The sequence below is a fragment of the Sinohyriopsis cumingii genome, chromosome 7 (genome assembly GCF_028554795.1).
Source record: "Sinohyriopsis cumingii isolate HCF-2022 chromosome 7, ASM2855479v2, whole genome shotgun sequence".
In the NCBI taxonomy this organism is placed as follows: domain Eukaryota; kingdom Metazoa; phylum Mollusca; class Bivalvia; order Unionida; family Unionidae; genus Sinohyriopsis; species Sinohyriopsis cumingii.
The window spans coordinates 71,071,187-71,143,275 of NC_142967.1; the positions used below are offsets into that span (position 1 = coordinate 71,071,187).

The 72,089-nt window shown below is 35.0% G+C and overlaps 2 protein-coding genes across 6 annotated transcripts; both read right to left on the reverse strand.

Annotated features, from left to right (window-relative positions):
• Positions 1–14,474: 14,474 nt before the first annotated feature.
• Positions 14,475–26,187, reverse strand: LOC149795490 (uncharacterized). Of its 5 annotated transcripts, XM_089965293.1 has the most exons (7): positions 25,836–26,187; positions 24,497–24,589; positions 23,876–23,956; positions 19,615–21,271; positions 16,510–16,740; positions 15,578–15,805; positions 14,475–14,855 (listed from the first exon to the last, which is right to left on the reverse strand). In XM_089965293.1, exons 4-7 carry the CDS (start codon positions 21,229–21,231, stop codon positions 14,682–14,684), a joined length of 2,250 nt encoding a protein of 749 aa, XP_089821419.1. In that variant the 5' UTR covers positions 21,232–21,271; positions 23,876–23,956; positions 24,497–24,589; positions 25,836–26,187; the 3' UTR covers positions 14,475–14,681. The 5 variants fall into 5 exon arrangements, with proteins under 5 accessions (XP_089821419.1, XP_089821421.1, XP_089821420.1 ...); XM_089965295.1 differs by lacking the exon at positions 24,497–24,589 and having other exon boundaries at positions 26,012–26,187; XM_089965294.1 differs by lacking the exon at positions 24,497–24,589 and having other exon boundaries at positions 25,926–26,187.
• A 20,581-nt stretch (positions 26,188–46,768) lies between these two features.
• Positions 46,769–52,315, reverse strand: LOC149795491 (uncharacterized). Its single transcript, XM_089964102.1, has 6 exons — positions 52,206–52,315; positions 50,778–50,893; positions 50,136–50,195; positions 49,197–49,332; positions 47,937–48,117; positions 46,769–47,129 (listed from the first exon to the last, which is right to left on the reverse strand). Exons 1-5 carry the CDS (start codon positions 52,288–52,290, stop codon positions 48,107–48,109), a joined length of 408 nt encoding a protein of 135 aa, XP_089820228.1. The 5' UTR covers positions 52,291–52,315; the 3' UTR covers positions 46,769–47,129; positions 47,937–48,106.
• Positions 52,316–72,089: the final 19,774 nt, after the last annotated feature.

Below are 72,089 nucleotides of genomic sequence, written 5' to 3' on the forward strand. Positions count from 1 at the left end.
GTTGGGGTTGATAATACACTCGAATAAATGTACTTCTTTATTTTACTTTTTATTGATCCCGTTGGAGCCCCCTGTAATGTGTCACTTTAAGCCTAAATCGGAATAGCTTCTTGTTGTGATACGATATTAACTACATAGCAGGAAAGAAGACCAGTCTCCGTATTTTCGAAACTTTTTTACGCTAGAAGCGCAAAGACCAACTCCCAAATTATACTAGGAGAAAATGTACGTAATGGAATTTGAACAAGCTAAGAGCAATAGAAGTTTAAAAGATCCTGAAAGTTCTGTGAGCCAAACTCTATTTTAACTCCATTTTAATCATTGTTATAGTTCATGTAAGTTTTCTGATTTTGAGCTTGAGTCTGAGTTTTATTAAAACACTGGAAGAGTACCGGCTCAGGAATTTAAGCGTGTGCTTCCAGCAATCATCTTTAACAAGTTAATATCCCAGAGCAATCTCTAATATTTCCAGTACAAAGGGCTACAACATTGAATCGCATACTACTATCATCATTGTCCTCATATTATTCTGATATAATGTCTTAACTTCCTTTGGTGCATTCGTTCAATCTCACCAAATTCGCAGTTTAGAGTGAAAGAACAAACAAAAATGTTCTTTTCAACGCTATATCTGAAACTATTAATATATATCATGACTGAGCGTATATAATTACTTTTTATTCCATTACATGTCATTTGAATGTCATATTGTTTTGTGGACTTAAATTTTTTTCAGAATGAAGTTCAATTCTGTTTGACTTAATTGCTTTTTTATATTTCTTTCTTTCATGTAAACACCTAATAATAGAAACATTGTATCTAGTTGATGACCTTACAATCAGTGACGGTTTTCGTAAACAACTTTTTATAAAAATGTAATTCTTTCTCAGACTAAGAATCGTTAAGTTGAGTCAAGGTCATTCCTACACTACGTGACGTGAGGCATGATTAATTCGTAAACAAACTTCTATTTTTTACAGAAGGATGAACTCTTGACCCCATCCAGGAATCTGTTTTGCGTTTAGTTAGTCTTATAACTGATGTTATAAGACTTCTATTAGTCGTGCCTTAACACTTGAGAAGTAAAATTGTTTTATGTTGTGTCCAGTTTTGGACTGAATTTTTATTTTCTTCAAATTATTGACATTCAAGTGATTGTTTTTCCAGGAAATACTAAAATGCTCTGTAAATTTTATGGACAATGACATTTACTAAAATTTATAAGGAATTCAAAGCTGGAATAATATTTTCTGTGATTCAACAAGAGACTGTTGACACATCAGTACAACGCTGACTATTGCATACACCATCGCCTTCCGTTTTTGATTTTCGTCGGGATTTGAACTGTGATTCACTTAGAATATTTCATTGATAGGACTTGTGTTTTAATTCTTGAATTAAGTCTTGAAAAGAGTGTTGACTTCACTCTTTTCCATTACTTATTTTAAGAGGATAAACTCAATATATATATGTATATATATATATATATATATATATATATATATATATATATATATATATATATATATATATATATATATATATATATATATATATATATATATATATATATATATATATATATATATATATATAATAAAAAAGAATACTTAAGGTAAAGCTAGTATTTGTCTATTTTATTATCTTCTTGTGCTGGCACATTTATAACGGTACAAACGACGAGACAATAATGCTTCAAACAAGTAAACACGAAAATCAATAAATAGGTATTAGCACGATATTCACTTTAACACTAGGCAGGTAAATATAGGTTTTTGACAAGGGAAACAAGATAAAATCAATATTGCTCAACTCAATTTTAAATTGTTCAAAGCGTAGGATGCGTATGGGATAGTGATAAAAAGGTGAATGGATAATAGGGTTTGTATGAGTTATTACGACTCTGTGGCCTTAAAATAAGCAATAGAAAAGACTGAGAAGCAACAAGCGTCGTAAAATTTAAAAACATTCTCTAGGACACGAAGTGAAAATATTAAAAATATGAACATAGAGTATTACTAATTAAATCCCCCACAAGTCCTAATAGTCAAAATTATAAATAAGCTTTAGGGGAAACCCAAATTAAACCCAATGCTGAAGGTGCTGATGAGCCTGTGGTGGCCAGTATTATGGTGATGTACCAACAGTCTTGTTGGTTCACAATAATACAATCGAAGAATAAATCATTACTCAAAATTTCAGTACAAATTAAAGTCTATATTTACAAGAATGTTATATGTGAAGAGCACTTTGTATTGCCAGAGAAGGATTACTTGAATTAAATAATCAGAATAAATAAAATTCCTGCCCAAATGAATTTATGTACAAAGCAATAATACAAATGATTCTTCTACGATGTTAAAATGCAAATAATTAATTTTTCCAGCAAGAAGATTATATATACCTCCACACATGATATCAGGTCACAATTAAACTTTTCTAAGAAGACCTAATAGAAAATAACATTCTAGAATGTTCCAGAAGTTTACTACGTAAAATCTTTGTTATAATTAGAAGGCCTGTTGCTAACATAATGATATAGAATATGGAATATATCAGGTAGGTCAGGCATATGTATCGGTGAATTACAATAACCTAGATCCAGACCCAAATAAATGTTTACTTTTATTAAAAATTATCATAGTATTAAACACATGCACATAGAGAATATTTTAATTATGGCTGTATAGGTTGTTTACAAAAATCAATAATTGAGGTCAAGTAGAAAATGAACTTGATATACCATTTTATATTATCAAAAGCATTTAATCAAATAAAAAAAATATAAAAAAGCCTAACAAACAAAGAAAATTAACATACATAACAGGGGACAGTAATGAAAAAGTGTGGGTTCGGATGATAGAGAGTGTTTGGGTTGGTAATATAGAATTAAGTGCAGTATGTCAGGGTGTGTGTGTTATAGTACTCAAACAGTGGTATGTTGGATATTAATAAAAAAGAGGTGTGTTAAATAGTATGTTGACCGTACCAACTGTTTAAGTATTCAATCCATATTTTATCCTGTTGTGGCAAATTAATGAAAACATACAAAGTGATGTGTATTCCCGCATGCTCCTATACATTTTTCAATTACTGTGTCAGCCACTTCTAACAATATTATAATGCACCACCAGTGTTAAATTCCCCGTACGACTCCATAATTTGTTTTACCTATTGCTCCCTGTATATTATCATATGACCTGCATGTGACACATGATTTAGTTTGTTCCATGTCCTATATTCAATTATGCGACAGATAACCTAAAGGTTATCTACTTGTATATGACCTAAATTTACTTGGCTCATCCGGGAACCAAACAGAAGAGAGTCGAAATCGCTGATAATGATGATTAAAATGGGTTATCGCATTATATGGCTGAATGAAAGCAAGGCTAAGGGTATATGCCACATGTATAGTGTTTAAAAATTTCGAGTTTTGATGACATCCTCAAGAAGCGACGGTTTCACTCTCGCGAGACTATATTGAGACGATCGGACATAACTATTGTGCGATTGAGAACCACAGACACCTTGCGGTTGTTAAATCTGTGCACAAAGAGGCTTCATTATTACTTACTGGATGAACTGATATGGACAAAGAGTTCCATAATTTAAAATAAAGTAAAAACTTATCTGCAGTTTGGGAAATTAAATAAAGGAAATGAAAATGCTCGAAATTATTTTTTTAAAAGTAATCTTGTATCTAAGAATATATTACAACAGTAGTTAGTAAATACATAAACTATCGTTAAAAGATACAAAATGCATATGAAAGATTCCTCGATATATTTTACTTTTAAGATATTTAATCTTAAGGTTCTGTTTATCAATTTTATACAAATTTTAATTACAATAATGATTAATGAATAATAATGTATAATATCAGACAAAGAAAAAGAAGAAAGAAACGTATGTTTGTTCCTTAATTTAATTATTAATTTTAATAGACACCGCAAAACAAAATAGTATGCAATTGCCATCAATAAATATATTCATATCAAATTTCAAAATTCATAACGTTGGATATAGTAGATGTATAAATGAGCAAAAAGTTCTTTTGTTTAAAATTATTGAAAGAACAATTAATAAAATATTGCGACAAGATGGTCTTAAGCTGAATAATAGAAAATAGCAAAAACCAACAAGTTTTGTAAATTTAAAAAAAATATTTCTCTTGAATACAAAGTTACACTTTAAAAAGAACGTACTATTATTATATGCTTATTTTCTCCTTTAACTTTACATTATCATAATCGTGCAGCATTTTTCCATGCTGAACACCTTTATGATGCGTCTAAACATAGCATAGTGTACTAGAAGCAATGTCGTAGACGCTTTTAGTTGATTAGATCGCTACGATGTCTGCAGTGTGGCAGTGTGGCAGTTTATAGTCATGTCCAGTACTGGGGCATCATGCCGCAGACTTGCAGCATCCTGTCCCACCCAATCACATTATCCTGACACCAGGCAGACCATTCCTAACACTAACCTGTTAATGCTGAGCGCCAAGCGAGGAAGCTATTAATACCATTTTTGTAAGTCTTTGGTATGACTCGGCCCGGGATCGAACCCACGACCTCTCGCTTCCGAGACGGACGCTCTAGCCACTAGGCCACCGGAGCGGTGAATTATATTTGCAACAGCGCATTTTATAAAATTCATCCAAACACTCACAGAAGATACAACTATAATCAAAACCATAAAAGCTTCGGAAATGTCCAAATCAACACCTGACCATGAACAAACGTAGATTATTTAACTTTCTCCCGTACAGTCTATAAACCTCTGTATTTTGACCTTGACACCGACACACATTTCCAGCACTGAAAAGAATTATAATAATATCATATAGACAAACAATTTTTGAGCTTTTGTAAATTTCATAGGGAGTCCGTAGAATACTCCTAGTACATACCTAGTGAAAAAAAAAATGATACAAATTACACAAATTTCATCGTCACACTCGTTCCCATATCTATTTTAATGGTTGATTTCTCAGTCGAGATTACCAAGTTTACTTCTATTATTATTGTTGTTAGCATAGGAACCCGTTTTAACCAGTGACATACAGCTGCATTCAACTTCGTAATATTAACTAAATAACATGTTCATACTTTACATTCAACGTTTTAGAAGAAAATATTGTTATCTGTTGAATGTGATTGTTTTAATCCTTAAAATGAATCAAGACAATCAGTAATTGGAAATGAACTCACATTTACTCCATGTTTTTATATACCGTATTACTCGCTGATAAGACGAGTTCAACTGAAATCTGCGCAGACCCAGGTCTGTCGTCGCATATTACGCTGGCAGGTCTAGGTCTGTGCTGTTTGCTTGGAGCAATCAGTGGAACAAACGAAATAGATCCTGCTATTCAGGCGCATTATGCGACGGCAGATCAGGATCTTTGTTGTTTGCAGTTGGATTGGACTTCTAAGCGATTAAAGACGGTAAAAATATTTTCCTGTGCAGTCAAATCACAGATGATATAGTTTAATAGGAAACGACACAATAATAACCAATTCCACACGAAGTAGGTATAGGACATGGTTATCGGACTGACTGCTCATGCCAAACTGTCTACAATTTTCAACTAATGAGCGACGTTATTTCACTTTCTTCAAAGTCTCAAACGTGGCAGTAGTTACCCTGAACAAACTTAACAGAGCATCTGTGTAGCTTTTTTTATCAGACTACGAACAGATCACGCCATAGAAATAAAAACCCATCAGAAACGACTTGAGCAAAATTAGAATTAAGTACACTAAACACTGTTTTGAATTTTTATGAAAGCAAATGCATAACATGAAAATAGCATGAAGTCAGTGTTACCACTCTGTGGTCAGACACTAGGTAACAGGAGGAAGCAAGCCAACTCGTTTTGTAAAAGTTAACAAGCAATTTAAGTATCAATGTCATAAAAATTAAAATTCAATAAGAACTTAAAGTACTATAAATCAAATCCAATTAATCCTAAAAAAAGTTCTGCAAAAGAATGAAATTTTTGCATAGTAATTTCAGATTCAGAATGTACTGGTCCGCCGATGAACGTGATGTTGTCAAACTGGCGTTGCCCAGAACTCCCTCGAATAATCCACGATAGTTTCAAAATACTATTTTATTCCAATGAGCACTTTCTATTTCCCCTGAATAATCATAGCAAATATTTCTTCTCTCAAATAATATGTGAATTCTGCATAAAATAAACCTGCTCACATGGTGCTACAACAAGATCATATGAAATAAGAATAAGAAAATTGCGTTCTAGGCATTCGACATCCTCAGAAAAGTCTATGTTTAATGTCAAAAACTCTATGTTTACTCTCCGAAACTCTATGCTTACTGTACAAGCAGGAAAACGGCTACTAATGCTAATTATTAAGCAACCGATTTGGAAAAGAAAGAAGAAATAAAGCTGAGAAATTGTATTAGTTGAACTTATGTTCGAGATAGTGCTTAGTACAAGCCTTTGAGATTTTCATGAATTATATCATCTGCTTCATGGACATCTGCTTCTGTGTTCATGTAATATCCTTTCACAACATGCCGTGAGATACTATAATTAATTTGCTCATAAATGCAGCTGCTAGCCCGCTGTACAGAGACGTTTACATATCGTTCAGATCGACCGAAAAATACTGTTATGTGCAGTCAAACTTCTAAACGTGAAATTATACTTTGTCACAACACCAAAAGGCATACGAAATGTGCTTTGTACACGACTAAAGAATCGACGACAACTTTTCACTTAGTATTTAGAGAGCTTGGAAAGTATTCCAAGATACAGATGACCGAATACCACTTAGTCGATGAGCGCTCTACGGCTTGATGGGTACCGGAGGATACGGTTGGTATGGAGTAAATATATTATCTCCTACCATTTTTTCTATACTTTCAAACCTAAGAAGGTTTAACGGTTTTGAGTCTTTCATCCGTAGATGTTAGCTGTTAACGCCATAGTAAAACATGAAGTCAATGTCTAACGCTACATCCAGTGTCTGGCCAACAGTTATATGCATATAGTATGCTTGGCACAAACGTGATCGATGGTAAATGTCCAAGTAAACTACTGTATTCATCACCTAATTACGGACGCTCAAGCGTAACATTCAATATTGTGTCAGTAGTATAGGTGACACCTTATGTAATGTTCGAATATCTCGTAATAGCAATTGGTGATATATACATGGAAAAACAAATACTTGATTGAAATAATCCTAAAGAACACATTATTGCAGTCGCTTGCACTGGGGACTTACACCAGCTGATGCGTATTGTTTCTCTGACTAATTAATAGGAATGTAATGTTCTACCTCTAATGCGTAAATGCCTCATTACTTAATTTATCTGTTTCTACATCTCTGTTTAAACCGTGCTTAATATGTTCTATATACACACACGTCTTCCTCAGTGCAGGCAACTATTTCAGTGAACATAATTTTTGTCAGCTACGAAAACGAGGAGAGGATTTCTGCAAGAATCGGTGATTTTCTATAAATGCATAAATTCTGTAAGGTAGTATATACATCAACTGATTTGGACAAAAGAAGTGATAAGGTTATAACATTTTTGAAAATAAGAGTGATTGCTTACTAATAAAAGAAGAAAAACATAGTATGTATATTTTAACTGAATATCTTTTGTTATGTATATTTGATTTAATTTATAGTTGATTTAATTTAATTGTTTGTGTGTTAGTTGTATATTTTTAAAAAAAATTCCATTACACTTATTTTACTGGATTTGACATTGTCTAGAAATTCACTTCAGTTCTGTTTGACTTGACTGATTTTTGTAAACAGCTTTTAATAGAAACTTTGTATCTAATGGTGACCTAATTCCTGACCTTGATTCAGAACCAGTAAGAGTTGAAGTAAACAACTTTGTCCAAAAAAACATTATACTCTTTCTCAGAGTAAGATTCATAAAGTGTCATCGAGACCATACTTGGAGTGCGTAACAAATAACATGTATCAGTTAGGTTTTTCCAGAGGATTGACCCACATCCGAACATCTGTTTTGCGTTGTAGCTAGATTTATTATTGATGTTTTGAGAAAGAAATGCCATTAGTGCCTTAACATATGAGAAGTTTAATTGATTTATATTGCAAACAGTTTTTGGGCTAATTCTTTTATTTTTCTTCAAATTATTTGGATTCCAAGAGATTATTTTTCCCTGGAAATACTTGTGCTCTAAATTAATTCTTGGACAAGGACAGTTAACAAAATTTATACAGAATTCAAACACTGGAATATTATTTTCTGCTATTCAACAAAGAACTGTTAAAACATCAGTACGACGCTGAAAACAGCATACGTCATCACCTTCCAGTTTGGATTTCATCGGGATTCTTTTTTTTTATTCTTGGATTATTCATGGTTTATTTTTAGATCTGATTCGTAGAACCGTAAGTCCTTTTTCTCATTTTTACTTTGTTTTTCTAGGGAAATAAATTATTTGTTAAATTTTATAAAGCCAACAAGTCTTCACTTTTTTCTTTCTACGTTTCGTAAGAGCCTAAACACATAACACTTTATTTTGAATGAAAACTCGCCAGGGAAAATTAATAAATATATGCCATATAAGATACAGTAAAATGTTGAAGGTTCTGGCGTGGGTGGGGTGGATAAGGGGCAGGGGGATTTAAGGCAAAATACAATTTTGACAGAGAAATAAACGGATTATCATTTCATAGTTAATACATAAAGATATACGAGAACAGCGTTTGATATTTACTTTGAGTATTACGTCTTTACCCTCGCGTAATATAAACCCTTAGCACAGACGCAAATATTAGTGAAGAGTCTGACGACTTGTTTTATATAAGCCCTTAGCACAGAAGACAATATTAGTGGGGAGTTTGATGACTTGTTTTATTTAAGCCCTTAGCACAGAAGACAATATTAATGAGAAGTTTGATGACTTGTTTTATATAAGTCCTTAGCACAGAAGACAATATTAGTGGGGAGTTTGGTTACTTGTTTTATATAAGCCCTTGGCGCAGAAAACAATATTAGGGGACTAGGTGACTGTGTAAGAACTGGGTGATCCCATTTATTGTTTCAAAAAGTGAGTTTTCACTAAAGCAAAAACTGCTGAGTAGGACATGATGACAAAATAGAAACATTTGTATAATACTAGAGCACTGATAAAAAAATACCATTGACTCCCGTAAACACCTATGATAAAATTAAAAAAGAAATATTAAATGTAAGGTACACCAATATGTAAAATCCATGACCAGCTTCTTTTTCTTGCTTCTTCGAACTGGTTTCAAATAATTGTTTTCGTTATTCTATCCTTTTGTATTATTTTTTTTTCGTGTGACATTAACGTTATAGCGTGAATCGTTCTGAAACATTCTACAGTTTTATACAATGTCTTAAATGCATAAATAGCATGGAGAAACGATAAATCTCACAATAATTATATGTTATTGATGAAATAATATGAAGTTACAATGAAAATTTTAATAAATGTTATAATTAGAACTTTTGGAATATGTCTGACCTTATCCAAACATGTGAATTCACTGTTTCCTTTAATGTCTAGACCCCCAAACCATTTTACAACTAATGTTGAATCATGATGCTTGGTCTGGCCAGGATGAGCCCACTTTAAAGTATTTAGCCTACAAGGCGTTTGGACCATTTTATTGTTCAACGGAAATCTTTTTCAAAGCAACATGGTTCCCTACAGTTTTATTTATAATGAAAATTGTCCCACCCTAACAGTTAATTTGATTTATTATTTGAGAAAACTGAACAAATGTAAAAATATAAAAATAAAATATTCTGCCATTACAAATGTACATTAATAACTACGGTCTATTCTTTTAAAATTTTATTTATCAAATTAATAAAAATATAATTCAAAAATTATTTCTTATTTAAAAAATATGATAGAAAATGTTACATTTAAAATGTGATAGAAAATGTTACAATCTTAAAAAGTTTGTACAATAATGTGTACAAAAGAGACTAATTCAAAATTATTTCTAAAATGGAACATTAAACAAACATTTGATTCACCTTTGGATAGTATCCGACATATCCAAATAGTGTTAATTATAAGAATATGTATCCTCATTGATAAATAATGTAAATCAATTCTACATGTTAAAAATAAATGTAACAAATATGATCTACTCCATCTCGAATAAATGTGTCCGCCACTTGCGAATGTTGTTATTAGATTAGTCACTAACGGAATTTGTCCAATGTATGATATCACTTTTGTTAGAACACCCCCCGAAAAAGAACGGAACTACGAGCGCCTTCGTCGAGTAAATAAAGAGGTGGTGCCTTTTTTAGTTCTAAAATAAAAAAAATTGAACATCGTTTAACTCTAACATCTTGATTATTTCAAAGAATGTTTAATGTTGAACAAATCATTTCCTCCCCTTTCAAACTTTAGTTAGATTTGAAAAATGGTGAAATTTCTGAAACATGTCAGTATTGGACTTTAACCATTTGGTTGTAAAGCCAAAATGCAAAATGAACATTTATAATTACAAGAAACAGCTGTCAAAAAAGCACACATAGATGCAAAAAAGCAACTTATTAAGCACATTACATAATAGTACATGAACTTGCGAAGGTACAGAATAATTAACAATACAAAATTTATACAGTGCTCTTGCTAAATCCCATCAAGTCAGAGACCTTCTAGATGCTCTCATATGTCTCTATCGATTTTTCTCTTTTGCCTTTCTCAATGGCTCTAAAATACATGCTGAAACCTGTGTTGTTTTCTATTCATTTCAGTTTATTTTTATGCTTATTTAACGAAAGAACAGTTTCTGAATGTGCTTTTGATTGTATGTAACTTTCAACATTGGCATACTGTCAGCTCGTACAAAGAATACCCTTGTTCAAAAATAGGCAATCTCCCCTTCACTTCATTCAAACGAAGTCATTAAAGACGTCCTTCTTTGTCTCCTGTCTTTTACAAATTCCTAGAAAGAGCGCTGATATACAATGAACTATAGATATTTAACTGTTTCACGTTTATGACAATCACGATGATGAAAAATAGGACAAAAATAAAAAGTTTTCTTGACGTCACTTTCCTAAGTTGTTTTACTGTAGAAATGGCTGGGAAATATTGTTTAAAGCCTCGAGGACCCAAATTGTGTAGCTGCAAGGTAAACACTATGCAAATGACACATTCTTGGCTGCAACATAAAACACCGATATAAAAACAGAATTTAAATTTATACTTCAATACAACGGCATTGCATCACGGAACATAGTTGTTAAAATCTCTTAGTAATATAATTATAAGATAAAAATACATCTATGTTCCCTTCCGTAGCGTTTGAAGACGTTTCTATGCATTATCATACAATTATCTACATACAAAAAATAACCCTTTTAATTCCCTATTAATTCATGGTATTATGATGCAAGATAGCATATTCGATATATTTATCTGACATTTTTGCGTATGTCATGTTTTATCAAGTTTTTTCAACGACTTAGAACTTGCCCACTCCCAACGTTATCATATGCCAGCCATCAGTGCCGATCATCATTAAATCAAGAGTATCACCTTTCTTTCCATGACGATTGTTCATTTCCAACAGCGCGGTCACCAAAGATAGTTATATTTTTCTTGGGAATGTACATTCTTAGAAAAAGAACTTTTGCCAAAACAATTGTGACACTGAGCGTTCTTATGCGTCATATTACGATATCTAATTCATATATCCATGTGTATTTGTATTCTGAGTGTTCTAAGCTGTAAATCTTTGGAGTGGCTGTTAAAACATTTTTCTATGTTCACCACCTTTTACTTGATGTACACAAATCTTCTATGAACATCAGTTGTCATTTCTTTTCTCTGTCTCCATACTGGGGTCATAGTTGAATGTCCCTGTGCAGTTAAGCACGTGTCCAAAGTTCCCGACAGTTTTTTGAAAAAAGAAAAAATAAGAGGGGTATACAAGGACAATGAATACGACATGCAAACACATCTTGTTTCAAAATGTTCATCTGTTTTTCCTTAATATTCAATATTGGAAAGCCTTATACTAGTGAAGGAATTCTTATATTACTCTATTGGCTTGCAGACATTATATAATTTGTTGCATGCCCACTTCAAATAGTTACTGCGTGCGCGTTCAAGGCAGTGTACATTGATCTTAATTTAGGATAACAAACAACTAACTGTTGTAAACAATATGTCTTAAAATCATACGTGTATCTGATGACAATGGCTATTCTGTCAGCATAATTTGATTCTATTAGATGTAAAAGGAAACTGAATTTAGCCCACGTTTTTGGTATTGATGCTGCCATCCTTGTTTTTGGACGAAGACAAGCCATCAATTGATTCAAAGGTTTCAAGTTGTAGATTAGCTGCTTGTATAGCAATTCAATTTGGTGTACTATAGATCAGTAGTATATCGAACGAATGCTCGTGTCTGATACTTCTAATAAGATGCTTCAACTTCTCCTTAAAAGTAGTCGCCTATTATGTTCTTAGACGACACTGAACATGGATTGCACGGATAGATGAGTGTTGGAGTGCCTTAATAAATATGCAGTGATTTGCATTCCACTTATACGTTAAGTTTGAGAAAATAAAACATAACATACGCGTTATCACGTTTAAACGTATCTTGTGTAGATCAGCCCATTATAGGAAACATAAGAAATTTAGTCCCAACTGTCGCAAAAATCCTAAACTAACTGATCAGGCAATGGAAATTCAAGTAGAATAACAAGTAAAATATCTTTGAATTTGTTGATATTGCTGGTCGCTAGCTGTTTTAAAATAGGAGATCATTTATTTGCAAAGATGAAACGTACCAAACAAGACATTAAACACGAGTGTTGATTGTCAAGGTTAGTGCATGGGTGCACAAGCATACCATCTTAATGTAAAAAGGTCCATGCATGATGAGGGAAAATGTGTACTGCATTTTAGACGTATTAGAAACATGAAGTGGCAATATGCAACGTAAATCAAGTACAGGCACGCATCATAAAATATGTGCTATCATTAATTACTTTAGGTTATAAGTGCATCGTTGTACAAAAACCTTATTTTCTAAGCGATATAATCTGCATTAATAACCAGTATTTTTTGGAAAATAAATGATATAATGGTTGTTTTCTGCTATTTGAAATTTTAAGATAGAAAAACAAGGACATGTCTCCTCGACAAATTTGTAAGATGTTACCTTTAACTATTTATATTTTATTATGAAATGTACATATCACTGAAATATAATTAAAGATGCTCACAATTAATTATTAACTATATTGTAGACTAGCAATTTCATTGCAAGTACTTTGACATGGAACCAACGATGAAATGATTTCATTTCTACATCTACCAGATGAGGGACAAAGTTAAATAAACTTGTTTATCATTACATCAGTCCCATACTTACTAGTGCAGGTACAAACTTGAACATAATTAAGACTATTCATTACGCAGTAAATTAACTAACCGAACATCAGTGAAAAGTACTCGGACAGTCATCAACAAAAGCAACAGTAAAGTATTTGCATACATTTTAGAGCATCGTTGCAAGTCAAGGTTCCGATATGATAATACTATCTACACCTTTGCGGATCTAACATATATTTTAGTGCTTTGTTCTAGCGACATCTGTTGGATTTCATGAATTGCATCCCGTATTATGTAATGCCAAATAACTAATATTTTGTAACAGTGGTGCATTGTATATCCGCAGATAATGTTGGAGGCAATTGACGCAAAAAGGATACTTTGTAAGTTTAACATCAAACGTATGACTATGTACCAGAGGGAAGCCATTACCGATGTATTTGAGTGAAATATATTTGTACAAACACGCACCCCGATGATTAAGTATACAGTTATTGCTTTCCTTTGTATTCATCCTAACGTTTTCATTTTAATGTTTCAATCTGACATTTGTTGCGTGTAAAACTTCCTTTGCCTTTGATAATAACCCAATAGATATGCACTTGTCATTGTTTGATTTACTGATTTGTGAGATAGTTTTTTTCGGTGTTCGGTGCTTACATTTATGTTTCTTTTATATAAATAAATTCTTTTCTCGGTGGAGCTCGAGTGCACTATTAGTAAATCCTAAACTGTTTTCGAAATTTTTATATTATCTACTTGCAACTATGGTATGTATCGTATTAAGGCCATTCGAGATTTACCAAGCCTATATTCGAAGTTGCACTAAGGAATAAAAAGGAAAGCCAATGATGTAGACAAGACATACACAAAAGAATAGTAACGAATGACGTTTAAAGAAGCACACCACACATGAGGAAACAAACCATCAACAAACATGAAATTAATAGCAGAAATTGAGTCATTATCACAAACAACGTAATATACAATAGTACAGTATATATATATATATATATATATATATATATATATATATATATATATATATATATATATATATATATATACATACATATATATATATATATATATATATATATATAGACAGAATTTCACACATTTTACACATTCCACTATATCATTTGAACTCTGTTCCATCTGTATCTCAGATAGGTTCAGATGAGTCAACGGTCCTTATCAATAGAAGATTCTAGAGAAAATCCACTGACTTATTTTTCTTAAGATTGCTTTGAAATGGAATCTGTTAAAGATGACATCATGCTATTATCATGGTTCTGCAGAGTCAACAAGTTTATTAAGGCAGACGTTCTTCTAATCGTTTCATTGCCTTCTCGTTGTTTACCATAGAATCTGATGTAAATCTAACATAAAAGTCTAAAAGACATCCTGGGTTCATTAAAAGCTTGTTAGTATTTGCCTTACAGTCATTCACGCCGTTTGATCTTTTCTTCTTTACCTCACCAAATGCCTGCAAGAATAAAATATTTTCTATTTCAAATAATAGTGTTTAGTCTTTTTTTAATCACCCAGCAAGCCCGTGGCTTAGTTTGAGTAAGATTCCAGTAAAGAAAACAGGATCATTAAAAGCATTAGATTAATTTCTATAATTAATGTCTTTCAAGGATTCGTTATCGATACGTAGGTTTTAATTTATGAGTCAGGCAGAACACAGAGAGAATTTGAAGAAATCAACAAACCAAACTCTAAAATGCAACCATTCAGTCACCAAAACATTAAGTCCACATATATAAGGAATAAGACCATCATCAAACGTTTTAAAAGAATTAAGAATGTTTTGAACGATCTCTAACTCGTACCAATTATGGCAAATTCAACTTTCAGTGAGTTAAACAAATATCATATGACGATAGCATGCACCTTTACCTTACCAAGAGAGAAGGTTTGGTACATTCCAGAATTTATCTCTCCAGGACAGTTGTTTCATTAATACTTTTTAATGCAGATACAATATTAAGCCGAGTTCATACAGTAGGCGTTGAATAATGAGGGTAATCTTTTCATCGTGAAGGTAAGAAATATGTTCCAAGTACAATATTCTGAGTCAATCTCCATTTTTCACAAAACATCATGAGCAAACTCAGATAAAATCTCTTTGCATGAATTGTATCCCTTGCAGATTACTTTTCTATGTCTAAGTTGATTATCCAAGGTTCAAATTTCAAAAGGTACCTTTATAACTTTTGAATTCCCTGGAAACAGGACAATCGTGATTTCCTTCACTGTACTGGCGACTTCAGTATTTGTCAATGCAAAATTTGTTATGACGTCATACATTGTATTTGCGACCTTATCCACTGGATAGCTCAAGCTACCCGTTCCAAAGACTGGAAAAGCTATTGACTCGTACTTGTCACGGACGGCCATTGCAAGACAATCATTCATTAATTGCCTCACCGCCTGCAATCAAACGTATAAAGCTTACAGGTTCAACTTTCACTTTCAGACACTAGAAAGTGTTAGCCTCAATACATATTAATGATAAACTTTTAATACAGAGAGTGAAATACAGTACATTTTTCTCCAAATGTGAAAACAGTTAATACGTGTATATCTAAACTTTGAACGCAAATGTGTCAATCTATTGATCTTGTTAAATTGATGATTGTTAGCACTATTCTCGATCACCAGTTTCTCTTTCAATACCCTTGCATTCTTTTGCCAGTGATGTCCGGAATCGAACCGAGACATGTTCACGTTTGATTGCAACAGCTATACAAAGACCTGGTCACTATGTTTCATACAAAGTCAGAATGAAGAACTTAGAATAGCTGTTAAAATATTTCCCTCTAAAGTCAAAACTGTTTTCTATATGGTAAATACCAGCATATGGGCATGGTTTAAAATTAAAAACATAACACTGCAAATTCATTTTTCTAATGGTTCATGAACTGGAAATTATCTGACTTTGTGAGGTCAAAACAAACAGAAGCAGTCTGAGAATCAATATACTCCTTTATATAGTTCAATTAGATAGCAATCTGGAAGCAAGAAGTTTCTTTATGCCTCAGCTTTCCTTCCACGTTCACATATTTTATGCATTCATCTCAGAGAGAGAGAGAGAGAGAGAGAGAGAGAAATGGTAAACAATGCATGCATTTTACAGGAGTTGCTTCAGTGCCAGTAGGGTTCATTGGTAATACAGCGTGGTAGACTGATTTGCATCGTAACATTCCCGGATGTCCCTTGACTATCTTGCCCTCGGGCACACCACTGGGATACTGCCTGCGAATATCTTGCTGGAGTTTGGCGCCTGCTACTCTGTAGAGGCATTTAGCCACCTGTCCCTTGTCCATTGAGAGGTCTGGAGCGGCGCTGTTCACTATCACGTCAACCTACAGAAGTATTAATCATTTATAATCACACCCTCACCCCCACCAACCTCCCCAAATATATATATATATATATATATATATATATATATATATATATATATATATATATATATATATATATATATATATATATATATATATGTATATGTGTATATATATATATGCATGCACATATATATATATATATATATATATATATATATATATATATATATATATATATATATATATATATATATATATATATATATATATATATATATGTATTTATATGTGTATATGTGTATATGTGTGTATATATATATATATATATATATATATATATATATATATATATATATATATATATATATATATATATATATATATATGGGACTCCCCCAAAAATTCGGCTTTGAGAGGTTTTTGGTTCACGTACGTTTCCTCACTTGTGAGAAACATCTCTGTGTCAGTGCTTATTTGACTTGATTGATTGATTGATTGAGAGAAAGAGAGAGAGAGAGAGAGTTTGTGTGTATGTATTACAGGGACCGTTTGGTATTAGCATGGCTAAACCATTGCCTAAGAAGATCATTCAGTTTGTCAAATTTGCAGGCATCTTTGAAAGGACGTTTGCTTGTATCAGTTTTTTTAATTAAAAAAATTAATTCTTGCAAAATTACATTTTCTTCAGTTTATCTGATATAGTAGTTATTCATATGCCGAGTGTTTTCCCATGTTGTTTCATTGAAGGTTTCGATACTGATTCATACTCGCTGATCAGACTAATTTCGTTCCGTTAGGATATTTCAATTCTACGAAACTTAGCCAGGACCGGCCTTAGGACAAGGCGGTTACCTTGGGCCCCGCGTTCCGGTAAAGAATTAAGCATACTAGTAGAGTTGTGTGGGATTACTGGTATACTCGTTAACCTCGGTATTTTTTTCTTCCGGTGGCACGTATCACGGTAATTTTTAACTGCACCGGTACGGCGATTGTTTCCGTTACTAAGGAATGTACAGAAATTCCCGAGGAATCATGTTACGACTAAGATGACATTAACTCCGTGTTTTCATTATTCAAGACAAATTTGTTCAACAAATTTTACGAAAGGTCGTATCTTTTACAAATTGATGGTGCATTGTACAACTATAATTACATTTATAATCCTTTAATCACTTGTTTGACATGTATCATACACACGAGGTAGGCAAATGCAATGTGATGAAACTTATTTGGGCCAAATTCAATCTTCAGATTGCCCCCCCCCCCCCAACAAAACAAGAACAAAACAATGACAGCATCAAAACCACAGATGTCATCGTTTAGTTATTACTAGCGTATGTGAATGTGTTAAGTATAAAAATTCCTATATAAAATTAATATCGTACGGCACATGCATTCTGTCTGATTATAATTTCTGAAGTCTACTAAAGAGTTTTTCGTTTATTGAGTAAGTGTGTTTTATGTTTGCTTGCCCTCTCTGATAAATATCTTGCCGGGTGTTGGCATCCTACTAAAAGATCCGTGCCTATCATATGAACAGAGATACTAGAAAGATGTAGGCTTCAGTATCAGTACTTCATGGTTTTTATCAATAAGCTCTTGAATGGCAGCACATATTTTTCACAGTATCAACTATTATGTAACTCTAATCGTCACTCTCTAGTTACACCTTTAGAACTTCTACAACAATCACGATAAACATAGCATATTCATCTACTATAAGGTACTGGCCATTTAATTTATTGAGCGGGGGAGGGTAGGGTGCTATGATATTTGTCTGAGCTGAAATATTTCTTATCTTTTATCTCAATTTAATTAACATTTTTCCAACTGATGTCATGGATATAATATGTTTTTTGCTATAAATCAGATCAAGATATTTTTTCAGCTATTAACAAACGCGAATTAGACAAAAAAGTGTCAGGCCTATTCACTAGAACGTTGAATTTGCGGTACACCGTGGTACGTATTGCCGTACGTTCAGAAGTACCGTTTTGTCAGTCTTCGTTGACAAAGCATCAAAAGCGAGGCTACATGGCTGGTTAATAAAGCCCTGATATTCAGTTTTAGAAAAACAACCACATAATGTTCTACTGATCATGTATACAAATAAATATCATCAATTACAATGAGGTAATTAGGAGATAAGCAAAGTCTTTCATTAATAACGTCCCGACAAGCATTTAGCAATGAATATTTCGCCTTTTAAAGCTTGCTATTTTTGATTGTGCAATGTGTTCAGATTAGCCAGCTGTCAACCCAAGTATGTGTTAGCGAGTGTCAAGTGTTTTATTCGCGCGTGCCCTTGGGACATTTGCTGAGATTGTTTTTATTCTTCTAATAGTTAATTCTGCTACAGTAGTTATAAACCGTAATTAGTTTACTGCAGCGCATGTCAGGAATTTTCAGCTAAAATATATTTCTAAGTTTGAAGTGAGTTTCGGTTTTCTGGGTGGGGGCTGAGTAGCGTAAAATTGATAATTGGAATATAATTTTTATTTCTGCATTAGGAGCAAAGATGTTTTGGTCAACTGGAGAATGTGGCGGTATTTCATGAGGAAAAATTCAGGACTCTTAGAAATTGTCTGACTTCAGGGGATTCTGGAATGCTGAAGTTTCGGCTTTGACGAGTTTCACTGTATACAACTAATCTAAGACGGCAAATGAGTTAACAGTGATGTGTAGTTGAGAGAAATCAATGTTTATTTTAACTGAAAGACATTACAGTCTATTATCCATTTTGAATTATTTTCCATCAATTTACAAAACCAGAACGATATCTATGTGCCCGTTAAGCACTAAAGTATGCTTTATTTTATGTTATCCTGTCTCTACCTTTTCTTACGCTCAGACACAAAATATATCACATAGACTGGTACACGAACTAACCCTTTGTTCTTCAATTTTAGCATCAGTCAGTCGAATACGAATTCTAGGTAGACATGTTTGTATCAAGCAAACATTTTCTTCTCCAACTTCATTCAGGAGTATTCTTCCTTCTTCACTCTGTAAGAATCCAATCACATTTGGTCGTGCCACCCACGCTAATGATGTTACAATAACAATGCCATCCATTATCCTGCGAGCCTTAGCGATGCTTTGTCCAGTACCATTCACCCGTACTTCACCCACAGACAGACGTGTAATCTGGAAAAATTCATCCAAGGAATTATTTTCCTTTTCTGCTTTACATTTCTGCACAAAGAAGTCTAGTTTTTGTTGATCAGATTTGATTGTCGCAGAAAGTGTTATATGTCTTTTCAAAAAGCTTTTGATGTCATTCAAAACCATTTCGTGTATATCACTTGTCGAAGTTACTTTAGTTGTTCCATCAAATAATTTGACAATCAATTTATTCTTGTAAGTGTTGTTCAAGTGTTCTAATTGTAATTTCCATGCTTCTAAAGAAAGAACTGCATCTGGAATTTCGCAGAATGTCCCGGATTTAACGCATTCTCTTATACATTCGGCACACGTATTAACGGTTTCTTTATTAGTACCAATAATTCGGATTTCATTTCCGTTTATTACCCAGTCCAAATCTGGTCGGACAGGAAGCTTATCTAATTGCATATTTACAAACTTCTTTACAGAACTGGACTGAAATATTTCTGCTTCATCCTCATCTAAAGTGAAGGATTTGCTTACGGTGGAGAGCAATACTTTGTGAATTTTGAAAAAGACTTTAGTGACATCTTCTTGTAAACCAATTGCATGCACCGTTGTGTCTTGTATCTTGATATTAACCAAGATGTTTTTCCACCTTGATTTACGAACTTTCAGGACCTGCATTTGTTGTTCTTCAAATTGCTCTGACTTCGTTATTATTCCTTGTTTATGGATATCATCGACAAGGTTCTCTAGGAAGTCATGTGTATCTCCTTCGTAAGCGAATACTATTTCAGCCTCACGCTCGGTTTCAAAAGACGAATAGGCAACAACGTTCTTATCTTTCAAATGATGATTCAGTTTTCTTTTGACGATACCAATATTATCGTGCATTTCTGGAAAATTTACTTTGAATATTCTTACAGTATTCACATTTTTAAACAGTTCTGCCACGTTCAGTATCCATGTATCAACCTCGCTGACAGTCAAACACGTATTTAAATCTTGAATAGAGATTATTCGGCCATAATCTATAACAGAGGTTCCAGAATGGCATCTTTCTTTCAGTGTACTGAAAAACGCTGAACACAATTCACCTCTACTTCCTACGGTAGTCCCCGCTTTATCTCTTCCTAAGTAACCGCAGACGAAGGGATCAAGGCCTAGATCTTCGAGGCTACAATCTCGTATAGCCATGGTATTATCTTCTTCTCGAGTCCAAACGAACCTTAACATTTCTGGTTCATTTCTGAAGATTTCCAGGTGAAGAAGAGACGAAGCAGCAAATGCGCTAGTAGACAAACTACTAGATCTGCTGTATGTACTGCAAGATCTGCTGTAAATAACGCTACTAGCATCAGAGCTCTCCGATTCTTCCTCATAGGACTCCCTCTCCATGTTTAACACCACTCTTCAACACTGCTTCAATTGAGTAGACCTAATATATATATATATATATATATATATATATATATATATATATATATATATATATACATATACATATATATATATATATATATATATATATATATATATATATATATATATATATATATATATATATATATATATATATATATATATATATATATATATTGTTACGAGTCTATGTCTTATATCCCTAAATTAAAAAGTGAAAAATGAGATAAAAGAAGTTATGGCATTTTGAATTAAATCCAAAAATAATCAAAAAATTAAAAACACAAGTCCTAGTAGTAAAAGCCCTGAACGAAACTGAGTACAAGTCCTGATGAGATCCACATTTGAAAGCAATTACGTGTCTGTTATGGTCAGCGAAGTACTGATGTGTTAACAGTCTCTTGTTGAATCACATAACTATTATTCCATGTTTGAATTCAGTATGAATTCCAATGAATGTCTTTATCCAAGAACTTTGTCACTGCACTTTTGTATTTTCAAAGATAAAATGTGTCTGAATTCAAGAACATAAAGAAGAAAAAAATTGAGCCCAAACTGGATACAACATAATATAACTTAAAGTGGCAGATGTTAAAACACGACTGATAAAAACTTCAGTCACAAGATAATGTAGTTCTCTGTTTGATCTCAGGTCACATTAGCATTTTCTAAAAACAATCATTACTAATGGAAAATAACCCTCTAGAAGGTTCTTTGTTTACTTAAAACACACTTGCCGATAAAATTTACTTTGGAATCTCCAAAAACTCTGACCCTGATCAACATATTTACTATTGTTTTGATCACCTGAATAATAATTTGGTTCATAAGCTCAAACGCACTGAGTATAATGAAGTTATATTTTAAATTATTTACATAAATGAAATAAAAATAAAATGAAAAAGTCAGTCAGGTCAAGCAGAAACGAAATCAATTTTAGACAAGGTCAAGTCCAGCTAACAATGTTACATTACAATAAAATGTAATGAAATAAAAGTATTTAAAACTAACAGACAAACAATTGAATGAACTATACATAACAATATATATATATATATATATATATATATATATATATATATATATATATATATATATATATATATATATATATATATATATATATATATATATATATATATATAAGAACCATTAATCCATACTGATTTGAAAACTCTTGAAGGGACAAAGCATTGAAATTGTTCCTTACTTCTATAACACCCCCCTATATATATATATATATATATATATATATATATATATATATATATATATATATATATATATATATATATATATATATATATATGGTTGTGAAAACACATTATTTTAAACTTGCCTCGAAATCGAAGCTTAGAAGATTACAATCACTCTTCTGCACACACCCCACCCCACTTCTCGTAAGCTCATCACATGTGTTGGCTGATCACAAAAATATCAGGAATATTAGCCAACTGTTTATTTGAAGCGAATTAATTCGTTGCAATAAATAATATTCTTGACATTTTATAAACCATTTTACCCTATCAGACCACCAAAGCAAGGTCAGATTGCGAATTGCTGGTGTTGTTGTTGTTATAGGGTTTAACGCTATTTTCAGCACAAGATAGGCTATACAATGCGGCCAATATAAATACTGGAGGAAGAACCCGGGATAACCCCGAAAAAAACCACCGACCCACGAGAAGCTACTGGCAAGCTTTGTCGCGTACCCACATTGATTGCAAATTGCAACATATCACCTTTTTTCTTCTTCACATTGTTAAGATTGATTTAGCTGCATCAATACTTATCGCTGTTGTGATGGAATCCCTAAGGAAAGCAGTTGGAATGATTTAATACAGAATAAGCCAATATCATAGAAGTAATCTTGTTTCTAATATTGTCTATTTCATAAGCTTAATGTGCACCCTCTATTACCTCCGATGCTTTTCCCACCGTTATTATTAATTTCAAACAGCAAGGAAGAGCAAAGGGATACATCGTGCTTTTTATCTGTCAGCATTGGTAATGTGATTTTCTTGGAATATGCAACAAACTGATCAACCTATGTACCAGCATTTTGTGCACTGGATGCTAACGATCTTAGCTTTCTCATTTTTGCATGCGTTATGCATCTATGAGATTGTCTTTTAAGTACTGATGACGTCATACTTACTCATTTTTTTTCTTTTTCATTAAAGCTAGCTAACCAAGATATGACCACCACAACAAATTTATTTTTTGATGCAAATCTGGCTCACCAAGACAAAAAAAATACAGCATAATAAAAGTCATAGTGTTTCGGAAGGACGTACAGACACTATCACTTTATCCCTTTGGTCGAGGGATAAAAGTTATGTTTGTTATCAGCACTCTGATACACAATACGAACACAAGATGGCAATTTAATTTATATAACTGTTATCAATTCTTGTTCAATAGTTAAAATATGATCTATTTAGCTAGATCAACTAAGACAAATTGCTCAGATTGCATGGCATTGCAGCAATGCATCTAATAATACTGATTGCCAGCTTAATTCTGAATATTTTACAATATTTAAATGTTTACTAATTAGTTTAGGTGGAACGTTTTCGCATGATATAACACCTTCTACGACAATCAAACGGTTACTTACTTGGTGGGAATTTTGGATTTTGGACCCCTCCACAGCCGTTCCCGCTATGCTGCGAAAAATGTCATGGCTGTTGCTACGCCACTGTGTAAATAAAAAATCATGTCCTCGTTTTCGTAGCTGATAACAATCATGTTCCTTGAAATGTCTGACTTCATTGAGAAAGACGCTTATATATATATATATATATATATATATATATATATATATATATATATATATATATATATATATATATATATATATATATATATATATATATATATCAATTGTGGCTAATTGTTATTAGTGACGATTAATATTTCCAGTAAGGAAACATAACATTCGCGATTGAAGAAAAAATTACACAATAAATTAACGTAAAACTAACATCAAATGTAAAGGACGAAACGTCAGGGTACGAAATGACACTGGTACGAATGGTACGAAACGACCTGTATTGAACTGCATTTCGTTGTTGCAGGAATAGAGAGATTGAGAGGGAACATCAAGCTGCCTTTCTAAACAACACTTACAACGAGATGTGTATCAAGCTGGATAACACCTTACATCTTAACAACAGCAGCAATAACAATATTGATAACAACAATTGCAAAATTCCGCTGTAACTGGCAACGTCCTTACATGACTGAATCTTATTTCACATGTACGTTCGTCAGTCGTCGTTCTGCACGTGCATTTGATGCTACCAGCGAATTAATTTGTCAGTGAGTGTACCTGTAACAAAAAGGAACTTCAAAAGTATTCAATTGGGGAGGTCATGCACTTAGTTTCAAATGAAATGAACGAGAGAGTTAATATGATTACGAGGCAGTGCGTGATGGAAGCTAAAGGTAAGTAGCAAAATTAAAAAAGATTGAGTATCATCGAAACATACATTGAGTTTGACATGTTTTCAATAATGAATTGCAGTTCACTCTCTTTGTTATAAACATAGCTATAAATTATATGCTGACAGTTGCTTTTTGGAGTGGAGATAGGGGACTGGGAGAGGTTTAAGTTTGCACTCTAAATGCTATCATTTGTGCGACTCATATACCAATAGCTCAGTTCATGTGATTGCCCGCAACACTTACATGTCTTAGACCCACGTGACGAATTATATACTCAGAACAGATTTAAAGGCACAATAGTGCAGAGAGTCTGTAATTTTATGAATTCTAAAGATCATGAAAGTAATGAAATTGTGTCTTTAAGGACTTGAGTATTATTCAACTTACTACCTTTATATCAGATAAATTACATCGAGGTAATGTTTCATTATTTGTGTGCGTGTTATAACTGTGAACTGCAATTGGTACAACAGTGTATTATGTTCTCTTTGGGGTTTTTTCTTCCATAAAGTGGTAGGGGCATATTGTCACCCGTGACCGTCTCCATGCGTGTTATGTTTTGTGTTTAGGTCGTTTCAGGCACAATGTTTGGGCATCTATCTTTCACTAACACGTTTTGAGTTTATATATAAAATAATCAAAATTTAGGTTTTAATTATTTAGGTGAAGAATGCGTTCTCCCCATTATATTCAATATACCACCTGCTAGATTAAGAATCAGCTCAACCACAATAAATAAATAAAAAGCTGAACAAAAGCGACATTGAGCATTGCTTCATTCGATGTTTCCGCAATCAAAGAAAAAAAAAATAAAAAAAAATAATTAAAAAAAAAGAAAAAAAAAAAAAGAAAATAGAATATCCAACGTAAAGATTACTGGATTAAATGTTCAGGCCATTACAAAAAACTAACTTTTATACTCGAGCCATAGGTCATGTTCAAAGCAACTCTTAAGTTTATCAAACATAATCAAGGAAGTAGATTGTCAAACGTTCAATTTAGTTCCAACGTTCCGACCTATCCGACGTGAATTATTTACAATTGTTCAACAGCAGCAGCAATAACAAACTTAATAGACTGTCGTATCTACTAACAAAGGACAAACACACTTTTTCATTACCTCTACTTACCTTAAATATCTACCGCTCTACTACGTAGTAAACATCGGCAGTTTTAGCGAATGAAAGATCACATAACTGCATGTTTAAACCATTGTATACCTTGTATCACTTAGTCGATAGATAACCTTCAATTTATAGACTTGCATATGACCTAAATCTACATCACACGTCCAGCAAAAACTCACTGGTGTCTTCTGGAAAGAATACAAAACAGACGAGTTTTACAGTCTTCAATAATCAGTAGTAACACCAGTGATCGAAGTATCTTCCTGGCTGACTTCTAGGCGTAGTATGTATGCCTTTTGTGCAGTGTGTAAAATTATCGGGGTTGTTTGTGCGACGCCTGCAAAAGCGACGCTGACGTCATTCTCGCGTGAATGTCCGAGGTGATGAGATAACATTCTTGTGCGCATGACAATCACAGATGTCGCGGAGTCGATTGGACTGGTTTTTCGCCTACTGTCGGAAATAGCGAGAACATTGAGTATTATGATTTAACAAAGTACATATCTGCATTTTTTTTCTCTCAGACAATTGGAATATATTTGGACATATGTACATTGATATGTAACAAATAAATTAATTGTCTACTGTCATTTACTTACCGCATGTGAAAGTTATAGCCGTAAAATAAATAGAAGTCTCTTAGAGAAAACAATTAGTGGATTTATACAAAGGTTTCTTATAACTTATGAGATATAATCTGGCTATATACAATCTGAAAGAAAAGGATATGCCCAATTACGTCTTATCCTATCGAATTTTGTTGAATTTCCATTTCATTTACGAATTTTATTAATTTTGATATAGCAGAACTCATTCTTACCGAGTGAAAATTTGAAATACAAACCATGTGTAGAGATTGAATCAATTCGGTAGGTGAACATCGTATCTGTTATAAAGACCACGGGACCAACATATAAAAAATAAGGATGCGGTACATCAACAAAGATACGTAAGACCCAATACCGGTAGAAGACTCACTACAGGTAGCATGTTAGTACCTAAAAGAATACAAGTGCAATGGGTTTTGCTCACTAATAGTGACGATTAAAAAGCCATATCATAACTGATTGTAAATTCATAGATTACAAAGCACACTTATTAGAGGAATGGCATATCACTCATGTATACAATAGAGTATTACCAAATACATGGAAGATATAGAATATCGTCCATTCAATTTAATATAACCAGACTTTAATTACTAATATACATATATGAGTAAAAATTTGACTATATTTTGATTTGTATATATATATATTAAAGTATGAACCTATTTCTTAGTTAAATAAATCCAAGACAAGTTATAATGAATCGATATTCCTTTTTAATTTTAGCGTTACAGAAATGGCATATACTGTATTAATAAATAAATAAATAAATAAATAAAGCAAACAATAAAGATAGAAATAAATAACACGTGCCTATGGTATAACGCATCAAATTGGATGTTACAATTTTTACTGGAGAACGTTTTTATTTATATTTACGTGATCAACGAAGCAATAAAAAATTATTTAGGCAAGTGCTAATACAGGAAATAATAGAGAAAAAAATTGTACTTAAAGGTAATCTCATAAATCAGTATTAAATATATACATACTTGTCAAAATAAAATAAATATCTTTAAAATAAATAATAAATCTAAATTAACGTAGCTGATTATCGACCTTGTCTTGCAACGGTGGAAGTGAATTCTAGCAGGATATTTTTTATCTTAGACAAATCTAATATCGTAGATTATTTGTGAATGATCTGTTGTAGTTTATAATTTGGATTTCAAGTCCTTAACAGTGTTCACAATTTTAATATACTCTGAAAACTCAAGCAGAAAACGATTTTTAAAACTTTAGTCTGACATGTACTTGCAGAGGGATCAAAACTGGTTAGCAAATAACGCAGTCGGGCAACTTTAACTGAGGTGGATAGAACAGGATATATTTGCTTAAGATTTAGGCTTTGCTTTAGAGGTTTTGATATTGATATATAGCGTTAATTTAGGCTCTTGCGCGGTAACATATTTTGAAAAGCAGCTTTGGTGATTGACCCATCATGGTAATGATTGCATTTGTTCTAAAATTTGAAATCTGAAACTAAAAGAAATCGACATTGAGTTGACTTCAACACTGATACAATACACAATTCCAAATACGTGTTTCTCTGTTGCGATTCGTTTATTTTGACAAGTGTTTCGAGCCTACGCTTCTAAAATAAGTAGCAAAAAGAGTGAAAAGAAACAAAAAAGAGCTTTGTAAAATTCAACAAATAATTTATTTCCCTTTATTACAAAGTGAAAATGAGAAGAAAAAACTTACGGTATCACTAATTAAATCCCAGAATAAAACACGACTGAAACATCCTCTCAGTTAGAAGATAATATATTTTTCTACTGAACCTTAGGTCACAATTAGCATTTTCTAAAATTAAACTATTACCTAATATAAACATACCTTCTACAATGATTTTTTCTTTACCAAAATAATTTGTTTAGTTATTATTAAAAACCAGAACATGAACTATGTCAAAGATACTAAAAAATCCAAAACCTAGACTAAGACCCATATACATATATTTACTTCTATTAATAACAATTCTGATTTTAAACCCATACATATAAATAACAATTTAGCTATGTATTAGCTGTATACATAAAAAAGCAATTCAGATCAAGAAGAAATGAACTCATTTATGAACAAGGTCAAGTCCAATATACAATGTTACATTACAATAGCATGTACTGAAATAAAATAATGTTTTCCAAAACCTAACTAACTAGCAATGCATTAAATATACACAACACTTCTTTTCATAAAGATAAAGGAACATTTGCGTAATAAAGCTTTTCTTTTTACTATAAGTCAAATATACATGTGATAAAAATTACAAAGGACAAAATTTTATGAATGGGACAAAGTATGCATGAAATAATATATCTCTAGACACGTGAAAGTACATCTACTATTAAATTGTTTTTCCCTTTACGTGCCTGATATCAATATTATATTCCTTCAACAACAAACTCATCTTATTAGTCTCTGAGTTTTGTTTTCCATCTTGCTGATGAATGGAAAGGAGTTGTGATCATTAAACAAAATTATTGGAGAAGGAGCTGAATCAATATATATGCAATGCAAATATCAAAGATAAACCTTCCTTCACGTTTGTAGAATAATTTCTCTGGTGAAAAATGGCACATTGGATAATCTACACTATTCCTGTCTTCTTGAATCAGTACTGTTCCAACCCCAACATCACTTGCATCAATACATTTTAAACGATGGATTGAAATTTGGAGATAAATGAACTGGTGCACTCTTACGTATGTCCTTTAACTTATCAAAAGCCGCCTGACATTGTTCAACCCAATGACATTTGTTTTTCTTGCTCAATCAATTTGTCAAGGGTTCAGCAATTATAGAAAAATTGGAACAAAATTTCCAATAGTATCCAGCCATACCCAATTATCAATACAGTTGCTTTTTACTAATAGGCACATGGAATTCAGAGATAGCCTTGACTTTTGCATGTATAGGTTTAACTTGTCTATGTCCCAGGATATGTCCCAGAAATGTTACACAAGCACGTCAAAACTAACTTTTAGCAATAGTAGTCAAATTTGCATCAGTGAGTCTGTCAAAGGATTGCGGAGTTGTCGCTAAATGATCTTTCCAGAGTGTCGTTGTAGATGATGACATATCATCGATGTAAGCATCACAATTATATAGACCAGATATCATCATGTTTATTAAACGTTGAAATGTACCAGGTGAACCTTTCATCCCAAACGGCATCACTTGAATTGATAAAGTCCATCTGGATTCACGAATGCTAATCTTATCTTTGCCCTTTCCGTCAGTCGAATTTGACAAAATCCTTTCAGAAGGTCAAACGAAATTTGGTAATATACTTTCGATTTCCAATTTTTCAATGCAGTCATCGATTCTTGGTTATGGAAAGAAATCTGTTTTAGTCACACTGTTCACCTTTCTTTAGTCAGTGCACATGTGGAAAGTATTATCTGGTTTCGGCACAGCTTACATTGTGAACTCCAGTCACGTTAACTTGGTTCTATGAAATCATTCTCCAGCATATACTGTATTTATATTTTCCAACATTCCTGTTTGAGAGGGTTCATCCTGTACGGGTGTTTCACAGGTGTGGAATTTACAATATCAGCGACATTGTAGATTTTATTTTGTTCTTGTAGGAACATAATCAAGTAATATCTGTTTTATTTAATTTTTTTCTTCATGTTGTAAACGTGAACGTTTTGATCCAGATTATTCAAATTTCTGAATTTTGCAGGTTTGTTCCTCGAAAGTCAATGCAGTCGATTGCATTCCATCACTTAAATCCTCAATGTGTGGGACAGTTACAGCAAAATTAATTGCACGATATAACTGGATTTCTCTGTCGACATACTTGTACTACTTTAGCAAAGTCCAAGAGTACTAATAATATAATTTAACTCAGTCATTTTCGTCTAACTTTGTTTGTAAAGGCTATACTACCTAATTTGAAGAAAAGTTTGAAGAATGAGCAAGAGAGGCAGAACTTTATCTGCAGACTGAAAAATATTCTCTCCATGGTAATTCTGTCAAACCTTAGTTTCACTTTTGACTTAAATTGCTGGATGCCTAATTTGTACATAATTTTCTGGTAAATTCCATACATAAAATTTGATCCTTGATCACACTGAACAAATTTGGGAAGGACACATTGAGAAAAATTTCATCAAAGCTTTTACTATTGTTTTCATTTTTAATAGTGCTCAAAGGAATGGCCTCTGGGAATCTTGTAGATGCACACATGATTAGTAAGCACTGGTTACCTGACTTGGTCTTAGGTTAGGCAACGACTCAGTCTACCATTATTCTGTAAAATGGATCGTCAAATGAAGGAATAGGTTGCAGTTGAGTCTTAGGTATCTTCTGATTGATGTTCCTATCATTTTACAAGTATGACAAGATCTGCAGTTTTTACAAACATTACTTTTAAATTTTGGCCAATAGAAGTGATTCAAGATCGCGTGATAAGTGTTACTGATCCCTAGGAATTTCCTGACTATTTTGTGGTCTCCATTTTCTTTTAAAAACCACATTTTAACAAATGAACAAACAGTTTCACATCTGTTGATTCAGTTTCACCAACGGCTTTCTGAAACAAACAGGAGATCTCATGATCTTTTTCCTGTTCGACAACAAGTGATTGTCATTTGTCACCCTGATTAGAATAAATATAATGAGCAGTTAAAAGAGGATCAATGTGATCAATACCTTCTGACTCATCCAAACAATGAGTCAAACGCCTGACCGATACATGTGTTAGCTAAAGGAATACATTCCTGATCAACCTCATTCACAAGGGCTATCTTTGCCACAGCTCTAGTAACTGCACAAAATGGGTATAAATCTGCGATTTTTTGTTCTCAATAGGATAGACTTTCTGACCCAAACAAGGATTGTCAGTTACAAGTTAATTAACCACAACCTTGTCTCCAGCCAGGTCATTGCCTAGTAATAAACGAATGCCCTCAATGGGTTAAGACGACAGTGTGCCGACTCACACATGTGGTGAGACCATGTCTGATGACAAATTTACTACGTGGAGAGGATTATTAACAAGCCAACACTCTACTCCCTGAATAAAGACACTCTAATTTGAAAAAAAGACTTCTCAGAAAAAGCAAGGTATCAGAATAAACGACTCTGTGAAATACCTATATCCCTTAAGATTTAATAGAGATAGGACTGGCCGAATCACTCATGGGTGATATAGAGCCCTGGACATAAATGATTCATAATTATCCATACTAAAATTAGACTGGGGTTTATTTGATCAAAAATATATTCCTTTCAATACATGACCGTGACCTTGATCTCTTAGAAATTAGGGCATTTATTAAAGGTCTTTCTTGATTTTGTTGCTTGTATAGCAATCAGAAATAACGTGTCCTTTCCTCTTGCAATAGGTACACGTAGGATTAGATGAGGGATTATGATCAATCTTATCAGAATCCTGGCTTTAAAAGTAGTGCCAGATTGAGATTTGGAAGGGGTCGTATTAGGCTCAAATACTTTCTTTTACGTGACGATTCCTGAGTGGAAGACTTACTGACTAATTAAACTGTATGGGTTAAGGAATACTCGTCAGTAGTACGAGCAGCATTTTCTAAAGTTTCGACCGTACGCTTCATCTAGATAAATCTTAACGTCACCATGGACGCAGTCTTGAACTCCTTAACTAAGATGAATTGTGTGAGATTTTCGCAATCTTGATCAACTTTTTTGGTTAAGTACCGCCTAGTAAATAACTGCCTTTTTCTCTTGCAAATTCGACAAGTTTGTCAAGATTCATTTTTACCGTTCCTGAAAGTTTGACGAGAAACTAAGGTACTAACCCTTCATATACCATAACCAGTCCTTAACGAAAACGTTGTTTCGCTGACAAGAAGTGTATATGTCTCGGGCTTAACCAAAAAGTTCACTTTGTAATAATCGAGTCAAATACTCTTTTGCCCAGCAACTGTTTCAAAATGAGGAAAATATTTATCTTCTTTTCTCTAAAATGGGGTAATATGCTAATATTCTTAATAACATCAAAACTTGAATATTTGTGTAAAGTCGGGACGTGCTTTTCACTTGCCAGCTCTAATATTTAAATCTAAATTGATGTTCCCTTTCATCCTTTTCTCTTTCTCTCTGCAATTCTTTCTTCCTTTTGTTTTTGCATTGGCATTTGTTTCTTCTCTTTCTTCAATTGCATTTGCATTTGTTTATCTCTTTCCTCTTTCTGTAACTGCATTTTCCTCTCTCTTTCCTCTTTATCTAATTGCATTCGCCTTTCTTGACGCTCAAACGTTCTTAACTGAATTTCAGATTTTAATTTTAATTCCATAACTTGTAAGTTAGACTTAGATGGAGACTGACTAATCAAATCAAAAGTACTTTTATCCAAAACATTATTTTCTACCAAATATTCGATCAAAATAATTTTTATTTCTTTCTTTGCTAAAGAAGCCTTTGCCTCAGAACGATAATATTTTCTGGAAAATTGAATTAATTCATCTTTTTCGAAAATGTCTATTTGGTCCAGGGTATGAACCGAGAGAAGGGTTTCCCTTTTTTTGAAGACATTTTAGAAAAAGTGTGCTGCTAAAGATTTCCAAAATTAAGTGAATTAACATTTATAAAAACAAAGTTTTCTGAAATATTCTAGCAAAAATTAAAAAATAATCCCGAGGACGAGCCCCCAATTCGAATGTTACGGTTTTAGGATCGAATAAACAGTAACAAAAGAAAGAGTGAAAACAACAGGCTTTTATAAATTTAACAAATAATTTATTTCCTTCGAAAAATACTGTAAAATGAAAAAATAAGAACTTACGGCTTTAAGAATCAAATCCAAAAATAATCCAATAATAATCATATGTTCTGGCAAGCTGAAGGAAATTAATCCTTTTCCTAACTGTTCCTGTGTAGAATTTTAAGAAAAGATCTCCACTTTAGATGACATTGTAAAAAGCTTTTTGATTACATTAAAAATTTCTAAAATGTGAATTAGTACCTGGGATTTAGAAAATTCCAAACAAAGTAAATCAAAATTTAAAAAACAATGTTTTCTGAAATATTTTAGCGAAATTCGTATCCCAGGGACGAGAGCACAATTTTCTGTTACGAGCTTATTCTCTTAAAAAACAACCGAAGATAATGAATAGCAACAAGCTTTGTGAAATTCAACAAATAATTTATTTCTCTCGGATACAGATTTAAAAAGACAAAAGAACTTAATTAAATCCCAAAATAATCCTAGAATTACTGACAAAAGTTCTAATAATTTGAAGTCCTGAAAAACGTTAAAAAGAGGTCCAAATTGAATCCAAAACTGAAAGCGATGATTTGTCTGTGGCAGCTTGTAGAGTGTTGATGTGTCAAATGTCTTTTGTTGAATCACAATAATATAATTCCAGGTTTGAATAAATTTTAAATTCTTGAATATATCTATCCAAGAATGTTACCAGAGCACTTGTGTTTAATCAATGGAATTTAATAATTTGAAGAAATAAATTCCAAATTTACATATTTACTATTTTGTAATGAATGTGTTTTAATTTCAAATACTTTCTACTTGTTCTGTCAGTGACAGCGAAATGCAAACTCGAATAAATTGACACCGATCGATCCAACGTTGAAGACAACTAAGATGTATATATTTGTAAGAATTGTGTATCCTCACCAGTAATACATGTTACTCTAGACTGGGAAATCTTACCCAAAACCAAGAATGCCGCCTTTGTGGTTGGCAACAATCTTTTAGAGTAATATTTGCAGTAAACGTTTTATGACTTTTTATGACAGTTGGCCTGGACGTGCCAACCACAAAGGCGGCATTCTTGGTTTCGGGTAAGATTTCCCAGTCTTGAGTAACATGTATTACTGGTGAGGAAAGTGTTGCGATGGAGGGGCCTCTGCTCTCAAGACACCATTAACGTAAAACTACTATTTATCGCTGATTTTGCCATCGTGATATGATGGACCTCATCTCTCACACACATAATTACAGCTTGTTCTTGTCTCTTTATGTCACTGCGGATCATCGCTTTGGTCTAATCTCTTTAGGTACACTATTTAAGGCTAAATGTAACGTTACAAAGGTCATTTAAACTTGCATCTTATAAATAACGATGGGCTTTTGTATGTCTTTACTTGGCATTTTGTCCTTGTATGCATTATGTATGAAGAAACTTCATTTTAGTCAAATATACACAGCCCATAGTCTCACTTACACGTGTGTAATCTACGGTTTGGTATTAGCAATGAAGTTAGGGTCTGTAGTTACAAGCGTTTATAATAATCTAAAAATATTCTTATCAGGAATCCCGTTTCTAGTGTGACATATGTTTGGACTATTCATTAATTAACATCTCTTTAATGTGGAAAATAGGTTAAAATCTCATAAGAAAATAGTCTGACATATATAAGAAACATTTTGTACGATGCAGACATTGCACTCATTTAATGTCCTTGCTTTAATCTTTATTTGCTCTGTTTTCCTACTTGCTCCTCATCCTCTACAGTTTTTCTTCGAACTAATGACAACATACAACTTAAGGCAGAAGTTACATTATAAAAGCCGGGCGATGGTATCTGGTCTCATTCTTACACGGTATACTGTCAAAGTAAAACAGCACCTCTAATTTGTTATATAATTTCAATTGATTTTGAAGAAATGTTGCTTGAATAGTGCAATATGATTGGTCAAAGTACCAATGATTACCGATAAGCAGTTATTACCCGATAGTAGTCGATATATTCATTAGGATACAGTAGAGAACACCATATGATTGGATAACTAATAATTGGCTTTTGACAGCTCATTTTACTGGATGATAAAGAAACAATACCTGTCAAACCAGTCATGCTAAGGCAAAAACTATGTCCACTAGCTTACATTTTACTATTGTCTAACGTCCAATCTATGCCTTTGATTTAAACTATCTTTGACATCACATTATATAAACGCTTGAAACCCTACTTCCTACCCGAATTCGCGTCTCACCCTTTGACCTCATATTATTCAGAAGTTTAATTTATGAAAATGTCTCTCATTCTCTTGGGTGGTAGATTTGACATCAGTGCACTAAAACAAAACCTTAAAAAATTCAAACCACAGTTCAAATCATAAAATTTACTGACATTATTTCCTCTAGTGAAAGGTATGTTTACGCACAAAAGTCTACATTCTAACTATTCTAACTCCATTTTAACACCGTCATCATAGACTCAAGAAATTTTTGCTTTCAACTGAAACAAGTCCATAGCATCTAACTTCTGCTCTAGATTTGACCTAGAGAGCTGAGTCAGGATTTAAAGGATAAGTATAGAATCCTGAAATCTTATAAGTCAAATTCTTGACTAAATTATGACTTAAAGCAAATACAGCATATCAATTGTATAGACTTAAGCTTTTATAAATACTGGCGGCATTGGAGACAGGAGTCACTCGATCAGCAAGCTTTTTCATTTTTGGAATAATTATATATTGCATTTCCAAACCTCCTATGAAAAATATCTAAATCAAATAGATGGATGCCCATCAAAAGAATTGTTTCAAATGGAGATCTAGGTCCAGCAAAACAATGATACACGAAACATAATACGTTTTAGTGTATGAATAAGAGCCACATTCCCATGATCGCCAGCCATTAGTATATTCCTACCGCAATTCACCACGCCACGCCTGAGAAATAAACTAAATTATGAAACCTCACCTATTTCGACACTTTGAATGTTCAAATATGCATAATTAAAAAAACATGTGATATAAAAAGGAGCTCTTCTAAAGTATTAAGTAACTATACGTCATACGAAATGAAGCGGCTTTTCACAGAACAGATTACAACAGTGAGAACAACCAGTTAATTCTAATTACACTAACTTTTTTTTAAAGAGCGTCAAAACAAGTTTGAGTGACAAACTATTGATGGGCAAGCAATGCATTCTCAACTTTACGGTTTCCACATGAGAAGGATAAAAATTTAAATTTCATTACAAAATAAACCTACGTTGCTTGATTGAGAAGTTTTGCTACATTTAGATACCTGAACACGAATGAATGTATATTTCTTTTTAATTGTAGTCATTGGTCAATGCAAGCACGGTTGGCTGAACCACGATGAAGCCTGCTATTTTTTCAGCCGAGACGCATTATTTTGGACAGGAGCGATGGTAACATTGGGATAAAGCGTCACCCATATATATATATATATATATATATATATATATATATATATATATATATATATATATATATATATATATATATATATATATATATATATATATATATATATATATATATATATATATATATATATATACATATATATATATGCAATTTATTAATGTTGTTGATTTTCGCTGTGCTGAATTTCAGCGATGAAAATGCTAATCAAGCAGGAGTGACCACATGACTATCAAATTTGGCCAGTAAAGTTATTGTTTGTAGTAGGAACTAAAGTTTAAAATATTAGTGGAGACAGACAATTTCATTGTCAGTTGACCCAATTCATTAAAAAAAATATTTTATTTTTATTTTTGCATTTTATATAGGGGATACAAGAACATTAATTTAACACAAAATCAAAGTAAATATATGCCAGAGCTGGAGAGGAGACCATAAAAATCCAAAATTAAAAGATGACTACTCTTCTCAGATCCAGTGAATATTAGCGAACATTACAACCACATTTGGATACAAGATAAATAATTGTACAAAGCTACATTACATTGAATGTAACATTATTCAGAGAATTGACAAAAATATTTCATGAGTTTCAAACGAAAGCAACAGTTATTTGTATCATAAGATACTGAGCATTTATTTACAAGTTTGGAAGGGGTAAAATATGATTAAACCTAGTTGACATTACAAACTAACATTCAAGAGAATAAAAATGTTGATTTGTTCAATTCAACACAAAAATACATCCTTTAGTACTTTAACAAAGAAGCTGATTTGCATATTACTTTTAATGATAAAAATAGTGAACATTAAAATTGAGGCAAATAATGTTAGACGATTCTGTTATTTACAAGCTGAAAGACATAACGGGCGGATGTATAGATCATGTTTATCGAGCAGTATTGCTCTCTCTCTCTACGACAAGGAAGATGACATATACAAACGTGAGAAGATTTAAGAACAAACGGATGCATGTTAAAAAAGGCATGTACTCGTGAAAGAGAAATATGAATCGTTCAACGATGCGAAGAAGCAAAAACCATCAAGTCATTAAATTAATGATCTCAGAATTTTGACAAAATAGCAATATCAAGGAGAATGAACGTTTGGAGATTCGGATATATATTGAAATTATAGAATGTCACATGTAGAAAAGATGGTGTAATAGAAAAGAATGGAATTGAAATATTCTTGATATGCGGCGATACCAGAGGAAAACAACTGCTTAAATTCAAAAACATCACGGGTAAAAAACCAAAATTATACAAATAAAAAAAACATGATAGGCATGTTAATGTGGGCAATGTACTTATTAAAATTTAGTACTGAAGAAATGAAAAGGGACAACAATTAAAATACCAAGTTAATTTCAAATACATCTCTGAAAACCTAATAAACAGATTGTTAAAACATCCAATCAAAATTTTGATGTAATCATGAGAAGAGGTAGGAACTACACAGGATGTCTGCTTCTTGCAACTATACCATCGACATCAACTTTAACAAATCTACAATATTGTAAATCACGAAGAAAATTAGTTGATTTTGGGAGGTTTCACACCACATGAATGAAATAATATCCAGTACAATTTTCAGTGTCTCGATATCCAAGTTTTTAAGAGGACATTTTCACTCTGACGTTTCATGAAATAGCTATTGGAATGGAACTAAATAAATAAATGGTACAGTAAATATTTTAGATATATACATCTGAATAACATTACAAATGCTTCAGAAGAAAGCTAATAGAGGAAATGTAAAAAGGAAATACAAAATACAAATGATAACAAAGATTGTGTAAAGACACGAGTGTAAAAAGACATTACAATGGAAGAAACAAAGCGGATAGAATAAGAAATTTCAAGACTTCTTTCCGAATGTGCAAACGAAATCCATTTCATAATAATTTTTTGAATTTTAATAATTGTCTTCCAGATTAAAACATATACTATATTGTGATTCCATTTAATACAACAAATTGGTCAATTCACCTTAACCATGTTAATACAACAGCTGAATGTAACGAGGTAAAACGTTATTGCACGTAATATCTGCGTGTCACATACAAAAAAAATAAGCATTGAGATAAGTACACTTTAAAACCTGGAATAATAATTATGTGAATAGCAACAGATCACAGTGTGATATGGGATCTTGGCAGAATCAACGATAGTGGGACATATGGATGACAACATCTACTGGCTTTTTGATTTAATAAATAAAATGCATCAGAATTATGCCAAAACAAACAATATGACGTGATCAGATACAAAGCAATAGGCCATCATGATTAAAAACCCCATCTTAGCAGACTACCAATCGTACCAGGCATTGCTACTGTTACACTATTCACTTATTGGCTGAATTTTAAATTCTTTAAAAGAATGTTTAGCCTGGAGTAGAACGAGGTTGAATAGGTTTTCTAGCTGGAGGGGTGGAATATGATTGTACCTTTCATACCGAATTTACTATGGGCAGAGCATTGGTTGATGTTGTCATTACTATCATTGCAACTTTTGTAGCAATTGTTACACATTTATCTTTGAACAATCTTTGTAGTCATTCACCTAATGGAAATTTGTTTTCTAGTTACGTTCCTGTCAATATATTTCTATAAAATTTGCTCCAAATATTTAAGTTTCAATGTTTCTTTTAACCTCTCTAACTGCTTTTGCTTTGCAAGTTTCTTGTATGTGTTTGTTTCTTGTTGACATGGTAGTTCTTCAGCATGTTTATTATTCATTCTAATATCAGACTGCATATATGCTAGATTTGAATTGTTAGGCTGAACATCACTGACATAACCCATTCATTCTCTGTTTTCTTATGTATTGAATAATCTTTTCACTGCAAGAGGATGTCCTCCATTTTAACAATCAATTGTCTCATTTTGACTAATAAATGACCTATATCTGCCAATAAATGTTGTTAGAAACAAAAATATCAATAACACAATTTAACATCCAACATGAAGATCTGTTCTTACAGTAGCCAACAACATGCCATTGTAATGTGTTTTTGGTTTACAGTAGACCCGTTCAAACAAGTTCTAATGCTAATAATATCAGTTTTTTTTAATATATTCCACAACTGACAATTTGATAGGCAGCAAATAGACTTTTACTTGAAAAATGTGTAAGTCATTGACTAATACATCATCTCTAATTGAGAACAAGCACTAATGAAGTACATATTTACATTTTCATTTCGTGAAGAAAACCCCAAAAATGCTAAAATTACAAGAGGAATAATGTGCTAGAGACCATGTGCCGTAAAGACACAATCATAATCTATGTTGCTACATTGAAGGTTCAAGTGGCTTCCAAAGATAAAACACAACAGTAGAACATCGAACATCAATAAAACTAGTTATCAATCTAGAGTCTATATTGTCTGTTTCATTTATGTAAACAACAGCAAATGCTCCAATGTTATATATTACGCTGCTGAAATGTTCTCCAAATAATAAAAAATGTTCAATTGTACAGCACCATAAATCAATAGTCTTAATTTCAAGTTTCTGAAATAAACAAATGGTTTGATCCGATAGAACGAACACTATAAAAGAGCTAGAAATAAGTTCTAAATTAGATACAGGATAGAACGGCAACAAGCATCATGTTGTATGGAATTAACATCAGACTGCTAGCAGAACCAGTGTGATTGTTTCCTTGACTTTTTATTTAGTCTAACATTTAATATCAAGATGACACAATATAAAGAGAATGCCATTTCTGTTTTTAAGTTGAACTTTAAGTTTGATTTCTGTGTTCTTCTCTCCAAGAGAACATATTATTACTCAAGACGTAAAAACAAAAAAAAAAAAAAAAAAAAAAAAAAAAAAAAATGTGAGCTACCAGCTTCCGAATGTTTTTACCAGGAAATTTCATTTATTCTTCTTGTACTCTCTACGTGAGGTTTAAAACACAAACTATTAATAAAATAAAAATATGGCAGATTCGCTGGGAACAGCTTGTGTACACTGATCAAAATATTATACTTCTGAAATACTAAGAATTTATTTGTTGAAATCAGGAGTTGTATCTTAGAAAATCTGTATTTCCGGTGACATAGCTTGCTAAGGACAACATACTGCACATGATCATTGATTTTTCCATTTTATTTTCTATGCGGTAAGAATTTGTCTTGGATAATATATTTTTTTTATATTAAAAAATCAACTTTATTCTATTAGTATTAGTTTGATTTTAAACTAATGTTCCAATAATTTGTTGAATATAATATGCAACAAACGATCTGGTTTGCCAGCATTAAAGGTAAGTATTACAAAATGCATAATGTTGTGTTATTGCATTAAAACATAATCTGAGAGGCGTGTTCTAACTATCAGTAAGTTGAATAACCTTAATATATACAAACGACTACTGTGTGGTCTTAACACAGAATGGTATCAAAGAGGCTATTTGATAACCCATAAAAATGTTGCATATGTTGGACAAACACTTCATCAAGTTTCTAAAAGAATGAATAATCATCGCTTTCATGTAAAAAATTATAGAGATCCTCTGTTTTCCTCTAATATTCCAACACACTTTAACACCAATAAACACCCTCTCTTCAATTTTTCTTTCATGCCAATAGATATTGTGCATGGTGACATGAACAGACTCATAAAATAAACTTATTTGATTCATAAATTAGATAATTCTTATCCTAATGGCCTTAATGCCAATTCACTATATAAAACTGTATAAAAATTTTGTATTGATATATTGTATATTCTTTATAACAATATATTTATATGACTGTTTGTTTCTATCTTATTTGATTATTTTATAACAATATTCGACAGACACACATTCGTGGTTTTATATCATGCTTGTACAGAAGACTTTGCATCACTTCTGAACAGAAAACAGAAATAATAAACAAAATATAGGTGAACTTAAACGGGTTGCAATATCGTACACCGCAATATGGTGGAAAGTAGGTCGCTAAGCTTGTGACGTCATGCCGACCCAATCATTTTGATGTTCATTATTAATCACACTGACCGTTTTTGATCTATGGACTCTCTCGAAGTGATTGAGTTTGTGACACTTATTGCAAGTATTTCCTTTTGCAGGGCACTTGTCCTGGCTTGAATGTGTTTTTATCCACTGTGTCAACAGGTCGCGTTGAACCTAGGTCTGGAAGATGTGATCCATTTCTTCTTCGGCTGTAGCTCTTTTGTCTTGGTCTGTCGTTGAATTGTCGCATGCACTTATGGTCTGGCTGATGCAGACATGGTCTGCAGCTGCTCCTGGGCATTTTCATGGCTTTGACTGATGTTAATAGCTCTTTCTAAGGTCAACTTTTCACCTTCACTTACAAGTTTTTCTCGTATCCTTGATGACGATACCCCGAAAACAATCCTATCACGAATAATGTCGTCTTCATCTTTGAAGAGACAGTCCTTGGCCAAGAGTTTCAATGATGGGTCCTTTTTATCTTCATCCGTCAGAGTCCTTGTGTTGAAATTATCTCTACCTTTGTCTCCTACCCAAAGTAGAATGTAGTTGGCTTTGACCGCATCACTTCTACTCATCGGTCCGTTAAATATTAATTCACAGTGTTGTTGGAATTTAGCCTATGATGTGGTAAGGTTGGAATTGGTCCAGTCTATGGTAGGGGTTGGCACACCGGAAAGATCCATTTCGAAGGTATTAAGTTCGTATGCAGAATTTTCAACGTTTTTAAGTTTATAAATTCGTGCAAAGTCTTCCTTGGATTGAAAAGTTATTGTTTCAAAATATTCATTTACGATCCATGTGCTATTCCAATTATGATCACACTTCTGACACCATGTTGTGTTACTGCGTTAAAACATAAGATGAGATGCCGTGTTCTAACTATCAGTAAGTTGAATAACTTTAATATATACAAACGACTACTGTGAGGTCTTAACATAGAGTGGGATCAAAGAGGCAGACACCTGTAGATAGTACCACTCATGAGAGGGTTCTGATTGGTCAGTTACACATGTATAATGTTACATTTAAAGACCCATTTACAATCACATAACAATGTACTAGGTGAAAGTGATATATCATCATATGAGAATTTTATATTTTTTGTGTAATAAATGTAAAGTAGACGATTTCTGGCTGGGCACCTCAGACACTATTGTGGAGGATGAATGGGTACCGGAAACAAGCGGAACAGTGATCTCGCTAAGTTCCTACAAGAAATGGGGGCATAACCAACCGGATAACCACGATTCAGAGAATTGTCTTGCACTCCACCATGGAGGAACCTGGTCTGATGATATGTGTAGTTTATTGAAACATTACATTTGTGAATCGAGGGCCAGATACAATGAAACAGAAGGGTGAGTAGTAATATTCATTATTATCCTTAGATATTTTGTTGGCCTTGATTAGTCAATAGCTAATGCATAAGACCGAGTACATATAGTTTTTAGCGCGGATGCACAAACCCTGCCGAGGCGCACAGATGACCTCGAAGTGACGTCTTCAAGTGGTGTACAATGAACATTCCTAGAAACAGGATTGCGAAATGGCAGATGCCATTTTAATTGAAACTAAATTATAGGAATGTATCATTTTGATTCATAAGTAAACCAAGTAATGCGTAATACACGGAGCTAAACAGTGTAATGAATGGCCGTAAAACATTGTGTAAAAAAGCAGCTGTAAAGGTATTATTATTCATTACACCTTAAAGAAAATTTTCAGCTACTGATTGGCCAATATTAGGAGGATGAGATATGGTATATGCCGCTTAAGCTGCATGAATGAAATCCTGCCGGATACATAGAAAATGATCTGAAATCGTCAAGAAGTGTATAGCCAAATTTTCTAGCAACAGGAGTTTATGGTAGCTGCCATTAAAAAAGTTGAAAGAATAGATCTCTCTGGGGTAACTAATTCGCTACTTGATGTTCAGACAGGATGCATAAGATAGTGCGCCCATATTGCGTATTTCTTTCGACCTTGCTTTAGGTTGAACTCTGGTAAAATACCCTGCATAACTAATAGTTTCCCCTGCATTCTTCCCAAATTCTTATCCTTGGATGCAGCAATGACAAGCTAGTTAGAATATTTAGACCAAATATATAGTGTCTACTTCGAAAACAGTACATATGTTGCTCTAAGAACCCCTGAGTCACTCTTTAGTGGCAACAAATGAAATGGTTCATGGTGAACCGGCAATGGCTCTGGTTGGTGGCTAAAGATTTATAACCAATTTTCATTATCTGAAAAGCCATAGTATGCATTTACCTGCTTCCTGGTGCAAGACATTGTTGAATTTTTTCCAGCATAATTCATGTTCGATATGTTTTATCTTAAGTCTGCAGCAAGTTTGTTTAAATATTTGTTTGGTAAGCAAATGTTGCCTCGGGGAATACAGTATGAAAGCGATATATTGAGCTTAAATAAATTGAGATCGTTTTGACAATCCTTAGAAACCTCCTATTGGATTCATGTGTATGATGTAACATTAGAATCCATTCCTATAGTACAAGGTCGACATGTATCTGATTTTATACCCTTGTTCAACTGAACATCTTAAAATATCAAATGAGAATTTGAAATAAATTAGTCTGTAGCTGTACTTATCCTCTATAATATTTTCAATTCATAACTTTATTACAGAAATGTAACGCAAAATATAAATTCCATGAGCAATACAATGCATATTGCTTTGAACACATCTTCCAATTAGAGCATAGTTATAGTAATATTTAATAAGCTAATGATACATTTTAAAAGGAACAATATATATTCTAATTTATTGTTATACCATCTCAAGCCTTTTGAACAAATGATATCAAGAGAAAAATTCTTATAATCTAATGACACTTTTTGCAAAGGTCACTATTCAAAATCTTTTTCATGTGAATTCCTTTTTTTTCAGACAAGAAGTTGTGGTTGGCTAGTAATTATTGGCATTTTCCATTTTAAGTGTTGGTGCGGTCATTATTGGATATGTATTTGATTCCTGTGTCTAAAACAATACATTATTTTAGCACAGTTGTTTGTTTCTAGTTTGTTTAGATCAGCAATTAATATGTCTCCGCTTAAAATCATATGAAAACTGACCATATACTCTTGCAAACAGGTATCATCGGCTTAAAATAGCAATTAACCTTTGATCTACCAGCTCTCAATGTGATTGTCATAATAAACTTTGAATATATGTTTGAAAAACATTTCCATATAAAGAAATATTTTGGCAACATTCTTACATATGATCATGTTTTATAGTGTAAAATATCCAATATTTCATCACGTGATTGGTCTTTCGTCACATGACTTTCAACAGCTATCCTAGTTGAAACAGACTAGCAACACGCAGAGCTTTTAATCATACTTAAGCATTATTTCATAAGAATCATAATATTAGTACGTCACATTTTTTTATTTGATTGACCAAGTTATATGTAGATAGTCTTAAATATTGTTTTGACTTGACAAAACAGATGTTGCAATTGTTTTATTTTACAAATTTATTTACACATTATTATTTACAAAAGAAAAATCAATTCGAGAGCGTGGCTGAGTCGTTTAATTTTAGGGATAAGAGTGGACTTCATGTTGTCGACATGCTCATAGTCTGTGTCATTGTAGAAGCTATCTCAAGTTCATGCTTAGGACGCAATATATTATAAATATTTCCACTATCTCTACCACTGATGTTATATTTTAACGCTGAATTGTATTTAAATGTCATTTAATGTTATTCATTGTAAACCTGTCATGTAATGCTTTGTTCTAAAGAAAAGGAAATTTGTAATAGGTGTTTTGCTTTTTTATTCACAATATGCCATTTTGGCTTCAGTTGTCATTTTCTTTCATGAATATGAGAAAATTAATAATTTATTATGTATTAGTGTTGGATAGGAAAACGCCACCCTCAGTATCAAAATTATGTCAGATATGATGCTTGACTGAGTTCCTGAATCGTACTTGTAACACTTTGATGGAATATTCCTTTCATACACAGATGAATATAATTTAATATATTAATCAACCAACCACCATATCGCAACTTATGCCTGCAACTTTGTGCGTTGGACTTTGGTAATGTCCACTGAACATCATGGCAGGATTTTCCTTTCTTGTTTTATTTTGTGGATAATAGTCTTGAAGCCACCATCTTTGTGGTCAATAACGTTTCCAGATGTGGAACAATGACAAAGGTGTTTTGAGAAAAATTGAGAAAAAAAATTCATCATTTTTATTTGAAATAAAATACACATAAATAAATTTCTCACGTTTTCTTTCCCCTTCATTTTAGGGATAAATTTTGACTGGAATGCAAAAATCAAATTTAACTTTTCTAACTAATAAAATATTATTTTCATTTCTCTAATCTTAAATTGAAATTGAGTGCAAGACAATGTTAAATAAGTTATATTATGCACTGTGCGAGAGGAAAATTAATGTTTAGTTTATTTCTTGGCAAAGAAATACATCATCTGACATTTGTTTTCTTTATCTACAAGTTTATGTTAGGCTCATTGCACAGGATCTCAAGTTATGGATGTATGAATGTGTTAAGTGGGTTTTAATGATACTTTAAACTCATAACTGGCTATATAATGTCAAGGAAAAGACAACCAAGTTCCCTTCCACTGGTAGACTGAACACGACTGAGCTGTGAGGGGCTGGAACCAACTACCCTTGAATTCGGAATCTTAGTTGAGTCCCAAGCAGGAAAAATGATTGTTATATTACAATTTTATGCTTTTATTGTTTGAAACTTTGAGAAATCATATGCTTGATTGATATTGTTAAAGTTATAGTACCATACATAGAATACTAAAATGAAAACAAAACACTTACTACTTGTTCAGATTAAAACATATTCTCAGAATGATTTTATCTTACAATGGCAATTCTAGCATGGAAAATGCTGGAGTTATTGGACTAATATTCCAGGCTAGGCTGGAAAACGCCGGACAATTCTAGCATGGAAAACTCTGGACAACTCTAAAATGTTGCTGAAAATTACAGACTTTTTTACCATGAAAACTTGAGATTTTTAACAGCGATGCAACTTTTATTTGATGATAATTTCAAGACGAACATGATCCAAATTACCTCAACCAACTTCTTTTATGGACTGAGGTGTTTAGTAACTTTTGAACAAGGAAACAAAAATTAAAAACTATACTTGTCATTGGTAGCTTAATAGGTTGTGCACTGTATTCAGTAGATACCGTGGCTTAAGTTATAATAAATGTCATTACACTTCTACTGGTGTGTCACAGAATCCAGATTACTGGCTCCATATATCAACCGAGCTTCTATAAATACTAACTCTTACTCTAGCTGTAGTTTGAATTTATTTTGAAGCAACCGTAACAACAAAATAACAGAAATTGACATTAGTTTCTATCTCAGTTTCAACAGATTTAAAATAAATATGTTACAAGTGTTGTTTCAAAGTTTATTCCCCAAATGTTTTGCTTTTCTGCCGTCACCACTGGAGTTTGTGGAAGTGATGATATTCACAATGGTTTAACCAGATCGTGAAGCTTCTGCCTCAAGAACACCTCCCCAACATTGTACTTCTCCTTGATGATCTCTGAAAGACAAATCAGTGTATATTAATTGATAGAATCCAGCAAGATTTCAAATTTAGTTCAATCACAGAGAGAGAGAGAGAGAGAGAGAGAGAGAGAGAGAGAGAGAGAGAATGAGAAAGTTATGCCTTAAACATTTCATGCAATTACAGTATTTTTACAATCCCTGAGGTTGGTAATTCTAATGAGGCACTTGGCTTGATGACCTGGGGTTTCCATCACAAATTAAATCAACAACATAACAGCTCCTGTTGTCTAAGTAGTTAGAATGCCTGCTGTGGGTGTGGGAGGTCACAGGTTTGAACACTTAGTCGAGTCATACTAAAGACTTTTAAAAAATGGTACTAGTTGCTGCCTCGCTTGGTGCTCAGCATTAAGAGGTTAGTGTTAGGATTGGTCAACCTGGTGTCAGGATAATGTGACTGGGTGGGAGTTAGTATGCTACATGTCTGTGGCATGATATTCCAGTGCTAGACATCACTATAAATTGCCACACTGCAGACATCATAGCGATATGACTAAAAATTAGTTAAAGCTACATTACTAAACACCTAAATCATGCACACACAAACTGGCTACCATATACGTTCAGTTGTGATCATACCATTTAAACTGAAAGTAGATTTACATTGTCCTTTTGAATATTGCCTGTCTACACTACAATGTTTCAAGTAGTAGTTGTGTACATGTTTAAGATTCACATTAATGTTCCAGTATTAGTTCATAATTTTTTAATTTTTTTTCCAATTTGGCATATTTGTCATAGGTTAACAAAGTTTAAAATGCATGGTTAATAATATAAAATATACCATAAATAATGTGAATTCTGGACTGGTCTTGTAGAGGTGGCTTTGTTGAGTACTTATTGTTGGCTCTTGCCCCAGTTAGTGTCTTGCCAATATATTCATCAGAGCTATATAATGTTTCTGAATATTTATTAGCAGCTTTGCTAAAATCTGAAATTCCTCCTATTTCTGCCTCAAGCTGGGACTGAAAAAGATTTTAAATTAAAATTTTAATCATATTCAATAAGTTTCTGACATATTTACTTATCTACATACACTATAAATTAGCTAAACACTACATCTGCCAAACAATATTTTCCAACTGGAATTGGTTGAAATTATCAACATAAATAATTTGGTTAACAAGACACTCTACATTTAACAAATACTGCCATTGCCACATCAGAGTTACACATTACACAATGGTAACAAATAAGAAGTCAGCCAACAAAATACAAGAAACACCAGACCCAAATTTATTGAATGTTTTCATTGCTTCAAATCTCTTACTCAAACGTTACCCAATAAGAGCACATCAAAACCTGTGGTCCTTATTTGGGATTGAGTTTTTTCTTTTCTTAACCAAGCCCAGGAATATCAAGCAATTATGTTAATAAAAGTTGTAACAAAACTGGACAGACTAAAACAAAATGTCTTTTTGTTGAGAACATAAAGAGAACAGTGTTACAGCATATGACACATCAAGGTCAGTAAATTATTACATTCTCATGGGATTTGGACAGAGGTGAAATGGCGTGACATGCAAAAGCTGCACGCCACTTTTATAATGTGGCTTAAGTCTAATAGTTGTGTCCAGTTTTCTGGCAGTTTTAAAATTTAAATGGCGGTTTCATGCACTTTCAGTTTCTCCTGAATGCAATAAAGCTTTCTTTGCTATTTTATTTACCAATAATGCTGGCCAAAATGTCAGATTTCGGTGGAATGATGCATTATATGAATAATGTTAATCCTTAAATCTTCCTGCATCTGATACGATCTTCCTTGTTAAGAGTCGAAAACCTCACATGACATTGGAACCAGTTACTTTACTAATTCAGCAGATGAAAAGAATTTGTTACCAAGTAGTCTTTTACCTGCTAAATATAGGAGAAACATGTGACGGGACCTTTAGATGTCACCTACTCAGGTAATGGAAAACATTGATCTAAAATGAGAGAAGTCGTTCTGGAAACACTTAAGTTCAATAGTATGAATGTGCAAGTCATTATTCAAGGCATTTCAGAATATCTATCAAGCATCTTGAAGATGAAATTTATTTCTTACCCACTGAAAAGTAAGTGTAAAATCTGACCATTGTATAACCACATGCTTTTGTAAGTCCTGGACATCCAATTCTCTTGCTAGAATTATACCCAGATGATCTTTCAGCCAGAACATCAGGTGTATCTTGAACTGATTCCTGTCAGGATAGTTTAAATAAACTTAATTGTTTTTTTTTCCTATTAAGGTAAAAAGATATTTGCGTTTACATTTCTCAGACTATCCCAGTCTTTTGTTCCTGACTCAAGTATTTTTTTCTCCACCAGGCAAATTTAAAAAAAAAAAACCCTGAAACTGATTTATGCATCTAATTGAGATTGTTATGCCCAGTACTTGAAGTGCTTTACATTATATACACTAATCACAATAATATACATAAAGTTTATTTTTTAAAAAACTACCTGCCTACCCTAATTTTAAAACCAGTGCAACAGGAAACATATTTTTGCATCGTCAATAATGAACTGATTCATAAAGCCAAAATTTACCTTAAATATATCCAAAATGTTTTAATATGAAAATCCCCTTTTTGAAAGAATTTAATAACTAACTTTCAGTATACAATAAAAAAATTATACTCAAGTAGGTAAACTTTTGCAGGTGCTTTTAGAAAGATGGATTTATACTTGGGTTCCTGAAAATGGACTAAAAGGTGACACAGGTAATTTCTCCATAATGAAACTTTGGGCATCATCATGAGCTGCAAATGATTAAGTCCAAATAATTTTTTTAAGGTTTTATCAAAATATCTCAAAAACCGATAGTCACAGACGTTTCAGAAAAACTGTTTTATACATCCATTAATATTAAAAACAATTTTTGATTCATCCTAAGTAATATCTTAAAGTGACCTAACACTTCACATTCACAACATGTATTTCAGTTCGAAAGTGGAGGAAGTGCCTAATATTAAATACAATAATTTCTTAAAAAGGATCGTACATTAAAAAATGATGCAAATGATGGGGGTTGGTTTCTCTGGTCTACATTTCTTTGGTTGAGCTGAAACAGAAGTAACATTCCATGAAGAAATATATGGAACCAAAACTCGCATACTGAAATGACTGAGTTGTAGTTTTGTCATCTTTAATGATGCCTACACCAAAGACACACAGCTCAAAGCATAGTTGTTTCAATTTTGTACAGAGTTGAACAATCCTATTATATAGTGTTTTGAAATAGACAAACTATTGATGTGTATTTTATTTGGTATAACTCCTTGGAAAATATAATTTCATTCTACCAGTTCACATTTGTTATGTTAACACATTCAAGTTGAAAATGGTTTATCATTCAACAACAGCAAAACAATATTTTATTGGCAGGTCTGTATTTTAGGTCGTATGAATATAAAAAATTAGTTTTACAGCATATCTTTTAAGATAGCTGATCATTGCCCATTTTTAATTTATTAACATATAGATAGTGAATATATCTGTATTAATAAATAGGTCAGGATAATGGAGTGAGTCTGAATTTCATTGACTTCAACTTCGTGAGCATCATCTATAAGTATGATATCACCCCTTTTTGCAGTAACTGACTTATTGTCATAAAAGGAGTTGAAAAAAGTGAATTGTTCACATGATGAATCCTGCTCCAGATGTTCCTGACTTCATATTCTAGAGACTGGCATTTGGTCTGTAAGATCTTATTTTCAGCTTCAAGGGCAGTAACAATGTGCTTACAAGGACAACAGTCTAGAAGATGAAAATACTCAAGTTTGCGAATGTTCAAGGCAATCAAAATTTCCTTATTTGTTGAAAAAAATGTCTTCAGGGAACACAATCTATTTTGTTTTGTACATATTCTGTAGGTTGCTGTTGCTGTTGTAGGGTTTAACACCATTTTTTAGCACACGATAGGCTATACATGGCGGCCAGTATTAATGGTGGAGGAAGAACCCGGGAAAACCCCAGAAAGAACCACCGACCCACGAGAAGCTACTGGCAATTAAGCTTTCTCACATACCCACATTAGCCGAATCTGAGACTCGAACCCATGTAGACAGAGGTGAGATGGAAGTGATCCGTAACAGTGAGCGCTTTAGACCACTCGGCCACTCGGGGCCCCTATTCTGTAGGACCCGTCTCATTAGACCTGCACTTGTACTCCAGTAACTAGTGCTAGACAACCGTGTAATTCACACTTGCTAGATATAATTTGTATTTTAAAACATCCCATTTCTGCTCAAAGCAAAACTTTTACTGGCAGAAGATATAATTTTAATGTAAAATAATATATTTAAGTATTGTATATATTTGAATGATTATCTAAACTAGTATAGTTCATCATTTTCTGGGGACAGAAATTCACTCATTCTCTTGGATGACCAACTAGCAGTTTTCACTAGTAAAAACCGAAAACCTGCTCGTAAATGAGGTGAAAAGTGCAACTTGTTTCTCTCATAACAAAATGGATCTTACATTTTAGAAAGTTGCATTCACTTTCTGACAATGATATTGCTATTAAATGATATTCAAACACACCCCTGTCTTCATTACTGCTTCCCTGGAGCACCCTCAATTTTCACCGAAGATAGTACCAAAACATTTGTCTGTAATTAAATGTGAATTTCTTAAAGCATAAACCATTGCTGATGTCATAAATTAGGAAAGATGTGTCATTCAAGTCTTATGAATTTAACTTGTATCTTTCTTACATTCCTTACATTTAAAAATTAAAATATTTGAGTCAGGAGAAAAAAAATTGGGTCAGTCAGGTAACCAAAACCGCAAATGCCTTTTTATTTGGCCTTTCCGTAAAAATGAAAACTCTACTTGCACTGTCAGCTTGTATTACAGTCCTAATATTTCAACACTTGTTATGCGTTCAAAATATGCTTCATCAAAAAGAATTTATAGTGGATAAACATAGTTAACTATGGCGTAAAGAGATTCCGATTTTTTTGACATAATTAATATTTATTAAATCTGATTTATTCATATCAACAAAAGTTACGTTAAAATCAGTTTATTTGTAACCCAAAGTAATAGTCACTATTCATGATACCTGTTATTTCTTTTGTCAACCCTTGATGCTGATCCATCTGGAACACTGACTTCAGGAACATCAGTTTTATGTCCAATAGGACCATCCACTTTCCATCCCATGGAGCAGCGGGGGGGGGGGGGGGCCGAATCCGACATTTTGTCCAAACGTCATTTGGCTTAATTAGTACTTTCTGCACTCAGCGGATCCGGTGTCGTCAGCGCCTGGTAAAAAAAAAACGACGTCGTCGTCGTTGTCATCGTCGAGGGGCCAAATCGACAATTGTCCGGAACGTCATTTGGTTTAATTAATACCTTCTGCGCGCCGATCCCAGCGTCGTCAGCGTCCGGTAAACACAGCGACGACCGCGTCGATGTCATTTCCCCCCCTGCTGCTAAGTGGTTATTTACAATGATCTTACAAACAGAGTGATCACTAACTCCTCCTCTTGTAGATCAATTAGGTTATTTGACTGATCGGTAAGTCTAAAATTAATTCTCGTTAAAAACCGATTATGGCATCGCATATAGACCGGATTAATTGGACTCTCAACGATTAAAAATCCCGGAGGGGCTGTTGGTGAAAATGAATAAAGGATGTACCCCTGTTGAGCCTGATTTGATTGCTTGGTATCCACCTGGTAACTCCCTTCGATAACATCACACACCAGATTGATTGCTATCACCGATGCAATATTTACGTTGTATGGAGCAATATGCCTACCACCATCTCCGTTATCGTGTCTGAGGATAGTTGATGGGGGGGGGGGGGGTGTCCGCGGGTGGATTCTTAGGCCATCCTAGTATGGTTCTTATTGAACTGTTATAAATATCAACCATATACCCCGGTGTGCTTATTTCAATCGTCGACGATAACGTCGGTTCATGAACCGTAATAGCGATTTTTGATTCTTTTCCTGTGATCGATTTTATCCTGCGTTGAAATTCTTTATTGATTTGTTCTACTTGGTATGACCCAGTTGGTATTGTAACCTCCTTCCAGTCTGGGGTTCCATCGGGTTTATTTGTCCATGCAAAAACCAGCGAGTTATTAGGTTGTTGTCCGTTAAATGCGTCCGCTCGGATATTAGGCCAACTGTGATATATTCGCAATTTTGCCAGCGCTATTTCCTTCACTGGAACCGGCGACGGGAAGTTCACACTGAATTCTGGCTTCGTTGACGTTATCGATATCATATTTGTTTGTACCGGAGTGGTGTTCTCCGCGATCCGCTGAAGTAATTGAAACCCTTCGGGGTTCAGCGACATTATTATTATTCGTTGTTTTTAGTGTTTAATTTCAACACCGAATCTTGTTTTTAGGTCATTGAAGTGGTTCCGGCTTCCAGTTGAAAATCCTCGATTTTTGACATCGCGGAGCTATACAACTGGACCATCGTGGAGAATTCAACATCGGATATGAACAAATTATCAATCGATAATGAGATCAACCCGGATAATTTCGAGTACGCGTCGGATACTATTTGATGTTTTACTGTATACTCGTCGAGTTTTTTCTGAAAACACGATGATATCTTTTTAGTGATTGCGTTGGCGACTCCAGCAATTGTTGTCATCGCGGAGATAGCGATTGGAACAGCGATCGGGGCTATCGTGGTCACCGTGGATAAAATAACACCGGTACCGGCTACTATACCCGACACCGAGTACACGACCGCGTCGATGGCGGTTATTTTTCGGCGGTATTTTTTTATTTTTGCGCGGTATTGTTCGGAAAGCGTTTTCAAATTCGCGGAGAATTCTTTTGCGGTATCGAATCGATATTGATGTGACGTTGGTGATACCTCTGATTCAATTACCCTGGTGGTCATTTTTATTTTAAAAGAGCTAGTGTTTTTAATTACTTAGATTCGCTACAAATTCCACATACCATGTGATGTTTGCCCCGGCTAAATTTCCATCAACGGCATAAATTGTAAACTGTTCAGTTGCGTTCCTGTCTATAATTGTTGATATTGTATTGTTAGACCCGGATGAACTCGACGATAATATATTAAACTGCATTATTGAAACCAGTGTCAATCGATAAATGCCCTTAACAGTTGCGGTGATATTTACTGTATTCTGTGTAGGAGTCCAATTGAATGATCCATGTCGAATTGTGTATACTGTGTTGATGATGTTCTCATGAGGGGTTTTTATTTTTTCGAGTTGCTCTGCCATTCTCGGTAGTCTGTCTTTAATCGCTTCAACATCAGTTATAACTATTCCTACTCCCCGCCAACTCGCGTCTATATTATTCTTGTTCGCTGCAACATTAGTTTTGATTGTTTCTATTTCCCGTGTATTCTCGGTCATACTTTTTTTGTTCGCTGCAACATCAAGTTTGATTGTTCCTATTTCATATGTATGCACGTCTATACCTTTTTTGTTCGCTGCAACATCAGTTTTGATTATTCCTATCCCCCGCCAATACGCGTCTATATTTTTTTTGTTCGCTTCAATATCAGTTTTGATTGTTCCTATTTCCTGTGTATGCGCGTCTACACCCTTTTTGTTCGCTTCAATATCAGTTTTGATTGTTCCTATTTCCTGTGTATGCGCGCTCATATTATTTATGATCATTGTAACATCAGTTTTGATTGTTTCTATTTTCCGTCTATGCGAGTCTACATTATTTATGATCGTTGCAACATTAGCGCCGATTATTTCTATTTCCCGCTCATGTACTACTACACCATCTCTGTTCTCTGCAACATCAAGTTTGATTGTTTTTATTTCCTGTCCATACGCAGTGATATCATTTATAGTTGTTGTAATCTCATCCAGCTTGGTATTTTTTTTACCAAAGAATTTATCAAAGTTGTCATCGATCCTGTTAACATTTTTTCGCAACGTGTAAAATTGGCCCGACAGCGTTGCAAAATCCAAAATAGTATTCCTTATTGTTGTAATATTCGGTTCGGTTACCGTCGGGGTCCCGAAAAAACTAGCGGTAGTGAGCTGTATATCGGTGATAGATTTTTTCACCTCGGTGGCAGATTTTTTCACCTGCGCGTCGAGTTCGGTCACCGATCTATCCAACCTTATAAAACCGTCTTTGACTAATGTTACCGCCGATATATGTTCACCCGGTTTGAGTCGTCCGTCGCCGGTATACAACGCGATAGTGCCCTCGGCGGCGTCACGCTGTCGTATTAAAACGTCATCCAGCGACACATTACTGGATTTCAATTTACCCTGGCGGTCCTGAAATACAACTATTTCGCCTGGGTCAACACTGGTTAAATTCAACGTATCAGCGATTTCATCCTCGATTAGTTTTTTTATGTCATCGGTGGCGAGCGTTTCCGTGGATTCTTTCAGCGCCGAAACCGGTCGTCCCCAAATATCAATCATCGTTATTGTAAAAAAAAACGGCGTTTCTAATTAACCCGCCGGGCCTCTACGACCCCACTAGTGTATTCGTTTACAACCACATGAGGTGGTTTCCGCGATGACGAAATCGCCGCGAGTACGTTCAATGCCTCACGGCCACATATCGGTGGGTCACTTAACTGCTGTGTTGGCAACGTGGAATAAAACGCCCGGGCTGAACACGCCCGGATATACCGCATGAACTCGTTTGGCGGGGCTAACCCGTATGAATCAAAATAGACGATCGCACGCGGATCAATCGCGTACGCAACCCAATGAGTTCCCGCTCCGGAGGACCCATCGAGGTTAATTATGCCGGTTTCAATATTCCTTGGTGCCGCCGGTAATTGATCCCTCATAAAAACACCTCTGAAGTTTTTTATCGCTAGCGCGTTTGCGGCGTCTATTAAATCAAAATTAGACATGGGGGTCATAGACTCTTGCGTTAATAAACGGTCCCCGGTAGTCTTAGACCCTTTCCCGAGTACCATGAATACGGAGTTCCCGGTAGTCTTAGACCCTTTCCGGCCACGGGTCGTTTTTTTTTGTAGCCTTTCCCGGTTGCCTTTTTCAGTGCCATTCCCGCCGCGGTACCAACGGCTCCTAACGCCGCCGCCTTAGCCACTGCTGGTGCGGCCGCGGCAATCAACGCTGGAATCGCAGCTAACAGCGGAAATATCCCACCGGTCTTTTCCATGTTTTTGATTGCTGCGGCTGAAAAATCTATTTGAACACCCTTTTTATTCTTCATCGCATTATTGAAATGTTTTATTTGACGCGCCGTCAACGATATCTTATGATTACCACCTGCCATCTGTGACGGCTTCAGCGTTATTGTGGTTCCGCATTGTTTAGCCGACTTTGATCGTAATTTCTTGATTTGACCATCAGTCAACTCTACACTGACGACACTATACGACATTTTATTGTAAACGCGTTTTGTGCTTTCAATTACATGTTTTCCACTGGCGCATCAACGATTCTCATTCGTCCGCCAGCACCTTCTAGCAGCATTGATTTATCGCTGAGGATGACAGCAATAGCTCTATAATTAGCAATAACGCCGCGAGTTACATTAGCTCGGAAGTGTATATCAACGACGGATTGTCTTGTTAAATCAAGATGTTCCAGCGAAAAGTAATAGATCGGATATAGTTCTTTGAAATCATGTTGTGATATTTGCAAACCAGTGTCGACGTTTTGATCACGACTCATATATGACAGCAACCGATGGTACACACGTGCGACATGGTTTTGACCGTAATTAAGTTGTATATCCTCGGATGGTTCCTGCTGGCCGTTTATTCTCAGCGAGACGTCAGTAACGCCTAATCGATCAAATATCATATGGCTGAATAATTGATTATCAACTCTCGTCATATCCTGCAACGCAACAAATATATGACGCGGAGCCGAAATGCCTTGTTGTGATGCCAGGTTCCATGTGAATATACCATTGATATTTGATTGCTTAGTATCTGTTGTTGTTGTTAACCAACTTAGTAATGATTTTCCTCCCTGCTCCATAAAGGATAGCAATCGTGCCTCTGTGGTAATGGATGGAGTCATTACTGGCATCCACAATAATATTTTAGTTAAAACGACTCTACCAGGGTCATTATTTGGATTTGTAGGATCCGCTGGAATTCTCCAAATTGCATTTCTATCATCGCCTTTTCGCACAAGCACCACAGTATGCTTTGCTCCGTAGATAACTTTTCGCACGTTCCTACAAAATCCAAATATATGATGCAGTGGAATCGCGCATGAGAAAGATCTACGCGCCCCTGTTAACATTGATATGCGTGTTGCAGCTCCGATGTTAAAATTAGGATCGTTGTTTATAATCATATTCTCAACATCAGCATCAGCGTTATTAGCATTATTTCTTGGTCGCCTTACCACAAATTGCGAGTTTCCAGCAGTGTTTTTAGTATCCTTTGCAAACATCATAGATGGACCCGCTGATCTTGTATAATCGTCGGAATATCTTGCTAGCCCGATTATTGTTGTAGCAACATCAACATCGCGTTCTATAGACTCGATCTCTCGCCCGTCAATGAGATATTTTGCGCTCTCAAATAGTGCCATTACGCCGTTATTGACTAAGCCAACTTTGGTACCATCTGGATACGGTGCTGGTACAGCAGGAGTATCGGCCTCTGTTACAAGTTCTCCTTCGATTTCAATAAACGCTTCACACGGTAAAAAATATTTACTGGTATCATGGACTTGAAGTTCAATTCGCGATCGTATGTCGGGTTGTACTGCATGATAGGAATAAAATTGATAATTACGGACAGAATCATCCTTGTGCACTGGTGCGTCCATATCAAACGCCGGGTCAGCTGTTCGTTTAAACATTTTATTTAATAATACGCTGATGCATCTAAATCATCGTCGTGGTTTTAAACCACTTCCCGCTATTATGTTTGCGATGTCATCTTGATTATTGTTTACCAACGACGCTAGTTTTTCTTCCACGGCGTTATTTATTACTTTACTGACATTCGCAGGCATCACTGTCGTTGATGGCATCACCGGTGGTTTCTGTTTTTTTCTCCTCACCAACGACATTAGTTTGTCCTGTGCTGCAGAAAGCGCCTTTCCGGCAACATCTCCAATAGCACTAATACCCTTATCACGAATAACATCAATAGCCTTCATTCCTAATTGTTTGGCTAACGGCGCTACTTTTGGGGCCATTCTTGTAAATAACCCCGCAATGGTGCTACCGAGACCATCTCCATAGTACGCGCGGTAAACAGGCAATCGCGAGTTTACCACGTAGACGAGTACTGGTTTATCGTGGTTGTAGTGTATGATCATCTTTATTATAAAAACACCGGTTTTTCAATTAGTGATTGTGATCACCAGTGATTGATCACCCCCTTCCCACCGCCGTGTGGAAAACCGGAATAAATTTTATCAAAATTTCCTGGGGTTTTTGCCCTCGATAAAAATCCGGTTTTTTTCCGGTTTTTTCTTGATTTTTAGTCATTTTTGGTCATTTTTTGTTGCCTATAGTCGTTTTTTTTCGATTTTTCAGCAAAAACATCGATTTTCTCTAAATGATTTCCTGGGGTTTTTGCCCTCAAAAACCAACCAAAAACGGTCAAAAAATGGCAAAAAACGGTCAAAAAACGACCAAAAACGGTCAAAAAACGACCAAAAACGGCCAGAATTAACAAAAACGATAATTTTTTTTAATCATCCACGAGTTCGTCTATGAGCGTTCGATACGCACTAACGTCCATGATACCGCCCGTAAATAACCGCTTGCAAATATCAGCGGCCTCATTGATTATTTCCGGAGAGTTATTTCCGGCTCGTTTTCCTCCGATTAGTACCTCTAGCCGTGATATATCACTGAGAACACTGTTAGGACAGGTAACGCCGTAGGATTCTTTACCAACAGAGTATCCTTTTCCTTTTTTTTGTTTTACCCTTTTTTCAACTTTCTTGTGGAATGCGTCGTAATCGGGACCACCACCACGTGGTATTTCGTCCCTGTGTATCCTCGCTAAATGCACCATTCTTGTCCAATCCTTTAACGACTTTATATTTTTCTCGTAACCGCCATTGATATGCTCCTTATCTCGTATGCTCTTAGCAAAATTGGAGACAGTAAAATCAATTAATTCTTCCCCCTCCTTGCTGAAGCCTCTAATTTGATCCCTTGTGCTCTTCTTAAGTACATTACGGGGTATACTCCTCTCTTTTTCTTCTTCTGGTATTTCTTCTTCCGGTATTTCTTCTTCTGGTATTTCTTCTTCTGGTTCTCTTGCGGTGGCGCCTAGTTCTTCCTCGTCGGCCATTGTAACATAAGGTTCTTGTGGTTCGGTTATAGCGAGTGGTGGTGGCCTCCGTGTTGCAGCAGCCGCTATTTTTGCAGGGAGTGTTTCTAAAGACCTTTTTGTTTGTTCGGTCTGAGCCGCTATCTTTTCAAGCGCATCGAGGACGGGTACAGTTGCCGCCGTAACATCTTTGGTCGCTTTAGTTACCGGGGCAAAGAGTTGTTCGCTTCCAACAGTAAAATCGGTTTGTAGTTGCTGCCGCGTTTGAAGTTGCTCTCGGACCCTGTCTCGTAACGGTATGAACTTTTTAAGCGCCGCTAGCCGCTCTCTGGCTAGCCGAGTAGTAAGTGATTCGCCTACCATTATTGCAATTGCGAAGCAATTTCTAATTTCTCGCCGGAGTTTTCGTCTATAATCCTTCTAATGTTTTTGATCTTGCTAGAAATCTCCCGGCGTCGTTCATAAACACGTCCGAGATTTTTCCTATTATTTCAACGGCAGTAAATAGTCCAATGAATGCATTTGCGTCATTGTGGTACAAGTTTTCATTAATCGTATGTTGTAATCGTTTTACAAAAAAGTACTCGCGGGCCAGGGTAAAACGCCCCCGTTTTGATTGCTCGTTAATAATTTCATAATCGGATAATATTTTTTCACTGTCGAGACCATCAGATAATTCAATTCCTTGATTTTTTAATTTTGAAATCTCGGCTAATATATTATTGATGTCTTCGATATTCATTATTCCTATAAAACATCTTGTTTTTAAATAAAAAAAAATGAAACCCCCGCGTATCAATTCCGAAGGTGTTTAATAATTCGTTTTCTTCCGGAATGGACAATTTATTGTCATGGCGACTTCGTCAGCGCCATAGGCGCCGGTGACTTCGTATCTACATATGAAAATCGAATTCTATGCCCGGTCTTTTTTGAGATTGCTGTTTGATATACTCGTTCTGCTACTTTTCGTATTGAGGCGATACAAATGTCAAAGTATCTACTGGCTTCATTCATCGACTGAAATATTTTTTCCTCGTGAGTTGTTGTATCAAATGACTTTACGGGTTTTGCTTTCTTTGGGTATTTACCGGTTTGGCCTTTTTTGGTATTTTGACTCTGCGAGACAGCTTGCAAGTTTATAAGAGAATTATCAGTCTTATTATTATTAATATGATCAATCACAAGTCCATTTTCGATTAATCCGTTGAATACCTCAAATACCGCCCTATGAACATGGTACTTCTTCTTTCCGGCACCAAACACCAGATACCCCTGATTACTTACGGTACCAACCGGCTTCTTCAGTTTGCGGTTTCTAACAATGCCGTCGCGAGATGCCTCGTAATTGACGAGCACAGGATGCGGCTGAAATTCTTGGTCCATTTGTATAATAATACTATTTGTCTAATTTATTATTTGGTTTAATTATAAATCTTTCAACGTAGTCTTGGGGGGTTTTGATGACGAAGTCAGCGGTGGGGTCAATGACGGCGTTTTTAATTCGCTTGTCATAATAACGTTTTAGTTCCCTGTATCGCTTTCCGCCACAATTAATACACAACTGCGATTTTCCTCTTACACCGACGTGGCAAACCAAGCACGGGAGGGGACCAAGAGAACCATTACGAACGCTTTGTAAATGGTACCCGCAGAATTCACCTCTACATGATTTATTGCACGGGGTTGTCGACCCAATCATCAACCATTTGCAGTGATTCATTATACTATATTCTTTCATTTAAATACTTGTTTTAATTATATGGATGAGTTCGAGAGATTAGCAGCAATTAAGCCCCGGAAAAATATTAAGTTCAATTTCGATAGAGTCCTCAAGGACACACCAAAAGCGTTAATAAACGATAGAACCCTGTTGAGTAAAATGCGCGATTGTATCGATGAATTCAAGCGTGATGGTGCATCTCATAGTTGGTCAACATTTCGAATTGATGGCGTTGTTGATGCTACCATGAACGACAACCGCGCAGCAACGATAATATCACAACTTGACGGTAAAAGGTATTTCTTCAGAGTAAAATTCATTGTCCGGGTGGAATCAGGTGATTGGATCATACGTGATAAATTTGAACCAGTTCTCAGCGAAAAGAAAACAGTCATTGTTAGCCGCGACTCCAAGCCGGGGTTGTTAACCGGAATTAACAGACCATACTATGAACGAGCGTATCCTGAAACAGCAGTTGTTTATGGAATATACCCGTTAAATAAGAAACCTGATATCGGAAAACTAGCGCCGATGAAACAGTCAACGGGGATAAATTGTGTAGAAGAACGAGTAACAGAGCATTTTACAAATGCGTGTCGAGGAAACAAGTTGACTGATTTACGACGTAGCAAAATCAACCGGTGGGAGGAGACAGTGCGCGAGCGTGGAGCAACCATCAGCGACATAGCGAGATTAGAAACGTCGTTGAGATTTCCAATAACCGTTACAACGATAACCGGGGAAGTATTATACGAATCGAAGTACAAATCAAATGGATCCCCAATCAAAATTATTGATCATAACGAACACGCGTGGACGCCCGCGATCATAGTGTTTCCACGGGATAGAACGGTAAAGTATATCCCGGGGGAATTCCTGGAAGAGAACGGGTTTCTCGCGGAGAGGAAACTATTTGATGCTATCGCTTATTTGTGTAAAAACGACCCTGTATCAGTGTGGTTACTTCGCAGCGCTGATACCTTTGATCAGTTTGTAAGACCAAACGGCGAATTATATCGCACTGAAGCGTTTCACAACAGGATGAAAAAAACCGCCATAGAATTTGAAGAGCATGATGAACAACTGCTAACAAATTGTTTTACGATTCCATCGGTTGCGGCTCATGTTGCAGCGAGGAAAAATGCGTGGAGTCCAACACGCAAGGAATTTCTACCGGATCTACAATCCAGTTGTTTGGAATACTATCACGGTGGACTATGGAACACTGAATACAACCGCGACGCTATGATTTCCGTTGATATGGTTGTCTGTTATCCAGCGAGTTTTCTCGGGTATGGATCCGCCGCTGAGTATTTCAAACGATTTGGACACCCCAGACATGAAATGACTCGTGTTGCTATTAATGGACCACTGCCTGATTTTGATTTAACCGGATTCGCTCGCATAGTATCATTTGAGTTCGCGGCAGGACTTCATCGCTGTTGCTATATTTGGATCGGTAGACACATGGCTGAAAAGAAGTGGTTGCCAATAGCGCTGCTACGGTACATGATTGATTGTAGCATGCTTGTATCGTTGATTGTCAGTGACGCGATTATATCATACCGAGCGCAGACTGAAGTCTGGTTACCAGAACCGGAGCGTCTAGATAGCATAACTGACGAGTCCAAAAAACACATCGATGCCGACGAGGAATATATCATCGAATGGTCCAGGAGGATATTCAACCAACGAAACCGCGAGGCAAAAGATCTCGGTAGAAGAATAATCGGTAAGTTCACACAAGGTGGAAAAAACTGCGATTACAAACGATATTGCTCACGGCTGATTATAGATGACGCAGAATATGATTTCGTAATCAAGGACGCAGTGGCGAAAAATAGATACGTGAACTGCGAAACAGCTTTCTTGTCCAATGGAACAAGGTTGGGTACAGTTGTTACCTACAGCGACGGAGACAGCCCGGCATACCCGCATTTGAGGGCGTCTATGCTGGGTTACGCCGCTATCAATTTATTCTCGATGATAAATAGATTCCCCGACACCGCGGTTAGAGTAGCCGTTGATTCGTTTTATGTTGACGTAGCGTATAAGGAAAACGTAGCCGAGTTTACTAGTCCGGACGAGAGTTGGGGTACATGGAGAATTAAAAATGAAATACGACGCGATTATTCCCCGTCAGCAGATGTCACCGTTGAGAACAATTACCTACGCGGTGATAAATTGTCAGAATGGTCTAATGCACCATCGTGTTCTGATCCAATTTGTAGACACAAGACGGTTTATTTAAGCGGCTGTGGCGGGTCAGGAAAGACGACTCGGGCAATTGAATTATTTCGAACGCGGGCAAGTATAATCGTGCTTACACCGACCCATAGACTAGCGCGAGAGATAAAACAACGAAATGTTGACGCCGTTACTTATCACAGCTTTTTTCGATACAGCGGTGGCGAGTGGACTCCTGATCGAATGGGTGAAAAATTTATTCCTGAAGTTATCATCTGGGATGAGATATGTACTGTTTCGTTAGACGTTTTACAAATGTTTCTTGATTGGTTGCTGCGCGCGAATACAGCGGTGATCATGTGTGGCGACCATGGCCAACCACCACCATTTGTCGGCGAGGGTCCACATGATTGGTTGAGCGGGTTCGTGGACTATTATGAAGAAACCGATACTGATTACCGGGCACTTGATGAACAACTGCGCGGGGTTAAAAAATTAATCAGATTACAGCCGGATAGAATTCAATGTGAAATAATCCGCGAGGTGATTCCGGAAACGCCGTTAAATGAATTCTGGGAAACATGGAGACCAAACGATTTGATTGTAGCGAGTAGAAAGATAGTCAGGGACACACTTCAGCGGAAGTTGTTTGCGTTGCATAAGGAAAAGTTTCCAACGCGTCCAGTGCCGTTATGTTATAGACCCGCGGACACACGGCGGCAGAACATTGAAGTTGAAATTCCAGGCCTGACAGCGTCAGGGACAAAAAAACAAATTCTCGTGCTGAATGATATTGTGCTCGTTGATATCAGCGTCGTCGAGGACGCGCTACGTGCTAATAAATCCCCGTGGACGCTAGGATACGCAACAACAATACATTCCTCGCAGGGACTAACCATCACGGACACAATTGTTTGGATAGTTGATAATCGCATCGAATGGTCCAATCTAGTCTATCTTGCAGTGTCCAGAGTACGGAGGATAAATCAGCTTCGAAGAATTGTTATTGACGGAGTCAGTGACGGGGTCACTGACGGAGTCATCGATGCAAGCGTCATTGATAGAAAACTCTCGGGTTACCGCCAACAGGATAAAAAAAAACAGCGGCGTTTTGATATTGATGCCGAATTAATAATTGCGTTACGACAACAACAGAATAATCACTGCGCGAGTTGCAATTGTATAATGAGTTGGCGTTATTCGGATAAAGACGCTCGCCAATTTACCGTGGACAGGATCGATAACAGTCTCGGTCATGTCAAAAACAATGTGAGGTTGACCTGTCTTGAGTGCAATAGACGCAACGGCGCTAGTTAAGACCACGCGGGGGTAATTGAGTATCGTCAGGTATCACTTGTAGTTGCTCGCGTGTAAATCCGCGCTGAGGAGCAGTTGAATCCAGTCTGTAGATCGGTGGTCTACCAGTTGATCGTGTTATCGTTGATATGTTATGTGTGGTAACACTCCAAATAGGACCAGTAGCCCTTTTTTTACCGCCTTCAAGCTCTCCTGGTTCATACAGATATCTCACGGTAACATCGCCGAAAATCGGCTTGGAAACGCTATCTATTTTTGATCTTCCGGGTATATACTCGTATTTAATCGCGTCGCTGGGCTTCATGTTGATTGCTCGGGTAATCTCGTTATTTAACGCGGCAATTACGCCTGGCAACCTTTTGACCCATTCACGAGATCGTTTTTCTTGGATGAATTCCTTCGCGTATTGATATCCAAATAACCGTTCAGCAAGAGTCCGATTGAATCGTTCAACAATTGCCTGATCACGATGTAGCGCAGTATGACCTCGTCGTATCGCGACGCTATGATGTTTCAGCGTTGATAAAACAGCGCCGCGAAATTCACTACCGGGATCAACTTGTAATAGATTTGGCCAGCGCAGAGGACCTCTTCGATAAATCCGCTCAAACGCAGCGGCTACTTCAGTTGCTGACTTTGTTTTTAACGGCTCCGCTTGTTTGTATCGACTCGCAACATCAACTACGGTTAGCGCGTATTTGTAACCGTTGTCATGCGGCAGAAATAGTATATCAGCCTGATGAACTTCATTAGGTACGCTGACATCAAAGCGCGAGAAGTTGATTTGTTTAGGCGGTGGTAGATAAATTTGCCATATAGCCTGTTTGGATAACCAATTAGCCGCAGTGGCCCTCGTTACTTTTGCAGCGCTTGCAAGCTTACCAATTGCGGCCTTCCCCTTCCAGTATCCTCTCGGAGAATAATAGATGGATTCCATGTTGTTATTAATTACCAGCGCCAATCATTAATTTACCTTTCATAGCCGATTTTACCAACCATGAGGCCAATTTTTCCTTGAAGGATTTATCAGGAATAGCATTTAACGCGTGAATTAATTTTACGTCCGCGATATGACGCTGTTGCAGATCGCTACTTTTGTAAGCAACATCATGAGCATGACACGCCTTATCGATAGCGTTTATTGGGTACTCACCGGGTTTGGGCTGATTTTGATCATCGAGTCTAATATCTAATCGCGTTCCGGGGCCACAGTAGCTATATCCTGGGAGGTGTTTTTCTCCTGGATACTTTGCCCACGGGGTTCCGGGGAGTTTTGATAACTTGGCTGCAATATCACCTCCTCGCTTTTTTTTAAAACACCCCCGGGTTTAATAGAAATAAATCTAAATTTCTTTGTACCGCATTGTACACACTTGCCAGTAAGCGCCGATCTGTTATTTCTTGTTGTAACGGTTGTCATATCATTTGTGCCAGTACGCACTCTACACTTTACACAATATAGATCCATAATTTATGTATAGAGACATGAATATAATTGACTTTTCAGCGACTAAAACAAGAGAACCAGTTAAGCATGTTGCAGCGTTACCAAACTCGATCCGGATGATTATCATCGGACCATCTGGATCCGGCAAGACGCAATTGTTACTCAATTTAATAATGAGATGGATGAAGTGGGATAAGTTGTATTTAATCGCCCCTAGCGTAGATGATCAACGATGCTACGAGGTGTTGAAAGATTTCAACGAGAATGCATCAGCGATCGCTAAAAAAAATGTCATCGAGTTTATTACAGATATCAATGATGCACCAGGTATCGATGATATTGATGGCGATGTTAACAATCTAGTCGTGTACGATGATGTTATGTTAGACAATCAAAAAAACCCAGCTAGGATATTTTCCAGAGGCAGGCATAAAAACACTGACGTGATATATGTCACTCAACGATACACTCAGATTCCAAAAGTAATCAGAGACAACTGTAATATTCTTGCTGTATTCAACGGCGTTGATACACACACGCTACGAAATATTTGGCAGACATGGTGCGGCGGTGACATGGACTTTAATGTTTTTCGAAACTTTTTTAGTCATGCTCAGTCGACCCCACATGGATTTGTAACGATAAATTTACATGATCCTCGGACACGATATCGTATCGGACTTGACCAAATATTCGGTTAAATTGCAAATAACCACTTAGCAGCAGGGGGGGCGATGACATCGACGCGGTCGTCGATGTGCTTACCGGACGCTGACGACGCTGGGATCGGCGCGCAGAAGGTATTAATTAAACCAAATGACGTTCCGGACAATTGTCGATTTGGCCCCTCGACGATGACAACGACGACGACGTCGTTTTTTTTTTACCAGGCGCTGACGACACCGGATCCGCTGAGTGCAGAAAGTACTAATTAAGCCAAATGACGTTTGAACAAAATGTCGGATTCGCCCCCCCTGCTGCTCATGGCACCAAAGACTGAAGATTGATTATGAGTCACTGTAGAGTCAACATACTTCTTCAATTCCACCAGTTCTAGGTGATTTGCAATGTTAACCTGAAATAGCATCATGAAACAAAATATTAAGTGTTTATTTTTCAAATTTTGGCACAATGGTATCCAAATTCTGGTTGGAATGGACAGGAAAAGCACAAGTATCAGACAAGCAACTCTAAATAAAGGCTTTCATAAAATTTCCATTAAGCAAAAAAGAAAAATGAAGTATGATTATTATAATAATCCTAGATTCATATACATGTTCTAAAAGGGGAAGAACTTGAGCAAAATGAAATAACCGCAAATACTTGCATGCAATCATGCCTTCAACGTTTGGTGAGAATGGCCCTTCTTCTAAGTTTTTGAAGATTAGGAGACATCAAAAGTTTATTAAAAGATGGACAGATGACACCATAGTATAACACATAAGACAGATACATAAAAATGAAAACACTATACTGATGAAACTATCACCAGATTTTTCTCAGAGTTTCCAGCTATTTTACTTGGTCTTCCCTTTTTGGGATAATGTTGTCTTCCGTTTCTTATTCTGTAAAATGTAGAAACTCCCTTTGTAATTTGTAACCCAAAACCCCCTTGCATGCAGCAGTTGTCAATAAATACATTGCATCATCTGTATAAGCTCATAATATTTTCCCCCATCAAACATAAATTTTAAATAGCATTAAACAGTCTTAAGATTCATACTGACTGGTGGTTCCTTTTCTGATTTAAGTTTATTGTATACATGGAGATACATACAGACTAAAATAATTCGTTTTACAAGCCATATTGAATTATTTTTATCAGAGTAACCATACATAAATTAATGTCAAAATTAAAACAAAGCATAGTCTTGAAGTTAACATTTAAGAAATGTAGGATTTATTGGCATATACGCAGTTCAAAATGTGTTAACAACTGACAATTGCTGATTAAAACAGAAAATAACAAGTCTGCAGTGTTAATTAAGGGGCATGTCTTTAAACACAGATTATAATTATATCGGTCTGTTTTTTTCTCACCATCCTTTCCATCCAAAGGGTGCTTCTGGATGTATCACCTTTGAAGCAAAATTAGAAAATCGTCAGACTTCAGAATTAGTGCCTGCCAAAAATTCCTTGAACTGTAAATCTATGCTTGAGCCAGTGTGAAACTTTACCCAGAGTTTTACAGTGAGTTATGATATAGAAGGAATAAAATGAAATACACCTAGTTTCTGTGAATATCATCTGCACACGTACATGAAAATTAAATGGAAAAGAATTAACTGAGCCACTTACCATTTGAAGTTTATGATATATAACTATATATTTTATGTCAGGCTCAATGTGACAATTTGATCATAAGCAGAAGAGAGGGCGAACAGCCTCTAATTGACTCATTCTCAAATCGTATCAAAAAGCCTTCCTGAAAATCGCCACCGAAAAAAAATGGCGGTGACTGGGGGTGCCATGCCTGCACCCTCGCTGCTGCTGTTAATTAAAAAAATTATATCAAATAATGCCACCAGCGCAGGAATCTTACACAGCTAGATTAGCTCGAGAGCGACAAGAAGCAATTAAGAAATATATTTCGTTGAGAGATGCTGTTTAGCAAAAACTCTTTGCGCATCAAGAACCACAAGTTGAATTCGCAGAAGGTACAGAACATTTAATCCTATCACAACAGTTACTGAAACAGTCGCAAAGGCTACTGAAGATCTTCTTTAGGAGGTAAAACAAATTGCTGCGCAAACTGAATTTGCTGCAGCTCAACCTCAACCCGTCGGTGAAGAAATGCAACAAATATTTGATAGTATTGATAAAATCCGCAAGGAGGTCAGTGATGTAAAGAAACTTGTTACGCCAGAATCAAAACCGCTTTCAAAACCAACCGCTCAGTTTACCCAAGAGGGTTATAGGCAACTTCAGGAGAATTCTAGGGGGATTTACGCTTACGGATATAAAGTTCGTGATAAATTATTAGATCCAAACACCGCTGATGTTTCAGAAGAAAAATGGATTCCTTTTGTATTTCGAGAATTTGAAAATATACAAAGAGTCACTAGTATACACAAGGATAAATTCTCACAATTTGAGAAAGAAGCTGAAGAGATAATAAAAAAGACAGCATCCGTTACCAGGAGATATTTTATCTTAAGAAAAAGCTTCATTCGCTCCACCTCGTATTGAGGAGGAAGAATTTTACAATGCACCTGACACCAGTGCCACGGTTACGGGTCAAAACGGACCGGTACTTAAAAGGCCCACGACCAAAACGGACCAGTGCTTAAAAGGCCCGGTCCGAAAAGGCCCGACCCAAAAAGGCCCATTTATGTATTTATTACCAATTACTAGTATCATGTCTAATAAAAGTAACTAATATGTAATATCAAATTCTTGTTTTACTGGTAAATGTCTATAAATAATGTGCAGTAGAGAATCACTGTGCCGTATGTCACAATCGTACGTCAAGTTATCATGAGAATAATTGCGACACGCTAATACATGTTCAATGTAAGATGATCAAGGAAGGCAAATAATAATTGTGTAAGAAAACATTGTATGTAAAGCGAATCAGTAATATCTTTGTTATAACATATCAAGAATGAATACGATTTAGTGTCACCCACGTGTGGTTTTTGCATGCCAACTTTGTCATGGTAATGCCTTAACTAAGTAATGGCGATTTCATTTATGATGGATGGATGAATATTTTAATTTGCGAAGACTATTGACTCTTTCTGTTTCATATACATTCAGTATCGTTAATACGTGTATGCGCATTTTATCTGCGTTGATTATAATTTATGCTTTCAATAGACATTTGTTATATTCTGTGCCTAGTAGGCACCGTTATTGCGTTGTGGTTGCAATGAAAGTCAGGTCACAATTGGAAAAGAAATAAGAGGTTATTTATTTATAAAAAATTAACAACATAAATTTGTATGATAGGTTAGAAAGAGAAAAAGAAGAAAAGATATCGTGTCTAACTAGTATAAGCACAAAAAAGACAAACGCTATGCCATTTCAGATTTATTAATATGTCAGTAATAACAATCATTATCGATAATACATGAATATTAATATTTAATATCAAATAATACAACAATATTGCTCATAATGGCTGTCAAATAAATTTAACAGCAACATATATTAACTAATTCTACAATAACAGCAACAAATAATCATCGAACTATAAAAACATGCATACGTAGATAATCACTTAAAAACTTAACAAATTTGCACTACAGTGTCTGCCGACGTTAATATGACGATATAGGATTCAATCCTAGAATAACAGAGGGATATAGTAATGTTGTTCACGGCTATTTAGCTTTTCTAAAGATACATTTCCATGTCATTTCCCGGGTTTTTCCAGGATGAAATTACTTTTTTCAACGTTCACATATGACCATTACTGAATGGAATTAAAGAACATTTTAGATTATTAAACATGCATTTTCTAAATCTAAAGATGTTTCTCTTGCTAGTCTCTCCAAAAACATCAAAGTCAGAAACGATGATCATGCACAAAACCACAAAACGTATCACACGAAACAAGTTTGATTGTATTCCTAATTGGCATATAAAGTCACTTCAATGTACAAAATAAAAATTCTAACTTTCTATTACAGTATTAAAGAAATAAACGCAAATAATATGAATCTTGTCTTGTAACAAAAAGAGTTTAACCATGAACATATGTGGTATGGTAGTCGCTTACCAGCGGGCCTAGAAATTTAAACTTTGTTATATCGACTCATATCGGCATGAAATCGATAGGAAAATTATTTATTTCCTCAGAAATGGCAAGTATTATGATCATTATGTCGTTATTCCGGTGACAGACAAGACGAAACAACGGCGTAGATGAAACATGACCCAGTACTCGCCATTTGTGTTAATAGTCACATGACTTCACAAATCTCAAATGACGACATTTGCATTTAATATTATTTTTAATTTTTTGTCAATAACATTTGAAAGTGTGGGTTGTTAGATTTTTGTACTCATGCGACTAGCATTGCAAATCGCAAGTAACAGATCACATTTCATCAACGACGTAGTTTAATCATGTCTGTCAGCAGAATAAAGACGGTCTCTCTAAACACCCCAAGACTCTCCAAGAACACCTCAGTCAGGGGCGTATTAACCATTAAGCAGACTAAGCACGTGCTTAGGGCACCAGGGCCACCACAAAGTTGAGAAAAGGGTGAAAAGAAAAAAAAAATGAAGATTTGTAAAAACAAATTGATAAAACTAGTGCAAATTGATCACAATGTTCTGTTTCTTGATCATGGTGCACCCTAGGGTTATCTTCCCAGGTGTACGTGGAAAGGAGGGGGGGGGGGGCACCAAGATTTGTCAGTGCTTAGGGCACCAGTGAGCCTTAATCCGCCCCTGACCCCAGTATTACATATATTGGCACCAAAGCTCTCAAAAACGTACTAAGAAGCGGGGGAAAAAAAAAGCAAAAACACATACAGACATTGTTACCATCAATGATTAATAGCATTGGTTGATGTGCATCAACATTTTTTACAGAGACGTTTAGAATACATAACCAAAGAGTGTTACAAGCTCCACGCGAGTGATTTTCCTTGATTTTATGTAGCGGTGAAGGAAAGTCGCTCTGTAATTCCTTTCGATTTTTACATCAATGTCATGCTTGATATATCAGATGTAATTTATCTAGACTGTCTGATTATACAAGCCATTTAATGATTAGTACAGTCACATAGACAATTAATTATCAACAATAACTCACAAACCACCAATTCGTTTAATTCTCTGTTTGAATTACTCTGTCTCAATAGCAAATCCAGGGGACATGCCCAAAATATTACCCAAATTACAGACTGATTAAAAGAAGAAAAACGATGAAACACATATAACTGGTTTATTTTAGAAGTTATTAATGTTTTCGCAAGCATAGTAATAGAATATAAAAGGTAGATTGTCATCGTTTTACATTTACTTAATATAGCAAGTTTCTAACTGAAATCAGAAAAAATATATATGAGCTATCGAATTTACATTTATTTTTACCAAAATAACTTT

Bases quoted from the DNA above. Each gene is read 5' to 3' on its own strand.
- LOC149795491 (XM_089964102.1), bottom strand. From the start codon at position 52,290: ATGGTCCTATTGGACATAAAACTGATGTTCCTGAAGTCAGTGTTCCAG. The intron at 50,894-52,205 runs GTATCATGAATA...TTCATCTTCTAG, and splicing joins GTTGACAAAAGAAATAACAG to ACTGTTGTCCTTGTAAGCAC. The intron at 50,196-50,777 runs GTGAACAATTCA...CTTCTGTTTCAG, and splicing joins TCTGGAGCAGGATTCATCAT to CTCAACCAAAGAAATGTAGA.
- LOC149795490 (XM_089965295.1), bottom strand. From the start codon at position 21,231: ATGGAGAGGGAGTCCTATGAGGAAGAATCGGAGAGCTCTGATGCTAGT. The intron at 15,806-16,509 runs GTAAAATGCATG...GTTTGATTGCAG, and splicing joins CTGGCACTGAAGCAACTCCT to GCGGTGAGGCAATTAATGAA. The intron at 14,856-15,577 runs GTACCTTTTGAA...TTATTCTTGCAG, and splicing joins GGAATTCAAAAGTTATAAAG to GCATTTGGTGAGGTAAAGAA.